Consider the following 55,423-nt stretch of genomic DNA (forward strand, 5'->3'; position numbering starts at 1 on the left):
AAGCCAAACAAGACATTCAATACACATAACACTGCGGAAGGGAGACGGTGTTAGGGTTAACCAAGAAGTGGACCAAGGTGTCCCTTTGGAATGCTGAAAGGTTAAAGCAGAGAACAGGTGGTGGTGGCATCACGCTGGACTTGGTGAAAATGGTGGAGGAGAATCTGGTGGGGTGGAAGGTGAGGACAATGGTAATGAATCATGGTTGTGGGAGGAAGGGATGAGATCAGAAGTGCAGGAAATGGATGACATGGTGGAGGGCCCTGGGTGGGACTCCTTGGTGGAGAACAAAGGAAGACATGGATGTAACTTGATCGTTATACTGCATAACCGTGAGCTCTGTGGAGGAGGAGAAACAAAAACAGAAAATGCTGGAAAAACCCAGCAGTCTGACAGCGTCTGTAGAAGCTCTGAAGAAACATACTTTGTTTCTCTCTCCACCGATGCTGTCAGACCTGAGTTTTTTATCAGCCTTTTCTGGTTTTGTTTTAGGTTTCCAGCATCCGCAGTAGTTTCTTTTTAACGTATTGCGTCAGTTCCGGCGCCTGTGCGTCACGGCAGTTCCTTGGCCGCCATTGGCTCGTTCTGTAACTGCCGCAGAATTTAAAAGTTTAAACGGGTTAGGGCGCGCGGTGGTTGCTCAGTGCTCGGTTTGTCCGGGATCCTCCGGTAAGTGGCTGCTCTGTGGTTGTGTCAGGTCGGGCTGGAGGCTGCGGCTGCCTATTTTTTTCCCCAGCCCTGCGGGTGCAAGGGTGGATTCAGCAAACTCTCCAGCAGCGGGAGGCCCGGCGGCGCTGGGCTGTGTGAAGTGGTAGAAAGCTGCCGTCTGTGGAACGACACGGCCGCTCCCGGAAAGTGGATTTTGTCTGTTAGTTGCTGTAGGATTGACTTTAAATGTCCGGTGCGGGGGGCGGGGGCGGGGGGGGGGGCGGCGGTGGGACAGAGATGGGCTGTAAGTGGAACTAGTTCCTCTCTCAGCCCCATTTTGGGAATGTTTGGTTTGTGCCTTTGTGTTTTGAGCTGCAACATGGCGCAGTGAGGCTGGATATTTGTCACCGGCCTCGGCAAACTTGTTAGTTTCATAGCGTGTACATTCCAGCATATTTACTTTCTGCTATCTCCACGCACTCATCTGACTTCGTATCCTCTTCGCTATTTAACCTGTTTGCTGCACATTCTTGAGATGCAGTTCCTGCATTTTTCATATCTAAAATATTAAAATAGGTGGTTGTGTTCTTGTGCACATTAATTTAGTGCACCGGTTTAACAATTGATGTCAGTTACAATTAGAAGTAAGGCAATGCCACAGACCCAACCTGCTGCCTCATTGATAACTTCCCTCCATCATAAGGTGAGGATGCCCCTTGATGATTGTACAGTGTTCAATTCCATTTAAAGTTTGAATAATGAAAGAGCCTGTGCCTGTGTGTAGCAAGACATGGACAGCGTTCAGGCTTGGGCTGATAAGTGATAACTAACATTCGGGTTGACAAGATGTAATGAATGAGTGGAATGCCACAGTGCTGGGACCTCAACTGTTTACAATTTCTGTAAATGACTTGGATGGATGGGATGGTTGATACATAACCCTGAACAACATGAATTCTTATCTTGTGTAGTAACCTTGTATGTGGCACCTAATGAAATGGCTTTTGGAAATTCAAATATATGACATATACTGGTTCTGCTTTATCCATCCTGCTTATTACATCCTCAAAGAATGCTAATAAATTTGTCAAATACCATTTCCCTTTCACACAATCATGTTGACTCTGTCTAATTGTATTATGATTTTCTAAATGTCCTGCTACTATCAAATTGATTTTAGCTTTTTTCCAATGACAGATGCTAGGCTAACTGGCCTATAGTTTCCTGCTTTTTGCCTCCTTTCTTGAACAGAGGGGCCTGTCCAGAGACTAAGGAATTTTGGAAGATTACAGTTAACTTATCCACTTCTTTTAAGATCTTAGGATGCATGCCATCAGTTCCAGGGTACTTATTAGCCTTAAGTTCCATTATTCCTATTGTTAAAATGATTGTCCCAAGTTCTTCTGTCCCCTTTGCCTCTTGATTTTTCAGCTATTCTTGGGATGCTTTCTGTGTCTTCTACTTCCATTATTGATTCCCCAGTCTCATGCACTTAAGGGACCAATGCTCATTTTAGCTACTCTTTTCCTTTTTGTATACTTGTAGAAACTTTTACTGCCTGTTTTTATATTTCTTGCTAGTTTTTCTCATACTCTAATTTCTCCCAATTTACATTTTTAGTTACCCTTTGCTGCTTTCTAAAACTTTCCTAATCCTCTTGGCTACCACTAATCCTCGTAGCATTGAACGCCTTTTCTTTCAATTTGATATCACCCAACTTAGTTAGCATCCTTCTTGTAGTGTCTTTCTTCCTTAATGGAATATATCTTTGTTGAGAGTTAAGAAATATCTCCTTAAATGTCTGCCACTGCTTCTCCACTATTGTACCTTTTTAACCTATTTAGCCAATTCTGTTTTCAGACCCTTGAAATTGTCTTTATTTTAAGATACTAGTAATGGGCCCATGTTCATTAGGTGCTACATATAAGGTTACTACACAAGACAAGAGTTCATGGTGTTCAGGGTTATACATTAGGGTGGATAGGAGGGCTGGGTAACAGGAAAGAGTTGGGATAAATGGGCCATATTTCTCACCCAAATTGAATGTGAAATTCCATCATGTTATGATCACTCTTGTCTAAAGGGTCCTTTACTATGAGGTCTTTTATTAGTCCTGTCTCATTGCATATTAACAGATCCAAAATAGGCTGGTCCCTGGTAGGTTTCAGAATATTGTTCTAAGAAACTCTCCCACTTATCTGCCAGGCTACCATTGCCAGTTTGATTTGTCTGATCAGTGAGAAGATTGAAGTCACCCACAATTAGTGCAGCACCTTTCTTGCAAGCACCCATTATTTCTTGATGTATACTCTGTCCTAATGTGTTGCTACTGTTAGGGGGGCTATAAATTTCTCTCACCAGTTACTTTTTTCCTTTGCTTTATACTGTCCCCCTAGTACAACTACATTCCACCTAACTTCCTCCACTTTAAAGGTTCCCTGCACCTCTGGCATATCTGCTCATCCTCCCTGCAGTCCCTGCTGTTTACCACACAAGCTGCAAGAACCTAAACTGATGCCATAACTTGACCTTCTGAACCAAAATAATTTCTCACTGCTGTAATCTTTTATTAAGAGATACTCCAGCTCCTTTTCCTCTTGTCCTTCTGAAATGTCAAATACCCTTGAATATTCAGGTCCCAACCTTGGCCCCCTTGGAGCCTTGACTATAATGGCGATTATCATACTCATTTTTTATTTTTACTATCAATTCATTGATAGCAAACATTCCGATAAAGAGCCTTTATTATACCATTTTTCTCTAGTGACCTTATTTGCTGGTGCACACTTTGTACGCTCTGTCACGTTCTGTTAGTATTGCTTTGCACTATTGCCTTTTCCTTTCTGTTTAACTTTCCAATCTCCCCTCGCGTAAGCCCTCCTTTCCCCACTATTTTGCTTAAAGCCCTCTCTACAGCCCTAGTTATATGATTCGCTAGGACAATGGTCCCAGTGCGGTCAGCTGAAGGCCGTTCCAACGGTACAGCTCCCCTCTCAGCTCTGGTGCCAACGCCCCATGAATTGAAACCCATTTCTCCCATACCAATCTTTGAGCCACGCATTCAACGCTCTGATCTTATTTATGCTATGTAAATTTGTTTGTGGTTCAGAGAGTGAGCCGTGATTATTTCCTTTATGGTTCTGCTTTTTAATTTTGCTTATACCCTTTTAGTAGAACCCCTTTCTTAATCCTACCTAGGTCTTTGGTACCCATGTTAATCATGACAGCTGGATCCTTTCCCCTCCGACTCCAAGTTCCTCTCCAGCCTGAGGAGATGTCCTTGATCCTGGCACCAGGCGGGCAACACAGCCTTTGGGATTCTCGCTCTTGACTGCAGAGAATCTTGTCTTTACCCCTAACTATGCTGTCCACTACTACAACTATATGCCTTTTAACTCCTTCGACTTGAATGGCTTCCTGCACACACTGCCATGGTCAGTCTGCTCATCCTCCCTGCTGCCCCTGCTCTCATCCACACAAGCTGCAACAAAGGTTGACACGGGGGGCAATGGGAATGGTGGTCGCCAACATAATTGGACCGGCTTTATAAATACTGTGGCTACAAGAACAGGCCAGAGGCTAGGTATTTTGCAGCAATTGACTCCCTAAAACTTTTCCACCCTATGCAAAGCACAAAACAGATGGAATACTCTCCACTTGTTTGTTTGAGTGCAGCTCATAAAACACAAAGTCAATCCCAGCTCAGACAAAGCAGCTCGTTTGGTTAGCATTCCCTCCACCACTGGCGCACTGGCTGCAGTGCGAACTATGTAATAGATGCACTACAGCAACTCACCTAGGCTTCTTTGACAATACCTTCGAGCCCTAAGCTGTACCATCTAGAAGAATATGGGTAGCAGATGCACAGGTACACAATCTGCAAATTACACATCATCCTGACTTGGAAATATGTCGTCTCTAGGTCTGAAACTCCCTACCCACCATATGGGAGTATCTACTCCACAAAATGCAGCTGTTCAAGATGTTGACTCACTGCCACCCTCTTGAGGGCAATTAAGGATGGCCAATAAATGCTGGCCTTGCCAGTGATGTCCACATCCTGTGAATGATTTTTTTAAGCAAACCATAGCACTATTTTTATATTTTGCTGCACAGGTCAATTAAGGAAGAAAAAACTTGATTTGTGTATACCCATGCACCAACTCTGGACATTCCAAATGTTTCTCAACCTAGGGAGTACTTCCAAAGTATGGTCGCTGTTGTAATGTGGGGAGAAGTGGCAGTTGATAAGTGCGCATAAAGGTTCTTCCTTATAACAATGCTGTATTTCCCAGAATCTTTAATTTTGGTAGTGTTGGATGTTCCCTTTTGAATGGTGACTTAGGGTCTTTTATGCCACCTAAGAGGGTAGATGGCCAGTTCAATGTAGCATCTGAAAGATTGTGCCTCTGTTATGCAGCGTGCTTTCGTTACTATGCGGAAGTGTCAGCTGAGGTGATGCTCAAGTCTCATGGACCTTAAATCCATGACATGCTGACTCAGGGAAGAACTTCACTGAGCCAAGGCTGACACTATTTTATGCTTTCACTGTTCCCCAGTTGTGATAGGCTAGCTAAGCACTGACAACGACTAATGGTTCTTGGATGATGCAATGTTTTCCTTTTTCTCAAGAGGGCTGTCACCCTTTACAGGGACACACATTCCAACTTGAAGTTTAACCAGGTAATTTAAATCACTTAATTTTGTCTGCTCTGCTAAATTTTAATTTGCTTTTTTTTTGGGCCAATCAGTGACATCATGGCGTCTAGAACAGCAATCATAATGGTGGACACTGATAACATGCTGAAGTATTTTGGTGAGAAACTCAATACTGTTCTTGAAGATTTCAAAGAAAATACAGTATGGCTGGAAGAAATCCAGGAGGAGGCCAAAAAGATGTTTATCAGGTAAAAACTGTCCTAGGCATGGCAAACTCCATGTTACCCACTTTACATCTTGTTTTGATCTACTGTCAGTTTAGTAACGTCAAATATAGATTTTTTTTTTCCTCCCCTAATGGTGAAGTTGGTTAAGGTAGCTAGCCCCAGAAATGATCTTTGAATCTGCACTAATCTGGAAGTCTAAATTTTGTATAACTCCACAACTTTCTTTTGACAACCAGCCTAACTGGTAGGCTATTCAAAATCTTTTGCCAAGACCAGTGAACATAGGCTTTGTCATGAGCATTTGACATCATTAAGGAAAAAGAGTTTTCAGTTAGCATTTAGTTCAATACATCATTGTGGATTTGTTTGTTAATGGTTTATTAAAGTCAACTCCTGTCATTGTCAAAGGCTGAATTAAGGCAAGTTTTATGATTCCAAGTAAGATGCAAATCACAAAAATAAAATCCCCAAAAAAATCAGATGACAATTTGCTGGCAGCATTGTAGTGAATAGCGCTATCATTGATTCACCAAGCAGCCATAACTTCCTTGAGATTTGTCTATTGCTTGAACCATTGCCCTGTGTTTGATGCAGGAATCCATCTAAGCACCTCTTTCCAAATGTTTCTGTATTCTTCCATGCCACACAGAGGATCAAAAATCAAATTTGGTATTTCCATCTGTGGCTGTAACTTCAGTTAATCTTGCAGTAGAGCAATTGGGCTGATTTGATTCCAAGAAAAGCACCTTTATTCTCAAGGCTCAATGTATGTTGAGAGGGGTTTGGACGGAGCACCATTATTGTTGGAACTTGCTGTGAAGAATAGCAATGTTCATAACTCAATGTAAGCCTGCTGTTTTGCAGTAAGCTACCCCCTGAGTTCCCCAAAAGTTTATCTTTGGCCCCCTTCTTCTATATCTCAGCTATGTGCTACACCTCGACAAAGAAAACACATTAGGTTCCACATGTCTGCAGACAACAGTCTGCTCTATCTTAACACCCCTCTTGGACCCCTTAGTTGCTATGATTTGTCACACTGCTTGTCTGACATCCAACATCAGATGAGCAGAAACGTCCTCCTAATAAATATTGGGAGATCTGAACAGTTGTCTGTTTCCTGTCCACCGTTTCCATCCCTAGTAACTGTTGTAAGCTGAGAGCCTGTTCACAATCCTTGCGTGTTTGACCCCTGAGACAATTTTCTGACCACACATCTACTCGGTCACCTAGACCTCCCACTTCCACTTTTTGTAATATTACCTCTGTTCATCTGCTGAAGCCTTTGCCTTTGTCTTTGCCTCTACATGTGACTATTCTAATGCTCTCCTGACTGGCCTAATCTTCCACCCAATGTAAACATGAGCTCTTCTAAAAACCTGTTCATATCTTAACTCGCTTCAAATCTCATTCACCCAACACCTCTGTGTTTGTTGACTTCGCTGACTCCCTATTTGACAATCCCTCAATTTTAAAATTTTCACCGTTGTGATTAAAGGGTTAGGAAGGACTGGGGTGGTAAAGAGTTAAGATGCCCTTTATCCACAAAATGTCCCATAAGGTCAGCTTCTCAAATAGCCTCTCCTAATCATACTCCTACTGCTTAGCTTAATTTGCCGATCCTTGTTTATAACTGTGGGCAGAGGTGTGAAGGTGGGCGTTTGGTGCCTCTAAACCAGATAGTTCTAGTTTGGTAGGGCTTGTCAGCCTTAATTGACAATTTCTACCTAGGAGAAGATAACCTTTGGCTGGGGGCTTTGAAATCAGTTAACTGGCAAAGTATATATTGGCTCACAGTGTGGGAGATCACAATACGGTCTGGACAACGGCGTCAAGGGTAGATGAGGCTCTTCAGCCTGCTCAGCAGCTCATCTAGGAAAAGAACAGCTCTTAAAAGCAAACCTGCATCCTTTCAGTTGCTATGCTTGTGACACACATTGTACCAGTGTAGTATTAGCTGCCTTTGAGAATGTGCAAGAGGCTCTGCATAAACCCCACCCACTTAAATATACTCAGCATGCAGGTTGTCCAGCAAGTCATCAACCAAAATATCAGACATAGCAAGTCCTGTGATGAAGGGGAAGTGACAACAGGGACAAGTATACTGGCAGTCTTTAGTCATAACCTTGTACACAGGTGGCCTTGGTGTTGGTTGCTTTCCACAGATTGGGGCAGATGTGGAGCTGGTAGCTTCCTGGGGCAACTGAGCAGACCTTTTCGGGTACAGCACTGCTCTCCCCAATCTGGGGAAGGGGATGAAAATGAACTCTGAACAACCTGCTCTCCCTGCACCTGTCCGATTACCACTCCTGGTTGGTATCCATTCACCGGGCTGAAATGTGAAGTACAACATGATTAGTCATCGTAAGAAGCTCAGTTCATGGAATGTCTGAACGTTTCTCGACAACAATGAGACCAGAGCGCAGAACTGCCCTCATAGTGAGAATGCTGGGCAGGTGCAACCTCAACATAGTCTCCCTAGGCAAAACAAGGCTTGCTGAAGAATCTCAAGTTGAGGAGGTTGGTGCAAAATACACGCTCTATTGGATTGGCAATTCCAAGGATCAATCTCAGTCAAGTGTGGATATTGCCATTTGATCTGAATTAGCATGCAAGCTTGACACTTCCAACAGGGATCAGCAGTCAACTCCTGGTTCTTCATTTAAGTATTGCCAGTGACCAGCATGTAACACTCTCTAAGACTAATGCTCCAACAATGACACATAACAGATGAGGTCAAAGGAGCATTCTGTGATGATCTCAGCTAGATTATTGGAGTACCTCCCCTCACCTGGACAAACTTTTTTTATTCTTGGTGATTTCAGTGCCTGAATGGGCACAGATTAATATATGAGAGGCGCACTAGGACACCATGGTATTAGCAGAGCCAAGCGCCAACGGCCAGCTCCTTCTAAATGCAGTGAGTTTGATCTAACCATCACAAAAACAGTCATCTAGCAAGCAGACAAAGTGAATGACGCACTCTAGATCTAAACACTGGCACATGTTGGACCATTATTGTATGATAGATCTCAAGGACGTGCAGTCTACCAGCTCCCTTGGAGGTGCAGAATGCTGGACTGACCATCGGCTTTGAAGATAAAATCTAAGGAGCTTCAGGACACAGTCAAGCCACAAGGGAAGCTTGCTGTAAATGCTCTTAAAGATGTGGCCAAGAGTCAAGAACTGGAATGCAAACCAACCACAGGAACTGCTGATATCCCAGAGAGTAATAATATAATTGAAGATTCTTGGAAGAAGTGTTTAAAGGATGTCACTTAACAGCACAGCTCTGAGGCCCTAGGATTCATTTAAATGGAAGCACAAAGACTGGTTCAACAGCAATGACCAAGACAAGTTTCTAGACCAGTGTTATGCAACGTACAGCCTGCAGCCACAATCTGCCCGCCATGCCCCTCTGTCCAGCCTGAGGACTCTCTGTTCAAAATACAAGTAAGTTTAAGTGAAAGATTTGTGAGCAGCTGCTCCTCCAATCACAGGCTATTTCATTCCTGCATTTGCTGCTGAGGTTCATTTGAATTAATCAGTAGCAAACGCGGGACTAAATGGTCTGTGATTGAAAGAGCAGTATGAAGGTGAGTGGCCACGGTGCATTGACTCCCTCACCCTCCTGTGCAGGTGCCAGCCCCCTAAAGGAGCACAGAGGTCAAAATGGCAGAGTGGGTCGGGAGGCAACGAGGAACAGTAGTTGCAGCAACAATGCCTGGTCTCTACCTGGGGTAGCTGGAGTCTATGACAGGGTGGAGTGAAGAAGTGCGTCTTGGCACTTTTTGCTGTTGTCCAGAATTCCCCCTTTGCGTGAAGTGACCAAAACCCGCAGGCCCAGGTGTGGAGTGAGTGTGAGCCGGGCACATGCACACACCATTCTCCAACAGAGGCGAATGCAAGGTCAGTGTTGCTTAAACCCAACTTCTTAGCTCAACCCTGGTTCCCACCCCTTACCCCATGACCAGGACCTATTCTGTCTCTAGCTCTGCTGCTCTGCTCTTTTTAATGGTCATTTTTATTAATTTTTAAATTATCAAGCTATTGCTTTTACATTTTTCAAATTCATATTTAATGTTGTACCAACATTTATCTTGCTGAAATTTGCTCATTGGCCCCTTGAGTGAGGGGAAAAGAAATTGAATGTGGCCCCTCACTCAAAGGTTGGTCAATCCTGTTCTAAACAAAGTGCAGAGTGTTCACAGATATACAAAATCTGACAAATCACCAAAGAATGCCAGATACCATCATGCAAAACGCATGCTGCAGGCCAAACTGGGATGAGGAACTGATGGTGGGAAAACGAGTCTGATGAGCTTCAAGCAGCTACTGATAAAAACGATCTGAAGGCTCCACATTAAGGTCCGCGATTAGTCTATGGCCCCAAAACCAACAATGTGATGCCCAGTCTCTCAGCAGATGGTAGTCAGCACCTAACAAATAGGTGATTCTCCCTCGTTAGGCAGAGCACTTTAGCAATCTCCAAAACCAACAATCCATTGGGTGCAATGATACCATTTGAGTCGCTTCCACGGCACCACATTCTGGAAGAGCTTGCTCTCAATCCTTCTCCAGCAGGAGTCACAAAAGCAATAAAGCAGGAACTGATGGCATGCCACCTGAAGTATTAAAGTTTGGAGGGACTTGCATGGTTCAGGAACTCACTGGTATCTCCTGCCTAATCTGGAGCCAGGGCACTGTGTCCCAAGACTACAAGGATGCCTCCATAACTCATCACTACAAATGGAGAGGGAGCAAGTCTATCTTTGATAATCACTGGGATATCACTACTTTCAATAGCAGGAAAAATTCTTGCAAGGGTTATTCTTAATTGGATTGTCACTTACCCCATTGACTCTGTTCCCCCAGAATCACTGTGGATTGCGTGCAGGATGGGGAACAGTAGACATGATCTTTGCAGCATGTCAAATTTAGAAGTCCTGTGAACTGAATAAGGACGACCTATATGGTGCTTGTTAACCTGGCCAAGACTTTTGACACAGTAAACCGGGAAGGCCTTTGGAAGGTTCTGTACAAATATGGCTGCTCTGAAAAGATGATCAGTGTTATTCGCTTGTTTCACAATGGTATAATGGCCAGTGTGATGCAAAGTGGTATGTCATTGGGTACCTTTTACTGTCACCAAAGGCACCAAGCAAGGCTGTATATTGGCTTCAGCTCTGTAGTTCTGTTTGCCATGTACTTCTCGGCCATGCTCCAGTACACCCTCGAAGATCTTGACGCAGGAGTACATGTTCAATTTGGGACATATGGTAACCTCTTCAACTTGCAAAGTTTCAAGGCCTGCACAAAGATTACTGAACAGCTATTGAGTGAACTCTTGTTTGCGGGTGACTGCGCTCTCATAGTACATACTCTAGAGGGCATTTGGCTGCTTGTTGATTGCCCTAGCCTCAATTTTTGGCCTGACAAGCCTGAAAAAGACCGAGATCTTGTATCAATCTGCCCCTGGACACATAGTCCAAGACCCCATAGTCGCTATCAACAACCCACTTCTCCATTTAGTACAGAAGTTTTGCTATCTTGGCATATCCTCTCCAATATCTAGGCTGGATGACTAAATCGACCATCACCTGGCAAAAGGAAGCTCAGCATTTGGCAGGCTCACTAATGTACTTTGGAAAGAGCATAACATGATCTTTATTCAAAAACAAAATATCTACCGTTCTTGCATCACTAGTGCAAGATTGGGGCAACTTAATGGCAACACACAACATAACTAGAAACATTCCGCCTTCGCTGTCTGAAATCTAGTTGCAGCATCAAGTGGTAGGACAAAATTCCAACAGCAAAGTTCTTGTAAAGTGCTGCATACCTGGCTTCAAGAGCATGCTCATTGGAGCTTATCGCTCATGTAGTTCGTGTGGAGGATTCCTGCGGACTAAAGGCAGTGCTCTGCAGCCAGCTGAGCATGGGAACCTGCAACACGGAGCATCCCAAACTTATATCTAAGACAATCTGAGAGCCAACCTCAGAGCTTGTAAGCTGGACCCCAATATGGTGCAGGGGGTGGGGGGAGCAGACCCAAATAGAAAAGTCTTTGTTAAGCAATTTTTGATTATTTGAGGAGAACAGTCATGTCTCTTCAGGACAAGTGAGTGTGGCGCAAAGCCAATGCCTCCATCCATTCATTCAACACTGACTTCATATACAGTAATTGCAATTGGCTATGCAATTTGAGAGTAGGTCTAATGCCACCCAAGATTACATCAGACTAGACTTTTTTTTCCCTGAACACTCAAGTATCGAAGTGATGGGGGAATCTATTGTCTGTGTTCCAATCCTCCATGGTCTCTTTCCTCTTGTGTAGCTGCTGCATTTGCCAATTCTGGTCTCTTGTGCATTCCTGATTTGTTTTTCATTGTGCCATGATTGGCAGCTGTACTTTCAGCTGCCTTGGCCCCAAGCTCTGGAGTTTCCTCCCTAAACTCTCTGCTTCTACTACTTTCTCCTCTTGTTTTAAAATGTTCCCTAAAACCTAGATTCTTGTTCAAGCTTTTGCTCGCTGTACTGGTTTCTCCTTCTATGGCCTTGTGATTTTTTAAAAAAAGTTATCATTTTTCATTGGTATCGCTCTTGTGAAGTGCTTTTGGGATGTATTACTATGTTAAATGTGCTATAGAAATGAAAGTTGTTATAAATAGTATTCATCTACCTGTTCTTGGGCTAGAACCAACAGACAGCTTATGAGCCCCCTGCAAAGTATTTACAATCTCCCCACTGATCAGATTCACATAGCACATTTCGCTTAGCCCCAAGTGCAGTCATCATGGTTCTCTATTTGGCCCCTGAGCCTTGCCATTGTAGGTAATGGTGCACTCTGCTATGGGGAGCACAAGATTACCTTGCAGAAATGGATGGTAAACTCCAGTGTAAGAGTGACCATAAAACCCAAAAACCTAGTAGGTACATTGGACAGAGATATGAGTCTTACTACTACATAAATTGAAAATATTTTTCAGTGATTTTAATGCAGAGCCTGAGTTGATGCCAAAAACACCTTCGGAGAGAAAACGGCGTAGGAGACGTCCATCTGTGGCTCAGGATTCCAGTAAGAGGTAAGGGTATCAGTGGTATTCAGTGAAATGTAATACAGTTTGAAGGCATTAATCACCTGAACAAGTTCAATATTGGATTGATATCTCTTTTTTTGTGTGTAAAGGTAAACTCTTAGTGGATGCACTTTTCCAAAATTCCCTAGATTCTAGAACAATCCCAACAATTTGGAAGTTGGCAAATATAACACCACTGCTCAAAAGAGAGAGAAAACCGGGAACTACAGGCTAGCCAGCCTGACATTAGTCATTGGGAACATGCTGGAATCTATTACTAAAGAAACCTTAATCAACTTAAATCGCAGTATGATCAGACAGAATCAGTATGTTTTACAAAAGGGAAATTGTGTTTGACAAATTAGGGTTTTTTGGGGATGTAACTAGAGGGGTAGATGAAGAGAAGCCAGTAATATGCTTGGATTTACAAAAGGCATTTTATAAGGTGCCATCTGATGTCAGTCCCTCAGTGCAATGAGGATGCTTGGCACGGAGTCCTAGAGTAGAGAGGGGGAGAGAAGGAGAAAGGTGGGCGAGAAAGGGGCTGTAAGAGATGGGGGTGAAATCAGTTCGAGGTAAAGGTGGAACTGGGAAAATAAAAGGCTAAAGGAGAAATTGCATTTAAAAATAAATCTATATTCCACATCGGCAGTCAGTTGGTCAGTCTGTGGTTGGAGTTGCGAGCCTTCTTGAGTGCTTATCTTTTGTGTCTTTGGCCTTCGTCCGCCCTGCTTCAAAACAAGCTACGTCTTAGTGAAGCAGGGCTCGCCATTGTGAGCAGACCAGTGCACAATGTTCCCAGCTGTTGAGGTAAAAGCCAACCTTCAAGTAGACTTTCAGGATATCTTTGAAAAGTTTCTGCTGGACCGCCCTGTGATCTTTGACAAGGTGCGAGCCATACCAAAAGTTAATAGGCAAGAGAATGTTAATGGGAGTTGGGGGTAATATATTAGTGCAGATCTTGGATTGGTTAGTGGACAGGAACCAGAGAATAGGGATAAATGGTACATTTTCAATTTTTTTTAATTATTCTTTCTTGGAACGTGGGTGTCGACGGTAAGGCCAGCATTTGTTGCCTATCCCTCTGCCTTTGAAAGGTGGCCGGCTGTAACTGCTGTTTTGCTGCTAGGATCATTGATGACTCCTCGGCTGTTGTCAATCGATATTAATGACTTGGGTGAAGAGTGTAATGTATCCAAGTTTGCTGACGATAAAAGCTAGGTGGGAATATAAGCTGTGAGGGGAATGCAGAGGCTGCAAAGAGATTAAGTGAGTGGACAACAAGATGACAGGAGGGGAAATGTGAGGTTATTCACTTTTTAGTAGTGGAATATAAAAACAGAATTTTCTTTTTAAAGGTGTGAAACTTGTAAATGTTGACGCTCAGAGGAACTTGGATATACTCTGCATGCGGTGCACAGTTTTAATCTCTTTATCTATGGAAGGATATTCTAAGCCTTGGATGCAATGCAGCAAATAATCACTAGGTTGGTTCATGGGATGATAGGCTGAGTAAATTGGGCCTATACTCCCTGGTGTTTAGAAAAATGAGAGGTGATCTCATTGAAGCGTACAAGATTCTGAAGATGTTTGACAGGATAGGCACTGAGAGATTGTTTCCCTTGGCTGGAGAATCTAGGACATGGGGAAACAATTCCAGGATAAGGAGTTGATCATTTATGACTGAAATTTCTTCACTCAGGGTTGTGAATCTTTGGAACTCTGTACCCCCAGAGGCTTGTGGATGCTCTATTGTTGACTAAGGGAGGGAGATTCTTTGGTTTTGGGGAATTGAAGGATATGGGGTGTGGTTAGGAATGTGAAGTTCAGGCAGAAAATCAGCCATGATCATATTGAAAGGCTGAGCAGACTTGAGGTCCATATGGTCTCATGCTCCTATTCTGTAGAGTTCTATCTTTTCTTCAGGCTGTGAACCACTTCGAGTAATTTGCTGACTGAGCAGCCTGCTGGATGGTAGACTGATTTTGTTATGATATGGCAGGTAGCATTTGCCAGGCTGACCAAAGGGAATCCCAAAGGGAAACTTGGTCAGGCTATCACAGTGATTTTGCAATTTGGATTTATTATGAGAAGGTATGTGTACTGAAGTCAGAAGTAAAGATTCCACTGCCACTTTTGGAGATTTTAAATATTAAATTAAAACATATTTTGTAACAAAAGAAAAGAGAACTTAAACACACAAGATTACGGTTACAATGTTAAATTTAGTCTTATAACATTTCCCAAAAGCTTTCTACTTAGCTAGACTCTCAAGTAAGCACCCTTTTCCAGTCAACAGTCTCTACAGATTTTTAATCTATAAAACATTCAGTAATATTACTGCAAGGCACTCACTGTTCCTATAAGGGCGGTATTTCACAAGCTTCTCTCTCCCCCTCACTCGACAATGGAAATCCAAAACTTATAACAAAACCTTGCTTTCTGGAACAACCAGACATTTCTCTGGGGTGGCTAGAAGCTGCTTTCTTCACAGGACTGTGCTTGCACAGCACACTCTTCAAGATCGCATGGTCACACACTCCATACAGCTTTCAATCAGTCCTTAGATATATTTTCCCCTTTTCATCTTTAAACCCACTGTTCTTAACTGTCTTTTGAAAGTTACATTTTCCAGAATCTAAAAATATTTCATGTTGTCTTTATGGCTTCCACTTTCGGGGGAAAAATAAAGTTAATAACTTGGCTTTATTTATTTGATTTTTATGATTTTTGCACATTGTAAAACTTCTATTTTTCTCTCTTTGAAATTCAATAGCTAAAAATTCACCCCTCATTTATCTCCTAATGCAAATTCCTATCCCTGTTGTATCTACTAGTAGCCCATCTTAGCTCGTTCAATTCCACTTCAAAATGCCGGTCTTACACCTAACCCTTTGATGATTTAATCTTTGCAGTCTGACTATCTTCAGTCTAATTAAATTAGTCTCTCACGCACAGCCCCCACAAGCCTGCTTCATAGTATCCCACAGCAATATTGGAAAAAATATTTTCTTTGCAGTTTGGAGTTGCTTTGACTAAAATTGGGTAAACCTCAAGTGTCTGCAGGGAAGTACAAAGTATATATAGAATTTGTATATCAAACTGCAGTCACGGCTTGTAGATGCGAGTGGGTTACTACATTTCCCTTGTATTCTATTTACCCCAGAGGTGTGTGTGTAGAATTTAATAAAACCTTGTGGACAGAAACCTACTGCTAGAGAATGGAGGTTCCACTTAGCCTAACTTTGAAAGATCAAATGTCAAAAATTAGTAAAAAGATTTCGGTGGTGGGGAGTCCAGTTTCATTATATGCTGAATTTTGACACACGAGGGATGAGATTTTATTCAGTTCAACAAAGTGCTCATCTTGGTTAAGAGTCATTAGAAATATTTCATGCTTAACATTCTGACCACTTTTGGATTTTACTTGATGGATCCATTGGCAGGTAGGACAAAGGTAGATTTTTTGCTCTAGGTGCAATTGGCAGTCAATGCCGATTTTCCACCACCCCACCCCACAAAATTGGACTCTAATGGTTTTTTCTGAGTTTCTGCTCAACTCATTTGTATACTGTCAAAATCTGTAAGCCAATGTTTCTAGAACATAATGAAAGTGTGCAGGTTGTGGATGTTTTGGGAGAGCAGGATCTGGCTTGGATGTGTTCACCTCCAACTACAACTCGTGGAACTGAGCCACTGCCTTTAAAAGTTTATGAATGAAGGGAGGAAGGTTCCTAACTCTGTAAAGAAAACTTAAAAAAAAAATGAATTTTGCTACTCATTTGAGAGTTGTACCTCGAAATGAATTTATGATTTTATTTCTCCAGACTTTCTAGAAACAGAAGGAATTTAAGACGTTCTTCAACTCAACAGACAAAACTCAGAAGTAGGATGGTTGAGGAAGATAACAGTGGCTGCAATAAAATAGTTGAGCAGGAACATCCTGTACGCATAACACGATCAACAGCACGTGCAATAGCGACGGCTAATCTTGAAACTGAGAAAAACAGTGAATCGCCTATTATCCCAGTTAATGGCCGAGTGCCATTGGTTGTCCTGTCACTGAATGACTGTAAGAGTGTGGAATTATATCAAAAGGTTCAGGCAGCTAACTTATCCGAAACTACTACTGAAGATATGAAATTGCTTCAAAAGGAATTTAAGACGAAGCCAGCTCCTTTAAGTGGATCTGTTTTGGAAATGTTGACTCCTGCCACAGCAGTAATCCCCAGGAGCCCAAATCGTGCAGCAACCAAGATGAAAATAGCAGAGGCTGTTATTGCTAAAGAAAATAGAGTGGAAAGTGAGCATTGTTTAGCTGGTCAGAAGCTAAATAATGCTCTGGGATCATCACCTGCTAGTGAGAACTCCATTTCTGAAGATGAAAGCCAGGCTACTCGTAGAACTGTCCGTAGATCAGTGCGGAAAAGCACTGCCAACCGCCGGTCCAGCTGCCTTAGGTTGGTAGATAAATATTCATTGAATGTTCAACGGACTGTCATGGCACAGGAGTCCATGAGGAAATCTCTGCGTAAGTCCATTGCTAAGAGGAAGAATGTGCTGAGGTCCTCTGCTTCCAGCTGTGAGTATAAATGTCTAAAACATTAAATAATGTATTTACAATTTACATCTTATATTCTGGTTGCAGAATGATAATTAACTCAACCTTTTAAGAACTAATAATATAGTACAATAAAACTGAACTTCAGATGCAGAAAAACATGCATTTCTGCCATGCACACAAGTGGATCTGCATTGTGTGAGGGAAAAGAAGCCTCTTCTTACTGCTTGTACTGAGAGTTGTATTGGTCTGTTTATTGCAGCAAGCCCTTTCTCTCCTGTGCTCGGGTTTAAGGAATGACCTGGACCATCCGAGACCAAGAGGCTAGTCATATTCTTTATGATCTTCAGAATGGCTTGAAAGGGAGAACATATTCCATTTAGGAGGAGGAGGGTGCCACCCTGTTTACTCTAGCAGCTTGATGGAATTGTTATCATCCTGCAGAGATGTATGCTGAAGACACACACTCCTGTTGTACCTCTTTTGATCTCTGATTGCTTATTCGACATGCTGAAATAAGAACATAAGAAATAGGAGCCGGAGTGGGTTATGCGCCCCTCCAGCCTGTTTCTGCCTTTGTGTAACAACATGGTTAAGCTTCTATATTAACTCCACTTTCCCACCCTTTCTTCCCTCTTTCCCTTGATTCCCTTAATGCCCAGAAATCTATTGATTCCCCCATGGAGCATCGATAGTGAGGTAGAGAATTCCAGAGATTCATAATCCTCTGAGTGAAGGAGCTCCTCCGTCCTAAGTGACTGATCCCTTATTCTCACACTGACCCCTAGTTCTAGATTCTCCAGCCAGGAAGACAGCCTCTAGGCATCTACACTTGAAGTCTTCTAAGAATTTTAGAATTTTATATATTTCAATAAGGTCACCTCTCTCCTAAACTCCATGGAATATAAACCGATTCTACTCGACCTCTTAGGACACACCTTCCATCAGTAATCAATCTAATGAACTTTTGTGGCCCCTCTAATGCAAGTATATCCTTTCTTTGGTAAGGAGACTAAAACTGTATGTAGTACTTCCAAAGCCCTGTAAATTCACAACAAATCTACCTTACTGCTTGTGCTCCAACCCCCTTGTAATCAAGGCTATCATATAATTTGCCTTCCTAATTGTTTGCTGTATCTGTACAGGAACTGGAGTAGGTCATTTAGCCCCTCAAGTCTGTTAAACCATTCCTGAGATCATAGCTGAGCTGCAACTTAATTCCATGCATTAGAAATATGGGTAAAAGCTGGTACCTTTCAGATAGCAAAAATCTATCAATTTCTCATTTAAAATTCAAATTTGACCTAACATCAAGTGTGTTCCAAACTTCTACCACCCTTTGTACGTAGAAATGTTTCCTAATTTCACTCCTGGAATGTATGGCTCTAATAGTTAGACACTGTCTCCCTCACCCCCACTCCCAATCCGAGGCTTCCCAATCGGCAGAAATAAGTTCTACCTTCCCTAACCGTTCCCTTTTAAATATCTTAAACTGCAATCAAATCACCCATTTGCTTTCTAATTCTGAAGAATACAGCCCTACTACTAGCATTTCTTTGAACACAGTTGCCAACATAGGTCAGCAAAGACATGGTGAAGGACAAGTGGAATTGTGCAAGACGAGAAATTTACGGAGGGCAGAGGATCAATCAGCACAGCACCACTATGAGGTCTGGAGATGACAATGGCATGAATGAAGGTTCCAGAGGCAGATGTGCTGAAGTTGGGGTACAGGCAGGTCATATTACAGAGATGGAAGCGTAATCACCTCGAAGTTTAACCTGTGACACCTTTTATTGAATGCATTTTGAAAATCCAAATATACGTCTCCACTAGTTTCCTTTTTATCTGCTGTGCTAAAAACCACAAAAAAAAACTGATTTGTTAAACACAGTTACTCTGCCAAGATTCCATCCCCACCCCCTCAGCATCCTGTGTCCCCAGATTAACCATGGCAGCTTAATTAACCTTGAGCTTCTGACTCCATTGACTTTCCATCAGAAATATTGCCTGCTTCCATCTCTGTAATATGACCTGCCTGTACCCCAACTTCAGCACACCTGCCTCTGGAACCTTCATTCATGCCATTGTCATCTCCAGACCTCATAGTGGTGCTGTGCTGATTGATCCTCTGCCCTCCATAAATTTCTCACCTTGCAAAATTCCACTTGTCCTTCACCATGTCTTTGCTGACCTATGTTGGCAACTGTGTTCGAAGAAATGCTTGCCATTGCCAGCCCTGTATCAGAGTATGTTACCTGTCATTGCTTCAGGCACAAATATTCATTAAGGAAAGTTCATAGCATTGGATTTATTATTTTTTTTGGTAACAATTTGCTGTCAAATTCTCGATGCGATCTCTGTCCCCAGATATTTTGCAACTGTGCATGGCATGATTATCTGATTTTGAGGGGTGGGGGGGTGGCTAAGGGTTTTGATAAAGCTATATTTGGCCAAGTTGGGGAAGGAACACATTGGTGCAGTGTGTTGGGGTTATTGTCCATTTTTCTTTTCAATTTCCATTAATTGCGATTGTGTCCTTTACATTTTTTTATATAATATGTTACGCTAGGAATCTATCTACCAAAATGGTGCAACTGACTTTGATATTCTCTCAAATCTGGATTCATTTGTTCAAATCTATTTAGTATATTTTGTTTTGTTGTTTAAAACCACAATTTTATTTGGTAATATGCCTGCCTTTTCTTTGTAGATCAGAACTGTGCTGACCAAATGGAGGAAATTGATGAGAGAGAATGGTAAGAGATTTTTTACTGAAATGCAAATCTATTTACGCTCAGTGTGGACTGATTCTTTAAAGTTTTTTTAAATGGGCACAGCTAAGTGTAACTTGTTAATCCTACCCAGAGGGATCTGTTGCAGGAATTCATTTGAATCATTCCTCTGTTTTGGACATGATGTCTTAAGTTGAACATAATTTCCTGCGATGACTCCTTTACCCAAGTATCCAATCTTTTTTTTTGCAGACATCTGGAGGGAAAGTTCCATAAGTGCTGTTTGGTGGCCAATATCTTGTCAAATCATACCTTATCTCTGAGCAAGGGGGTGTTTCAGGCAGTTGGAACATAGATTGTCCTTAATAGTGTGGCAAGGAACTTCCCCACTCCCCAACCCTGTCCTCCTGTTTTGTTAATCCTTTCCAAAACAGGATCACCAAGGCCAATTTTACTGACCCTGTTTCTTCCCAAGCCGAGATCTGGTAACCAGCTTGTGACATTAGCTATATTGTTCAACACAAGTTCCAATCTGGTAATTCATGGTGTGAGGACAATGATTAAAAATGTTCAACCCTTAAAAATTAAAAAATATGTTCCATGATTCATTTAATATAAGCAGCCACCTTGCTGTAGGTGTCAATGTAATGAAATTACTTTGAGACTCGCTGCCTATAGAACTTTAGCTTTAAATGCCCATCACTGGTAAAGGCAGTTGTTGGACTTATCACATGCCTATCTGATGTATCCAAAAGCTTACACAACTGCTTCGAGCTGTGAAGCTAACCTGATCAGTAAAAGTTGTAAAGTGTGTATTAGTCCATGCTAATAGTGATCATAAATATTAATTTGGTTAAGTATGATCAGTGAGATTCTTTGGTAGAATGCTGAGTGTTGAGTTTTATATAATGGCTCATGAAGTAATTGAACTCTATAGTACAGCACTGAATCGTAGCTTAAACCTCAGTGGGAAGAGCTCTTGTCTTGAAGTTAGAAGGTTGTCACTCCAGAGACTTGAGCACACAAGGCTGTCAGTCTGTAGTATTGATAGAGTGCTTCACTGCCTGATGTGTTGTTTATGACAAAGATAGGTAGGAGAGCAAATTATGAAGAGGACATAAGGAGTCTACAAAGGAGTATAGGTAGGTTAAGTGAGTGGGTACAAATTTGGCAGATGGAGTAAAATGTGGGAAAATGTGAACTTGTTCACTTTGGCAGGGAGAATAGAGAAGCAGTATACTATTTAAATGGAGATTGTAGAACTGAGGTATAGAGGGATCGAGGTGTCCTTATGTATGAATCACATAGCTAGATGCAGGTACAGCAAGTGAATAGGAAGGAAATGAAATGCTGTAATTGCAGGATGATTGGAATATAAAAGTAGGGATGTTGGTGAGACCACATCTAGGGTACCGTGTACAGTTTTGGTCTCCTTAAAGGATATAAACGCATTAGGAGTAATTCAGAGAAGATCTATTTGATTGATACTTGGGGAGGGGGTGCTATCTTATGGATACAGGCCTAGCCTGTCCTCACTGGAGATTAGAAAATTTGAGAGGTGATCTTATTGAAACATCTAAGATCCTGAGGGGACTTAACAGGGTGGACGCTGAAAGACTTTTCCTCCTTGCAGGAGAGACTAGAACTAGGGGACACGGTTTAAAAATAAGGGGTCTCCCATTTAAGACAGATGAGAAGAAATTTTTTCCTGAAGGCCGAGAGTTTTTGGAACTGTCTTCCCTGGAGAGTGGTGGAAGCAGGGTCATTGAATATTTTTAAGGTAGACGTAGGTGGATTTTTGACTAAAAAGAGAGTCAAAGGTTGTTGGGGGCAGTCGGAATTTGGAGCTGAGGCCACAATCAGATCCGCCATGATGATCTTCAATGGTGGAGCAGGTTCAAGGGGCCGAATGGCCTACTCCTTCTCAGCTATAAGTTTTTGGATGAGTTTTGAGTAAGATGTCAAACTGTTTCCAACTGACCTTGGGCCCACATAAAAGATTCCATGTTGCTATTTCAAAGAGTAGTGAAATCTCCCTGGTTCTTGGCCAATATTTATTCCTCAACCAGCATCACTCATACAAATTATTGTGATGTTGCTATTTTAGGGACCTTTCTGTGTGCAAATTAGCACACTGGCATTTTTACACTACAGCAGTGATTACACTTCAAAGGCACTGCATTGGCTGTCAGGTGTTTTTGGGATGTCCTGATGTGAAAAATACATTTTTTTTTAAAAGGATGACCCTAAGTCCACATTAAGCACTTTAGATAAGTACTTGTTGAGGTGGGGGGAGGTTACAATTGACCTCTGCTATTGAGTTGAAAGGGCAAAGTTGATCAGGCTGTGTAACAGATCATTACACTTCTAATGATAGTGAGCGCACATGGGAATAGAATAGATCTAGGGAGAGAAACACAAGCTGATGCACATTCTCCTCCCTTGTTGAAATTTCTGTTCAGGCTGCAAAACGTGACTGGAGCTGAACTAAGCCAAATTTGCTGTGGCAGTGAAAAAAAAATAACATCTGTCCAATAGGCTAGTACCAGAATATTGCGGGGGGGGGGAAAAACACCTGCAAAATGTTCACTTTGGGTGCAAGTCGAAATTTCAGCACAAATTGTGCCGAACGTTGCTGTAATTTTGAGAATTTTAACTCTTGAATGTTGTCACACAGAATCCTAGAATTGTTAAGAGCGTAGGAGGTGGCCATTTGGTCCGGTGTATCTGCACTGGCTCTGAGTTCATTAGTGCCATCCCCCTGTCCTCTCCCCATAACCCTGCACGTTCTTTCTTTGCAGGTATCAACAGTCCAATTCCCTTTTAAATGGTTTGATTGTATCTGCCTCCACCACACTCCTCAGCATTACATTCCAGACCTTAACTGTTCACTATGTGAAAACGTTTGTTCTCATATCGCTTTTGCTTCTCTTGCCAATTATTTTAAATCTGTGCCCTCCCGTTCTCAATCCATTCACAAGTGGGAGCAGTTTCTCCTTATCTACTCTATTCAGACCATTCATGATTTTGAATACCTCTATCAAATCTCCTCTCCACTTGCTACTCTCCAAGGAAACCAGTCCTATGTTGTCCAATCTATCTTCATATATGAAGTTCCTCATTCCTGGAACTATTCTCGTGAATCTTTGCTGTACTCTCTCCAATACATTCACATCTTTCTAAAGCGCAGCATCCAGAACTGAACACAATACTCCAGCTGAGGCCGAACGAGTATCTTATACAAGCTCAACAAAAGTTTGCTCTTGTACTCCATGTCCTTATTAATAAGGCTTAGGATTCTGCATGCTTTATTAACCATGCTGTCAACCTGTCCCTTCAGTGACTTATGCACATATCCACCTAGGTCCCTCTGCTCCTGCACCCCCATTAGAATTGTATGCTTTATATTGTCTCACTTTGTTCTTCCTACCGAAATGAATCGCTTCACATTTCTCTGCATTGAACTTCATCTGCCTCCTGTCTGCCCATCCTACCAACTTGCTTACATCCTTTTGAAGTTCCACACTATCCTCCTCACAATTTACAATGCTTCCAAGTTTCATCATATCTGCAATTTTGAAATTGTGTCCTGTACATCAAGGTCTAGGTCATTTAATATTAATCAGACAAAGCAAGGGTCCCAACAGTAACCTATGGGGAACCACACTACAAACCTTCCTCCAGCCTGCAAAGCATCTATTAACCACTACTGTCCCTTTTATTCCATGAACTATAACTTTGCTCAAGTCTGTTGTGCAGAACTGCATCAAATGCCTTTTGGGCAAACCTTCCCTGCTACCGCTTCAAAAAACTTCAAGTTAGTTAAACACAACTTTCCCTTAAGGAATCCATGCTTGCTTTCCTTAATTAATCCACGTTTGTTCATGTGATTATTAATTTTGTCCCAAATGATTGTTTCTAGAAGTTTCCCCATCACCAAAGTTAAACTGACTGACCTGTCGTTGCCAGGCTTATCTTTGTACTCCTTTTTTTTTAACAAGGGTGTAACGTATGCAATTTTAGTCCCCCGGCACCACCCAAGTCTAGGAAAGGCTGAAAAATTACGGCAATTTCCAGTTCCCTCACACCCTTGGATGCAACTCATCTGGTGTTGGTGTCTTATCAACTTTTAAGTACAGACTGCCTATCCAATATCTCCTTATCAACCTTAAACTCCTCTAGAGCCTGAATTACCTCCTTGGAGGCGAAACAAACAATCTGACTTGAGCCGGCATAATCTGACAGCATTTAAAATGTTTTAACTTGCTTTAAAAGCAGTAACTTGGTCCAGTTGTATTTAATACAGCTGAAATTGGGTTTATCACAAAAAGGCATTTGTCCATCCCCTGTGAGCAACACAGTTTTAAATTACTGAAAATGACTTTTCTGAAAGTACACAACTATCTAAGTTATGCTGGGGTACTTAATAATTTCTCATTTATACATTTAAAAAAAAAGTCTAGTAATGTCCTTGCACCCAAAAGATGCAGCTTAATTTTTAAAGCCACCTCAAAGGACTGCTAACAATGAGCACAATTAATGGAAACTATTAATGGTGATCAATTCATCCTGGGGATGTGGTCAGTTTATTGTGGGTGAGCCAGCTTTTAGCATTTTAGTCTTTTAAACCAGTACAAAGAAATCATGAACTTCCTTACACTGACGTAGTTTGCGCTCAAAATGCTGTTGTCATTTGCTCTAGTGACACTGGGATTTTTGTGTGTTGTACTGCAGAAACTCTGCCCTGTTTGTTTTTTTTTTCTGTGTTTGGAAAAGGAGATATTATTTTCTCCATAGCTAAGCTGGTGACACTGAAGATGAGTAGATCCCTTGGTTCACATAGTTGTAAAATGTTTCATGTTGGAAACTTGAAAACAGTAATTTCTTATTATTTATAGTGTTGAAGAAATTTCTAGCACTGTGCTTAAATCTGAGCAGTCAAAGGAAGAGAAACAACCAGCCACATTGGTAGGTACAGTGCAACTGACATTGCTGTTCTTAAAAAAAAAAGTTTACTTTTAACTTTTAACTGTTATTTATTAGAACATGTATAAACTAAGCTACTTTATTTGTATACAGATTCCTGAAAATCAAGAACGTAGATGCACACGAAGTGTCGCAAAAATTGCCATTGGCAGTCTAGCAAAGGAGGCAGCAGCTGATGTGCAAGCTTGTAGAAGTTCAAGAATTCGGAGAAAAGGTGTGTAATGAGTAAACCTTATAACGTCAATAGGCCATTCTTCATTTTTTTTATTAGAGAAGTTCACCATAATTGCAATTTTTGAGATTCTGTGCTTGCTGATCTTGAAGTATAAAATGCATTAGAGCTTGTAAAGGGATGATGAAAAATGGAACATGTTTTCCTAAAATACTTTTTATCCTCCAGCAGTGACTTGACAACATTCCTAATGGGAAAATGCTTATTGCTCAATAGGAGGTGCAACCACCAAAGCAGAAGTGCCAGAATCTCTGTCCTGGTGGCCATTATGATGGTGGTGGCCATCGTTGTTAAGGTGGTGGTGGTTGGTGATGGCCACTGCGACAGCAACATTCACCACCGTGTTAATCTAAGCTATGCGCTAGCTGTTTAGCCAATTGAGCTAACCGGCCCCCGCTCATAGGATGCTGAAATTTAAGTAGGATGTACATAGTGTTATCATTTGGTGTTTAAATACATGTATTTTTTTATAATTTCGCAGACAGCAGTGATTCTGATAAACTGTCTTCTCCTGATGGCCAGTATGCTGGGTAAGTTTCTGTTGAGACTCCTGCTTGCTATTGGCAAAGCTTGATGACCTGAGGTTAAATGCAGCATTTTATGGTGCTCCATTACTAATGTTGTTAGCTCCAAAATACACAACTAGTGAAGTGTTTGCCTATTGGGTGATTACTGTGACACATTGGAAGCAGGGGAATGTTTAGAAAAATTGGTATCCAGAATTTTCAAATAGTTTGGGGGAAAAACAGACAGAGGGAAGCACACACTGGAGTTTTGTTTTGAGGCATTGTGCAAGAATCTAAATAACTAGTGGATAACATATCCTCAAATTTTTGGCAATTTCTTTAAGCACATGGCACCTTTAAATTATTTTGAAGGCCACGCACTTGCTGTGCTTTAAGAGGTTTGCGGCTGTGCAGCTTATAAAGAACATTGCTAGTGGGTGAATTTGTTAATTAGGACATTTTTCCTGATGTATTAATGCACTTAGAAGAAAGAGAAGCAATCACCTCTTTTTTTGCTAGCGCCACATCTGAACAGAATCTGAGCAGGCCTGCATATATGCCTTAGTCTCTGTTCAGGTTAAGTGCTTGAATGGTTTAAGTATGACTCATCTGATGATTATTCAGGGCAGGAGTTGAGTTCTATAGACTTGTGAGCAACAAAACAGCACAAAGGATACTATTTTGGCCATCTTATTTGCAGCTTCATTAACTTATGTTGCTATTTCTTAGACGGAAGCGCAGTTACAAGTGTGCAGTGGCAAATGACTGTTACTCTGAAATATTAGAAAAGGATGACTCTCCACCAAGAAAGAAGACCCCTTCACCAGGTCTTACAGCTAGCAAAGTAAGTTGTGAGCTGAAACTTTGAAGTGCAAGGATCTCATGGATTTCTTCATCACTAAGATTGAGACCATCTGTTCTGCTGCTTCCCTCCTTCCTTTAGCCCATCAATTCAAACTTCTCCCAAGGATCCCTCTGTCCTAGCCCTGAACTTGCACATTTTCTCTCATTTCCCTTCTATCTCATCATGTTTTCTGAACTCCTTTTGCCCATGAGACCCACCACCTCCTTTGATACTGTTCCCACTAAACTGTTAACCACATTAAGTTCTCCTCTTGGTTTTGTTAGGTGATATTAATAGCTCCCTTTCCTTTGGTATTTTCTTCCTATGCTTGAAACCAGCCACCATACACTACCTCCTTTTCAAAAATAATCTCCGCCTTTGACCAGAGTCCTTGCAAATTATTGGTCCATCTAAAACCTACCACTGAAGTACCTGAGCCTGTTGCCTCCCATCTTCCCTGCACTGCCATGTTTGAAACGCTCCAATTATGTTTTACCTCTGCAACACTGACTTTGATAGGATATCACAAATGACAAGTCTTACATGACTGACTTAAATATGTCTGAAACCTTTGACATAGGTTAACACACCATTCTCCTCAAACGGTTCTCCTTTGTGTAGGTGGTTGGGACTGCCTTCATTTGGCCCTATTCCTGACTATATAATTGTAGTGGGAGAATCACCTGCAATGTTTCTTTTGCTTCTCTCAGAATTATCTTTAGAGTCCCCTAAGAATTTATCCTTGGCCCCTCTTATTTTTCATTTGTGTGCTGTTAATTGGTGCTTGCATACAAAAACATTTTGTCAGGACCCACACCTCCACCACTTCTCTCAGCCCCTCCATGCCCCTCTCATGCTGGTTGTCTGCCATCCAATAATGGAAGAGCAGAAAGTTCCTCCATCTAAAAGCGGGTAGATAGAAGCCATTGCCTTTTGTACTCTTTGCTACTGTATTGTGGTTGGGGAACTTTTTTTATTCATTCATGGGATGTGGGCATTGCTGGCTATGCCAGCATTTATTGCCCATCCCTAATTGCCCTTGAGAAGGTAATGGCAAGCCGCCGCCTTGAACCACTACAGTCCATGTGGTGTAGGTATACCCACAGTGTTGTTAGGGAGTTCCAGGACTTTGATCTAGCGACAGTGAAGGAACGGCGATTATATTCCCAAGTCAGGATGGTGAGTGGCTTGGAGGGGAACTTGCAGGTAATGGTGTTCCCATGTGTCTGCCACCCTTGTCCCAAATGGTAACAGCCGTGGGTTTGGAAGATGCTGTCTGAGGAGTGTTGGTGAGTTCCTCCATTGCATCTTGTCAACAGTAGACACTGCTGCTACTGTGTGTCACTGGAGGGAGTGAATGGATAGGGTGCCAATCAGGCAAGAGGGGAGTATTCCATCACACTCCTGATTTATGCCTTGTAGATGGTAGACAGGCTTTGGGGAGTTAGGAGGTGAGTCATTTTTGCAGAATTCCTAGCCTCTGACCTCCTTCTAGCCACAGTGTTTATATGGCTCATCCAGTTCAGTTTCTGGTCAATGGTCACCCCAGGATGTTGATTGTGAGGGATTCCATGATGGCAATGCTATTGAACGTCAAGGGATGATGGTTAGATTCTCTTCTTTTTAGAGATGGCCATTGCCTGGCACTTGTGCGGCCTGAATATTACTTGCCCCTTGTCAGCCTAAGCCTGGATGTTGTCCAGGTCTTGCTGCATTTGGATATGGACTGCTTCAGTATCTGCGAAGCCACACATGGCGATGAACATTACGCAATTGTCAGCGAACATCCTCATTTCTGATTTTAAGGTGGAAGAACATAGTGGTTAAGTTACTGGGCTGGTAATTTGGAGGCTGGGACTAATGATCCAAAGAGATGGGTTCAAATTCCACCATGGCAGCTTGGAATTTAAATTTAGTAAATCAAATCTGGAATAAAATGCTCGTATTCTAACGGTGGTCATTAAAATAGCAGTATGTTGTAAAAACCTACCTGGTTCACTGATGTCTTTTATACAAGGAAATCTGGCATCCTTACCCGGTCTGGCCTATACGCGACTCCAGTCCCTCAGCAATGTAGTTGACCGTTAACTGACCTTTTGATGTGGTCTAATAAACAACTGTTGTACAGAGTTGCACAATAAATTTTGATCTTGTTAACCATGACCAAATAAAGTGAATGGATTTTAAAACCAGCCAGACTGTTTGCAAGTTGAGCATCTTATTTGACACTGGTGTGCTTCCAATGTCAAATAATATCTGCTCCGTTACCACCTGTTATTGCATATCTCTCCCTCAGCACATCTACTGTTGAAACTCTCACCTTGCCTTTGTTACCTTCTAGACATGATTATTCTCATGGCTGGCTTCCCACCTTGCACCCTCTGTAAACCTGAACTCATTCAAATCTGCTGTTCATATGCTAACTTGTATTAAATCCATTACCCTTCATCCCTGTGCTCACTGACCTACATTGGCTACCCAGTATGGCAATGTCTTTTTCTTTTTAAATTCTCATCCTGATTTTCAAATGCTTCTGAGGGGGGGGATCTCCCCTCAAACTCTGAAATCTCCTCCAATCCTATTATAGCACTGGTACTCTGCACTCCTCCAAAACTGGATTCTTGCACATCCTTGATTTTCATAGACAGCTGAAGAGAAGGCTGCCAAGGCCCTGGCTCTGGAATTCCCTCCCTAAGTTTCTCTATTTTTAAGCTGCTCCTTTTTAAAGAATGCCTCCTCCTTATGTGACCCTTATCAAATTTTGTTTGATAACACTTTTATGAAATGCCATGGGATGTTTTATTACGTTTAAAAACACTATATAAATGCAAGTTGTTGGATTAGCTATTAACTTATTTAAAATTGCCTCCATGATTCAATGGGTAGAATCAATTCTTGTTTTTTGAAGCTTTTCATCCTTTGAAACTTGTGAATGCCTTCTGTGTCCTCTTCAAGGTCTTGCCACATTTCTTAAACTTAGCTGTTCAAAACTGGGGACAGTATTCTAACTGCAGCCTGACAAATTTGATAGGTTGGTATGTCCTCTGTTTTGTGCTCCACGCCCTTATTTGTAAAGCCGAGAGCCCCATATGTTTAACAGCTATTCAACTTGGCGTCCTACTTGTAAGGATTTTTGTATCTGAACCCCAAGATGTCACTCCATCTTTATTTAGCTTAACCTTACCATTTAATGCATGATTCCTTATTCTTCCTCCTAAGATGCATTGCTTTGAATTTCACCCATGCTTTATCCTCCCAATCTACATGGCTTTCCTGAAATTGTACATGGACTTATTTAGCTTCTCATACTCCTATATTTTTCATCTCCAAATTGGATGGTGCATGACTTGGGAAACTTGCAGGTGGTGGCTGCTGTCCTTGTCCTTATAGGTGGTAGAATTGCAGGTTATATCCATGATGGTATTGGAGCCAGAAAATATGAGATTAAACAGGCACTGGAGATGTAGGTAAACTGGACAAGGGGGAGAAAGAAAAGTGTAAAGATGGTATTAAATTAGCTAATTGCTTCAGCTTGCTCCTGTCCTAATTAGTCTACATGAATAGACATATTGGTATTTTAGATGCAGAAAATGAGAGATTTGGGAGCTGACATTATTATCCAACAACAGTATCACTTAGAATCAAAGAGTGGGCTGCTGCAAGTTCTGAGGGAGACTGGAAGCAAAGAAACTGAGACTGCTTACATCCAAGAAGCAGTTTTCCATCTTAAAAGATTGGGAAGTTAAGAACTCCATTTTAGTATTGCTGAAAAAAAGAGACTTGTCTAAGCTTTTTGCCTTGCACTTATCAGGACACTCGCAAGGATATCAATATAATGGGAAGACAGCATTTATACTGTATGTAAAGAGAGTGCTGATTAGTTGGCAAGTGGTGTTGCCATGGAGAATGCACCACTAATAGTGACTGACAGTCAAGTGACAGCCAAGCGTTGTTTGAAATTTAAACCAGGCACCTTGACACTGGTCAAGGCATTGCCCTGAGGAATGAGTCAGCAAATGGCTGTCACTTATTTTGTTTAGCTGAACCAGGTGCAATGTATGTACAAGTTCTTTCTGTCTGGAAAGAACAGGGCCCTGTGTATTAATATGTATTTCCAATACACTCAGATGTGCCACACTGTGAGCCTGACTGACTATCTTAAATTGGTTGTCAGCTTAATTCTTGGCTCATTGGACACCCTTTGCTGAATAATCCTCAATCGTAGAATCACATCTAATGTTGGACATGGCACTTTGATTTTTGCAAGCACGGGCTGTACCTGCCCATTGCTAACAGCAGCTGGGACATGCTGTTTGATACGGTCCGCTAGAAAAGTTTAGGTGTGTCTCTCTTTTTTAGAAATACCCCAGCTCTGTACTACTGAACGACTAATTCAATTTCAGACTTAAAATTAAGGCTGGAGAAAGTCAAGTTTGATGATGGGATGGGGCCCTTCTGGCTATGGAAGGTGAAGGTGGCAGAAGAACTACCATATTGAACTCCGTTTTGTTGGCTGGAGGTATAGGGGTAAACCAGCGGCCCACTTATTTGGACAGTTCTCTATAAACAAATACTATACTTGTTTAGAATGAATGGCCAAGTTACTAAAATATTATTTTCTAATTGGTCCTTTTTTGATCTTTACTTGCAGAAATAACAAAAAAACTTAGACTGACAGATAACATGTAAATTTCTTTCTTCATTAACTTGCTTGGCCTTTTCTAACCTTTATTTAATTACTTAAATTTTCTATTCTCAATTTAGGGATGCACCTTGACTCGGTTAACCTGTCTGGCATGCTGTGTGGCAGGGATAGCTTGAAGTTGGAAAAGGCAGAATGTACAGTGGTGCTGCCTGATGATTTCCCTTTGGTAATTAGCCTAGTTCTAATGCAGATGCATGATACTTTTCATAAAAGTATTGTGACACAGCCGATGGTAAAGGCTGAGTTGTTCAAATCCCAGAGGGAAGCTTGAATCAACTGTCATAACCCATTTTTGCAATTTGTATGTTTCGAGATGCAGGCTTTGAAATTCAGTAACAATAAAACCACTGAGTCTCGGGTTTTTATAAAACTAAGTTAAATATTTATTAATACAAAGATTGTAAACACGTACATACGTCTATAAAATTACTACTGTAGTAACTACAAAAATCCCCTAATTAATCTGACTCTCAGTTACACCCCCGTTAGGTCAATAGTAAACTTCATAGATTTAAACAGAGACCTGGCAAAGCACAACCTGGACAGTCACTTTCAGCTTTGGGTCCTTGCAGACAGACTTGAGGCTTAACAGGCTGGAGCTTCTCTCATTTGTTGGATCTTAAAATGCCTCTTTTATCCACAATCTCCTTTCTCCTTTTATACATATCTTTCTGTTTGAATGGAAATATTCCATTGTATCACTAGGCTTTTAACTTTACCTCTTCTAACAATAACACCCTTTCATTCCACCTGTTTTATTAGTAAGCTGAAAAAAAAACACATTGCTTGGTGTCTTCTAGCCAGGTGCAAGATTTCACCCATTCTTTTGAATGGTTTATTTAAAAATGCAAATTGCCACCTTGAGATCTAGGTTTCTAAACTTCCCCATGTTTATTGAATTACCATTTCAAACCTCCTTATTTCTAGACATCAAAGCCTTTAGACCAGCTGGCTTTAATCCAATTAAGACACACAGACACCACTAAACTCTATTTAATAAAATAATTTCCAATAACATTATAGACATTAATCTCTTCATGTACAAAACAATTGGCAACTTCATTGATTTCTTTAGTATGTTATTGTATGGAATTTTTATTCTACAATCCAATCTGAGTTGAATTTATGCATAATTTGACATTGTGTACTTGAAAAGTTTAAATGCTGCAAGACCTAATATTTGAAGTTAACATGTAATCTTCAGAAGATTCTGAAATGTACAGAACTTTGGTGTTGAATAAATTTAAACAGTGGCTACCAAGTCATAAATGGGCCTAATGTTTTTTTTCTATTATCTCAAGATGGATTCTGGGTATAAATCACTCCCATTACCTAAATCCAGCATATAACACTGTGACCAAATTTCTTTTTCTAGGTGGTTCGACCAAAGCACAAAAGCTTCCTCCATGCAGTTCAAAAAAATCAATTGCTGATGACTCCGGTATCAGTTAGCCGTACAGTGGTGAAGTCTTTCATTAAACGCAACACCCCATTAAAAGTTGATTCCAAGGTATGTATTCTGCCTCCTCTTTAGGATATTTGCGTATCTTTGTGTACAAGATGACCTGGAGTTAGCTCAAAATATGCAGTCCTTGGCTGAATGCCTCACAAACTGCTAGTGAAAGTTTTTGTGATATTATATGTAATTCGATTTGTTATATACTTAATGGCTTTTTAAAAAAAATTCCTTTTTTTAATAGATAATGTATTCCAACTTTGGCAGTAAATTTAAGTAAAATGCACCTAGTGTATGGACACGATCCATTTATTTGCTTGCTTCCCCCTGTATATTTTAGGAACAAGAGAAGGCTCGTCTGGCAAATCTAAAGAAGAAGCGAGAACAGGAGGAAGAAAGAATACAGAAAGTGGAGGAAGAGAAGAAACGTAAATTGGAAGAGTTTAAAAAGTAAGCAGATATGATCTAACTTTGAGTCGATGCAATATTCCAGACTCAGTCTGGCTTTTAATCAGATAAAAATATTTTTATTCCAAGAGCATAATTTTAAAAGGACCTTTTCCTTTTAAATTGGTTTTCTTTCCTCTCCTGAAGCCACCTACTACTTATGCTACCACAAGGATGTTATGTTGTCCTCCAGTAGAGCTAGTTTACTTCTGTGAACTGTTAGACTATTCAACTGTGGTGGGTGTTGCAGATGAATTTGTCCTCAATTAATATCCATGTACTTTTCAGTATTAATTGCTGTCTCATGAACAGGAGCTATACATGTTTTGTTCTTGATACCTTTCCTTTCAAACTTTCGCAAGAAGGTGCTGATTCATGCTCAAGAGATCAGCTTGTTTCTGTATATTCTCTAACATTACTTGTAAAGCTTTTGTACGTTCTTTCTCTTCTCTATCTTGTTGCATCCAGTGATGAACCTTTTTCTATGCAATTGAGATTCTGCAAGTAAAAGAAATGTTTCAGAATAGTGCATTTGTTTGCTGACCAACACTGGACTATAGGATTGAGTTACTCTTTCACTTTGGCAGCTCAATCCCTCTAATTGTTTGCATTGAATATCGTTGCTTCCAGTTCTATACATGATGAGGTATATCTGTGGGTTACTTAGTGCCCAAGAATTTTTTTAAATAAGCTAACGGTTACCTGCAGCATGAATTAGTGTATGTCATCTCAATTTAGGGCTTTGAGTTGTTACATGTACAAAATAAAATGCATTAAAAGCTGGCAATCCATAAAAGAACTGGAGTAGGCCATTCAGACCCTTGACATGCTCTCCATATGACCATCATTTATATAGAATATACATCACCAGAACAGACTCTTCATCCCAACTGGCCTGTGCTGATGTTTATGCTGCACACAAGCCTTCGCCCCCCTGTTTTATTGAACCCTAAAAGCATAACCACCTAGTCTTTTCTACTGGATATCTTTAGTAAGAACTATCTTTTATGTATGATGTCTGGTTTTGGAACTGTACTCTTTTTCCACCCCCCCTCACTTTCTTTCCTCCTACCCCTCTCAAGCAGAAACATCTTTTAGAAGTCTATCCATGGAGCCCTTTCATAATCTAAGTTCTACCGAGTTACCCTTCAGCCTTTTCTAGGTAAAAAAGAATATTTCTCCAGCTGTTCAATCTCTCCTGATGGGCAAAAATCCTCTTTCTGCTATCGGCTACATAAATCTTTTTTGCACCTTCTCCAGTGCCTCATGGAGGCTGGAACTGTCACAGTACTCCAAGTGGTCTAATCAATGGTGTATGCCAATTTAACAATTTCTCTGCTTTTCAATTCTGTACTCTGAAAATGAATGTGTTTTGTTCTTTTTTAATGGCCTTATTAACTTTTGCTGCTACAAATGTTCCCTCTAGGCTGTGCAGTAATTTGTAATGTATCATGGTACACAAGCAGGCTGCAGACAACCTAAGTTCCTACTAGGATGTGTCTGAGGCTGTGAATAACAACGAATAATTGGAGGAAAAATCTGGTTACTTTGTGATTTGTGTATCTGTACTCCTAGATCCCTTGACTCATCTACCCCATTTAGATTATAATCCAAGCAATGTGTAATTTCCTTATTCTTTCTATCAGGATGTACCACCACATAGTTGTATCTTGTACAAATGTCACTAGAAAGGTACAACCAACTCAGCTGTCTAATTGCAATATTGTCAAAGGCCTGCTTTGTTCATTTTGATGCAAGCTCAACTGCAGTGTCAAGAAATTAGTTGGTGTGATTGTGAAGCTAGCAATTGGTCATGTAGGAATGTTGGTTTTTTTTTAAATAAAATATCCTATTAGAAGAGCACAGTCTAATGGAATGTGCAAGATCCTTTTCAATATATTTTTTTAAATGATGACTCATAGCTGAAAGCATCTGGGTTGAAAACAATAAGACTGCAAAGCACTGACGTCCAGAAGTCATGAAAATTGCTATATAAATGCAAGTTTTTCTCAACTGGGAAATTGTTTAGTGGTGTGATGATGGAACAGTTGCTTGTTTGAGTGGCTGAGGAGGGAGGGAAGCAGACCACCAGCACCAGAGAGAACCAGAAGGCTGAGAATTGGTAAGGGTTGAAGGCGGCTACCATAAATGTAGAGCTTGGAATTATTGTGACAGGTTTTGGAGGGAACAGAGTACTGGGTTATAAATGGCTGGAAAGCTTGAATCAAAATTAACCAACAAGAAGACAAGTTTTTGAAAAAGGAATACAAATGTACTGAATTAAGGATTTTTTTTGAAAACAGAAGTTCCCTTGCAGAGAAGAGATGATGGTGAATTGAGTTAGGTGAGTCTTGTGAAATTAGCCAGAGTCATTTTAATTGTCAGCCTACAGAAGCATTGTTATTTGACCCATCAAAAGAAATCAGCAATGTTCACACAAATGCCTAGAAAAATCATGGAGATGAAAATTAATGTTTGTTGGAAGAGAATATGTGCAAGATGTTTTTTCATACATATTTTCCCTTGCAAGCAATTGAGCATTGGTACCTGTGATTTTCTTCCATCCACTCTTTTTTGCTAACCTGATGATGGAGGCTAACTTGTAACCTCCTCATTGCCGTTCCCAGTTAACTCAACACATTCTAGTGATTCCAAAAGGACTTGGTTGATCCATTGAATTATTTAACCTGGCTCATGTTTTCATTCACCAATGTCCCCATGGCTGTTAAGAGGAGGTGGTGGTGGGGAGAACCTTAATACAATTTGATTCATTTAAAACTACAAAAGATTTTTTTCATAGGAAGCGGGAAATGCAAGTGAAACGTGTTTTGGAAACTCGTTCCCGAGCTCAACAACAAGAGGAAGAGAAGAAAAAGAAAATTGAGCAGAAGTTTGCTCAGATTGATGAGAAGAATGCAAAGGTATGACAATTCTGGTGCTGCCTAACTGCAGATAAGCCAAGCATCAAACAATTAGGGAAGGTCTACTTTTTTTTAAAGTGAATGTGTACATTACATAGAGGGATTATTGTAGCGGTCTATATTGTTTTACAGTTGCGTGAAGAAAGAGTTGCTGAAGAAAAAGCAAAAAAGAAAGTAGCTGCCAAGAGGATGGAGGAAGCAGAAGCTCGAAGGCGGCAAGAGGAGGAAGCCCGAAATAAGAGATTGCAACAGCTGGTATGGCTGTTGTACTTTAAGTTTCTAGTTACTCCTCTCTCTCATGTTAATTTGCATTGGTTGCAGTTCTATGAAAACTTATTGTCTCTTAATACTTTAATCAAGTGACTCTCTTTGTGAGCCTGTCTCATTGGCAGACTAATGCCCAACCTTAAACAACAACTGGGAATTCTTGTTTTTTAATATGCTAATACTTTCATTTTATTTTGGGTCATAATTATCATTCCCTAAATACTCAGGCAGTGTTCTGCTGTGTTCTATTCTGCCATCTTGTCTAAATTCCCCACCCTCTGGGTTGGATGGTAAGCCATTCGCTAGTAGACTAAATGTTCTGGACTTTTATTTGCCCTCCCCCCTCAGATTTTTGTTTGTTGCAACCCACTCTACCGTTTCAGTAGTTCTGAATCAAGTTTTATAAGACTTATACCACAAATAGCATATCTTATATGGCTTTAACCCCATTGAACAAGCTTTTTAATCTTACATGTGTCCAATATTAACTGCTTCATTTAAATTCTGAGAAACAAAGCACAGTTTTCTAGGGATACATTGAATCAGTGTTTACTCCTGCAGGAGGAAGAGCGCCGAGAGCTACAGCTGCGTAAGAAAGAGGAAGAACTGGAGCGGCAACGTAAAATAGCAGAAGCCAGAAAGCTACAAGAGCAGCGGCAAGCTGAGCTTGAGAGAGAGCGACTGCGTGAGCTGCAACTGGCTGCAGATAGGGAGCGGGAAAGAAAGAGGGAACAAGAGAGCATCCAGGCGGAGAAGTATGGAGCAATAAAATGCTACAGTCATCATAACCGTATTGTATAGAAAATTAACCTTGTACCCAAATGCTTTAATGTGTGACCACCTTTTAATGTGGCACTCTTTATATAAATTTTGAAACCATCAGTCATTTACTAGAAGTATTATATGCCTCAAAAGACATAAATACAGGTTTGGAAGGAGCAAACCGACAATTGTACTGCTGAGTTGGATATAAAATGAAGTTCATATCATCTATTCTACTTTACTGAAATTCCAATGACGGAGCAGAGCATAATAGGCAATGCTGATAAGATATGGTGTTACTTGCAACTTGAATTGGAAATCTGGCAAAAGTGCTCCAGTGCTTGAACTTGCTCTACAAAAAGTAGAGCTTCTAGAGAGAATAGACAGAAAAATTTTTACATTTTCTCTCTGGACAAGTTTTTAATCCCATTCAGCTCTCCCCATATTTCCAATCCTGATGGGAAAAATAGTTTTTATGTGGATAAACATTACTTTGTGTGGTGGTTGGTGTAACTGGAGTCAATTGCAACAAGAATGGTTAAATTAGAGTAATGATCACTTGAGGTATTTATACACTTTGCCAGTTGAAGTTTAAAGTACACTACACTGTGCAGACTGACTGCACACTCATCTGTCTCCACTCAACTCCCAGGGCTGCTTCTACCTGTCTCGGTCTTGGTTTCTGAACTGTTGCTTCCAATTGCTTGACAATGGGAATCCAAGCCAACCTGAGTCTTTTTCCCATTCTGTTTAGACTTTGCTGACTCGGTATGTCTCGTTGGCTCAACACTGATAACAGTCCTCTGTTAAAAATAGTACACACATGAATAAATGGGCCTTATTTAAGGGTCAATTGTTACATTGGTGAGGTGTTAGCTTAATGACTTCCTGAAATGTATAATTTTGTTTGTTAGCGTTCAAATTAGTAGACTTGTATTATATTGCTCTAAATAGGTTTGTGCAAGACCTAATGAAGGGAACGAATAACACATTTAAATTTTTAACAGAGAACGTGAACGTCTGGAGAAAGAAAAAGCCCTCCAGTTACAGCGAGAGCTGGAGCGAACAGCACGGGAGGATGCTGCACTGCAGGCTCAAAGAGAAAAGGAAAAGCTTCGCAAGGAAGCGCAAGAGAAGGAGAGAAAACAGGTAAGGGGTATCATCTTTGGAATTCTGGTGCACTTGCCGCCACTTGTGTTTCCCATATCCCCACCCCCAGTACCAGAATTTTTAAAATTTGGTAAAGTGACTCTGAAGCTGGCAAATTGATTTAAAAAACCCACTGCTTCACCAAGGGAAGGAAAGCTGCTGTCTGACCAGTGATATCGATTCCACACCAATGAGATTGACTCTTCACTGCATTATGATATGGCCTAGCAAGCACTTAGTCGTATCAAGTTAAGACAACTAAAGATGTGCAATAATTGCCAACCTTGCTAGTGACACCCATATCAAGGGGTTTTTTTTTGAGGGGGAGTTGGGGGGAGAGAGAGTGTCATTTGTGCTCATTAATGTATAGGAAATGACCTGTATTTAAATACATGAGTTGGATGTTTTGTAGTAGGCAAGCTGTAAAAGGGGACTGAGAAAAAACTCTAATTATTGAAATATCTAAACTGCATCATTCAACAATTGAAGGTAAAATTCAACTTCAGGATGTTTGACTTTAATTGATAATGACGCTATTGCACCAGGAATATTGGAAAATTAGGCACTGATCTTGGTCCTCACTTCTAGAAGGTTGCTTTGTTTGTGAGAAAGTTGTATTCTGTGCTTCTCCAATTAGTTAAGTGAAACAAATTATCTAATAAGTTGCCAAGTAATGCTGATCTGAAAATTCTTTGGTTCAGTTACTAGACTATGGTAAATCAGCTGATCTCTTCTGGAGAGGACGATGTGTAAAATTGGCCTCAGCTAGAGAGCAGGAAAATCTGATGGAGTTTCTTCAGGCTATTATCCTGCAATTTCTATAGCTGTTGAGGACAAAATCTAGTTTGAAAATCATGTAGCCTTTTGAAATTTATTTGCATATAGTGTGTGCCCCATCCACCAACAATCCCACCAAAAACACTGGTTAAATGACTTGCTGATCTTGCTAAAACACAGGCAACTATCATTCTGGTGATTTGACTCCTTAATGAAGTGTGTACATTGTGGGGGACGGGGGAAAGAGTTTTACAAGGAAGTCGGTCTATTTTAGTATCTACTTCTCCACATTACTTAGTGATGTAATAAAATAATCAGCTTTTCTGCTAGAATGAAGCAAATAAAGCATACCTGGTGGGCTGAATCATAGCTCTCTAAGGTCTTTGGGAATTTGTACTGCACAGTTGATTTTTTTTAAAATCATGATGACTCTTAAACTTGAGGTTAATACTATCACGACTCACTAGGGATAGTGCACTGTAGGATCAAGTCCCACTGCTCCCCAAGCTGTGACAAATGTTAGAAGTTTAATTAGACCACCAAATTGCCCCAATTATACCTAACTGTCTAATTTAGGTTAGAAGAATATGAGCACCAGGTTTGTAAACTTAACAAGTATTAACTGTTTATTAAACAAATTGTCTGTAACCAGTGGCAAAAAGAAATACAAACTTCTAACTCTATTACTTAAACTCTACTCCTTCTTAAACCCCTATACACAAACACACACACACACACACACAAGACATGGATTTTAAGGGTGAGATAAAACAGTTCAATAGCACCAATCTGGATTTCAGGATTAGATGGGTTGACTTTGATTGCATTCTTCCAAATTTCTTGCAGGTTGTTTTGGCTGACATGAGCTGGTCTCCCAGCAATTGCAGTCTGTGGTTCTCTGTTGAAACTTGCTTTTAATGTCTCTGGTGATTTCACCCCCCAACTTTCCTCCTAACAGGGGTTTCTCAAAGAAAGCAGGATATGGCGATGAGAGAATAGCCACCTAGCTACTATGGCAGGATTACTGGAATCTTACTAAACACCAGAGAGAGGTTTCCAACTTGTCATCTTTTCAGGCTAGGAGCTGATCATCTGCACTATCCTTACACAAAACCTGGCCATTTGGTCAGGAACCAATCAAAACGCTGTCGCTAGGCGGCCCCCTCTTAAACCAGCTCTCCTTTCCAGCACTGTTCAGACCATCCTGGCATACACTGTTCCAGGAGATAGCAACATTGTAGATTTTCTTCTTCCTGTTATAGTGAACATATCTTTTAAATTGCAGCCATGGTAGTTTTTAAAGCCATAGTCCAAGAAAAAATAAAATTATGTTCTTTACAATACTGGCATGTTCATATTTGTAGGAAGAACAGCTTTTGGCAGAGCTGGAAAAACAGCGTTTAGAAAAAGAGAAAACTAGAAAAGAACAGGAAAGACTGGAACGTGAACGACAAGAAAATGAGAAGAGGCTTCGTGAAGCTGAGGAAAGAAAATGGAAGGAAGAGCAAGACAGGAAAGTGGAAAAGGAGACCACCAACAAAAATATACTGAATGTGACTGTGGAAGTGCACGTGAGTGTTACAATGGGGGTGGGAGAGAGAATGGAGAAGACTCATCGACATTTACAGCACAGTAAGAGGCTGTTCAGCCCATTGTGTCTGTGCTGGTCAACAAAGATCTGACTACACTAATCCCATTTTTCAGCGCTTGGCCCGTAGCCCTGGAGGCTATGGCAACGCAAATGAATATCTAAATACTACTTAAATGCTATGAGAGTTTCCTCTCAGTGACACTTTCCTGCTCTATCCCCATATCTTTTGATACATGCGAACATGCATATTAGGAGCAGGCAAAGGTCACTCAGCCCCTCAAGCCTGCTTTGCCATTCAATAAGATCATGGCTAATCTGATTGTGACATCCTGCCTACCCCGATAACTTTTCACCCCTTTGTTTATCAAGAATCTTTCTAGCTCTGTCTTTAAAATATTCGGAGTCTGCTTCCATGCCTTTTGTGGAAGGGAGTTCCAAAGACCCTGTGTGAGAAAAAAATTCTCATCTCTCATAAATGGGCAACCCCTTATTTTTAAAGTGTTCAGGGGAGGTCATGGCATAGTGGTATTGACACTGGATAAATATTCCAAAGACCCAGGGTAATGCTCTGGGGACCTGGGTTCAAATCCCACCACAACAGGAGGTGAATTCAATAAAAATCTCGACTTAAAAGCATGACCACTAAGCCATTGCCAGTTGTCGTAAACAAGTCGCCTCTTACTCATCTAAACTCCAGTGGATTCAAACCTAGCCTGTCCAACATTTCCTCATAAGACGACCCCCTCTGGCATTGGACTAGAAAGTCTTCTCTGAACTGCTAACGCATTTACATTCTTCATTAAGGAGACTAATACTATACAAAGTACTCTAGATGTGGTCTCACCAGTGCCCTGTACAACTGAAGCATAGCCTTCCTATATTTTATGTTCAATTTCTCTTGCAATAAATGATAACATTCTATTGGCTTTCCTAATTACTTGTTGTATCTGCATACTAACCGTTTGTGATTCATGCACTAGGGCACCCAGATCTATCTGCATCATGGAGCTCTGCAGCCACTCACCATTTAGATAATATGCTGCTGCTTTTTACTTTTCCTGCCAAAATGAACAATTTCACATTATACTCCATTTGCCAGATCTTTGCCCACTCACTTTACCAATGTGCCTTTGCACTCTTCACGTTTTACTTTCCCACCTAATCTTTGTCATCAGCAAATTTGGCAACCATACGTTCAGTCCCTTCATCCAAGTCATTTACATAAATTATAAAAAGTTGCGGGCCCAGCACTGATCCCTGTGGCACGCCACTTGTTACATCTTGCCAACCAGAAAAAGACCCATTTAAGCCAAATATCTGTTTCCTGTTAGCTAACCCCCTACACCATGAGCTTTTATTTTCTGCAAAACCCTTTGTGGCACCTTATCAAATGCCTTCCGGAAGTCTAAGCACAGTACATGCACTGATTTTCCCTTTATCCCCAGCACACGTTACTTCAAGGAACTCCTCCAATATGTTGATTAAGCATAATTTCCCTCTAACAAAACCATGTTGACTCTGCCTGATTACCTTGAATTTTTCTAAGTGCCCTGCAATAACATTTTTCCTATGAAAGATGTTAAGCTAACTGGCCTGTAGTTTCCTGTTTTTGGTCTCCCTCCCTTTTTGAATAAAGGAGTTACATTCACTCTTTTCCAATCTAATGAAGCCTTCCTGGAATCTAGGGAATTTTGGAAAATTAAAACCAACGCATCAACTATCTCACTAGCCACTTCCTTTTAAGATCCTAGGCTGAAGTCCATCAGAACCCAGGGATTTGTAAGCCTGCAGCTCCAGCAATTTGCTAAGTACCACGTCCCTGGTGGTTGTAATTTTCCTGAGTTCATCCCTCCCATTCATTTCCTGATTTTACAGCTATTTCCTGGGATGTTACTTGTATCCTCTATAGTGAAGACTGGTGCAAAATGCCTGTTCGATTCATCTGCCATCTCCTTATTTTCCATTATCAATTCTCCAGGCTCACTTTCTCTAGACCAACGCTCACTTCGTTAACTTATTGAAATATCAGTAGAAACTCTTACTATCCGTCTTTATATTTCTAGCTAAGTTTTCTCTTGTACTCTAATTTTATCCTTCTTATTAACCTTTTTGATCTTTATATTCTGTCCAATCTGTTCTGCTCACTTTCACTAGCTCTGCTTTCATGCCCTCATAATTGCCCTTATTTAAGTTTTAAATATTTTTTTTCCCTCAAACTGAATGTAAACTTCAATCATATTATGATCACTGATACCTAGGGGTGCCTTCACCATGAGGTTATCGACTAATCCTATCTCGTTTCACACTACCAGGTCTAGTATAGCTTGCTCTCTGGTTGGCTCCAGAACGTGCTATTCTAAGAAATTATCCCAAAAACATTCCATGAACTCCTCATCTAGGCTACTTTTGCCTGCCTGATTTTTCCAGTCTGTGTGTAGATTAAAACCCCCATGATTATCGTCTTATCTTTCTGACAAGCTCTATTATTCCATTATACTCTGTCATACCGTGTAGTTACAATTAGAGGGCCTGTACACCATTTCCACAAGTGACTGCCTTTATCATTTCTGATCTCTACCCAAACCATTTTTACATCCCAGTTTCCTGAACTTAGGTCATCTTTCTCTATTGTGCTAATACCAACATCAATTAATAGAGCCATCCCTCCACCTTTCCCTAGCTTCCTGTCCTTCCTAAATGTCTCATACCCTTCAATACTCATGTGTCTAATGGCTATGGCTATCAGATCATACGTATTTATTTCTATTTGCGCTTAGTTTATCTGTTTTATTTTGAAAGCTATGTGCATTCAGAGCCTTTTGGCTTTGTCTTTTATATTTTTGTAAGGTCTAGCCTTATCTGCTGATTTTATTCTTAGATTTGTGCTCTGTCCCTTCCTGTCACAGTCTGTTTATTATTTACCATATTAGTACCTTTCTCTCTTGCCTTGATTCTACTCTTGGGTTTACCACATCTTCCCAAATTTGATCCCTTGCCCCCACTAATTAGTTTAAAACCTCCTCTACTTCCCTACTTCTGTGGCTCGCTAGAACACCAGCCCCAGCATGTTTCAGGTGTAGACAGTCTCAACGGTACGGCCTTCACTTTCCCCAGTGCTGGTGCCAGTGCCCCACAAACTGGAACCCCCTTATCCCACACCAGTCTTTGAGCCATGCATTCATTTCTCAAATCTTATTTGCCCTATGCCAATTTGCATGCGGCTCAGATAATAATCCAGAGATTTGAGATTCTGGTTCTTAGTATGAGGAGCAAGGCACCAGATTGACTAAACAGAATCTACTTCCTTGTCCTGCCTATGTCATTGGATCATGACAACTGAATCCTTCCCCTCCCACCGTAAGTTCCTCTCCACCCCTGAGCTAATGTCAAACCCTGGCACTGGGCAGGCAACATAGCCATCTGGACTCTTGCTCTTTGCTGCAGAGAACAGTGTCAGCCCCCCTTACTATACTGTCCACTACTACCACTACATTCCTTTTTACTCTCTGCCCCGCCCACTTGAATGGCTTTCTGTACCATGGTCAGTCAGCTCATCCACCCTGCAGCCCCACTCTCATCCAAGCAAGCTGAAAGAACCTCAAACCTGTTGGACAATTGCAGAGGCTGACATTCCTGCACTCCTGCCCTCTGGATCCCTTGCCTCAGCTGCAGTCTCACTATCCTGTTTTGGCCACTGACCAAATCAGAAGACCCAATCCTAAGGGGTGTGACCGCCTCCAAGCGTCCAGCTAACTTTCCCCCTCCTTGATGTGCCACGGTGTTTCCAGCTTGGCCTCCAGCTCAGTGACTAAGTTGAAGCTCCTCAGGCCGCAGACACTTGCTGCAGATGTGTTTGCCCTGGATCACAGTGGTATCCAGGAGCTCCCACATACTGCAGCCATGATGCATCATCTGCCCTGCCATCCTTATGTGTTTTAATTGTTTTATTCAGTTATTTATTTTTCTTTTATGTATTTTATCAATCTTGCCACAATTCCTGCACTATTTTAAACCTTAAGAATTGAATAGACCTTAACTACTCACCAGATACTTACCAAACAGCTAGTTTCTTCCCTGTAGTAGGCAAAACCAATTCCAACAGGATGAAAAAATTAGAAAAGCCAAAGGAGCACCTCCTTCCCCTCCTCACCTAACTCCCTCTGCTCGCCAAACTCCTGCACTCCGTTCAAGGTCGCACTCCAGTGCTAGGTTGCACTGAGATATCTGAATTTATATGTTTGTTAGTGTTCCTTTAGTGTCCAAAAATATATTGATCTCAGCCTTGAATATACTCTTTCACAAATTCGAGGCTGAAGCATTTACAGGAAGTGTCGAGTTGTGATCACTAATTTCCTGATTTTAAATTCTGTCTAACACTATGATTAACATTGAGGAAGACAAATTTATGGTTACATCATGTCAAATTTTGCTCTGAAAAGAGCAGTTGTTATCTTTGAGTTTCTTGGAAGAACTGATGGGCCTCAATGTTTCAGGCAGTGTAATCTGCCCGTTGTCTGGAGGAAATGTTGAGACCAACCAGTTCGTCCAGGGAACTTTTTTTTTAAAGTACAAATTTGACATGTTGTAACTGTAATTTGTCTTCCTCAATGTTACTGCTCTTGCCATGAGAACCTTCAAACAACTCTTTACTATGATTGCTGTTAGGAGCCTAGAAACTACTCCCATAATTGTTTTCTGCTGTTTTGTTATTTCTTAGCTTCACCCATACTGATCTTATATCTTGATACTTCCAGGCTAAAATCCTTTATTGCATCCTTTTATTGTCAGGGCTACCTCACCACCTTTTCAGTTTTGCCTATCTTTTCTAAAAATCGCATACCCTGAAATGTTTAGCTCTCAACTTGGTCAACCTGCAATCATGTCTCAAAAACTACTTGATGAAACTCTTTTATCTTGCACCATTAATTTATCCATCTTGTTATTAATGCTTTGTGTTCAGATAAAACACCTTTAATTTTAGTTTTCGTTTTGCTAATTTTCCCTAATATGCCCTGTCCCTGGTCTAAAGGTTCTTGTCTTGGATATCAACAACACAACAACTTGGGGGAAATTTCAACAAAAGTGATGCACCTTTAAAAACCACTAAGCAATAGTACATACTTGCGATATTACTAGTTGCTTAGCTTCACTGTGAGCCAGAATCCATCTCGGTGGTCAATTCAATGACGAATCCTCTGTGCGTGCCTAATGAGCAATTGACCAAATTGCTCTAATGCTGCAGTTGAGATGGTTCTGTGGACTCTTTCTTTTCATACCTTTTCCTTGCTATGGCTCTGTGCTATATTAGGTAAAGTCTGTTTTTAGGCCATTTAATTGGTTTTCAATTACAACAGTATCTATCTTTTCCCTTGTTCTAATGTTCTGGGCGCCTCAAGGCCATGCTTGAAGGGATAGAACCCGCCTGACTCTGCTGTTATCAATCTCCAGAGCTGGGAGAAGGCAGCACTAGTTTGAAAATCATGTAGCCTTTTGAAATTTATTTGCATATAGTGTGTGCCCCACCCACCAACAATCCCACCAAAAAGAAGGCAGCACATTTATTGCCCCTTACTGAAGCTCAGTCTGCTTTTCTTCCCTGGGATGACCCCTCCTACAGGTTCTGCAAAATGGCTGATATAGCTGATTCCATCAAGCTTTTGCTTGACTAAATTAACCATAATGCTTTGTGTTTTGAGCCCATGGTGCAATTCAGTACAGTTCTTTACATATCTTCAGTCTAAGTCCTTCTTATATCTTGATGTTCCATGTAACAATCATGAGACAGACTCCACACAGGGTTACACCACAACCAGTCTACATTAAATAATATATTAAAAAAAGAAACAGTTACATAGTTGAAAAGTGACTTGCCTTTTTAATGTGCAATAACATTGGCTTACAGCATCCACCCTTGTGTATAATTTTATCTGAACATTATTACACTTAGCCTGAAAGATTAACTAAATCTTACAACTATTAGCTGTACCACTACCAGAACATGCAATATTACATTTATGCAAGAACGTGTTACGAAATTAGCCACACCATCCCACCAAGTTGTTTCCAGCTCAAGTTTTTGCAAAATCTGATGTTTGATTTGTCGTATTTGATAATATGCTTTCCTGGGTCTTGTAAATCTCCTCTCGTAACCTAGTCAAATGTGAGACTCTGGTAGTGGGTGTATGTCATACCCAAACTTCTCCACATACTATCTCAATGTCTCCTATAAATCACCCTTAAGATTTTCCCCTTTAGCAATCTGTCTGTACAGTATATTACAACCTTCTGAGTTGGCAAACAATGATATTGTTTTCATATTTGGCCAATGTTTGTAGATTGTTTTCCCAGGCCTGTTCTCCCAACCAGAAACTATACGTAACATACATGTCATTCCAGGCTGCCTTATCAGAGACATTCCTATCCTCCCAAATAAGTTTATTGATAGTCCTGCTGCGAGTCTCCAGTTCTACCACCCTTTTTGGGTGGACATATAATCTGGTCCCCTGTTAGTTCAAAGTCTTGGTTGGTATTCCTTCTGGGAGGCCAAATCCAAACTATTCAATATTGAGGTACCCTGCGTTAAATATTGTGGCAGCAGCATTGGCTAAATCTGTTTTCCCCTCTTGATTTTAGTCCTACTTCCCACAGACTCGATAGTGCTGTCTCCAAGTCACCATTCCTGCCTCCAGGCCAATGGCTTGGTCCAGCACTTGTTCCAACAATCACTCGTACAAATTCACAGAATCACAGTGCAGAAGAGGCCCTTCGGCCCATCGAGTCTGCACCGACATGTGAGAAACACCTGACCTACTTACCTAATCCCATTTACCTAAGCCCATAGCCTTGAATGTTATGACATGCCAATTGCTCATCCAGGTACTTTTTAAAGGATGTGAGGCAACCCGCCTCCAATACCCTCCCAGACAGTGCATTCCAGACCGTCACCACCCTCCGGGTAAAAAAAAGTTTTTCCTCATATCCCCGCCACCCAAAACCACCTGCCCCCCACCTTCAACTTATGCCCCCTTGTGACTGACCCTTCAACTAAGGGGAACAGCTGCTCCCTATCCACCCTGTCCATGCCCCTCATAATCTTGTACACCTCGATCAGGTTGCCACTCAGTCTTCTCTGCTCCAACGAAAACAACCTAAGTCTATCCAATCTCTCTTCATAACTTAAATGTTTCATCCCAAGCAACATCCTGGTGAATCTCCTCTGCACCCTCTCCAGTGCAATCACATCCTTCCTATAATGTGGCAACCAGAACTGCACACACTACTCCAGCTGTGCCCTCACCAAGGTTCCATACAGCTCCAACATGACCTCCCTACTTTTGTAATCTATGCCTCGATTGATAAAGGCAAGTGTCCCATATGCCTTTTTCACCACCCCACTAACGTGCCCCTCCGCCTTCAGAGACCTATGGACACACACTTCAAGGTCCCTTTGTTCCTCAGCACTTCCTAGTGTCATGCCGTTCTTTGAATACTTCCTTGTCAAATTACTCCTTCCAAAGTGTATCACCTCACACTTTTCAAGGTTAAATTCCATTTGCCACTTACCTGCCCATTTGACCATCCCTTCTATACATTCTTGTAGCCCAAGACACTCAACCTCACTGTTTACCACCCGGCCAAACTTTGTGTCATCCGCAAACTTACTAATTCTACCCCCACATAGTCATCTATGTTGTTTATATAAATGACAAATAATAGGGGACCCAGCACAGATCCCTGTGGTAAGCCACTGGACACTGGCTTCCAGTCACTAAAGCATCCTTCTGTCATCACCCTCTGTCTCCTACAACTAAGCCAATTTTGAATCCACCTTATCAAATTACCCTGTATCCCATGTGCATTTGCCTTCTTTATAAGTCTCCCATGTGGGACCTTGTCAAAGGCTTTGCTGAAATCCATATAAACTACATCAACTGCACTACCCTCATCTACACACCTGGTCACCTCCTCAAAAAATTCAATCAAATTTGTTAGGCATGACCTCCCTCTGACAAAGCCATGCTGACTATCCCTGATCAAACCTTGCCTCTCCAAGTGGAGATGGATTCTTTCCTTCAGAATTTTTTCCAATAGTTACCACTGATGTGAGACTCACTGGCCTATCTCTACAACCCTTCTTAAATAGCGGAACCACATTAGCTGTTCTCCAGTCCTCTGGCACCTCCCCTGTGGCCAGAGAGGAATTAAAAATTTATGTCAGAGCCCTGGCGATCTCCTCCCTTGCTTCCCTCAGCAGTCTGGGACACAAGTCATCCAGACCTGGAGATTTGTCCACTTTTAAGCCTGCCAACACCTCCAATACCTTGTCACTCCCTATATCAATTTGCTCAAGAACCTCACAGTCTCTCTCCCTGAGTTTGATACCTTCATCCTCATTCTCTTGGGTGAAGACGGATGTGAAGTATTCGTTCAACACTCTACCGATGTCCTCTGGCTCCACCCGTAGATTGCCCCCTTGGTCCCTACTCTTTCCCTGGTTATCCTCTTCCCATTGATATACTTATAGAATATCTTGGGATTTTCCCTACTTTTACCAGCCAGAGCTTTCTCATATCCCCTCTTTGCTCTCCTAATTGCTTTCTTAAGCTCCACCCTGCACTGTCTGTACTCCACTAATGCCTCTGCTGATTTGCTTCCCTTGTACCTGATAAAAAGCTCTCTTTTCCTTCTCACCGTAACCTGAATATCTCTGGTCATCCATGGTTCTCTGGGCTTGTTACTCCTTCCTATCACCCTAGAGGGAGCATGTTGAGCCTGTACCCTCCCCATTTCCTTTAAACGCCCCCACCCACCCCGAACCCCCTGCTGCTCCTCTGTAGATTTCTCTACAAGTAGCTGTTCCCAGTCTACCTTGGCCAGATCCTGCCTTATTTTACTAAAATCCACTCTTTCCCCCAATCCAAAACATTTTTTTGCAACTTGTCTATTTCTTTGTCCATGTTGTGGTCGCTATCACTAAAATGCTCCCCCACCACCACCTCAGCCACCTGTCCGGCTTCCTTCCCCAGAATTAGGTCCAGCACTGCGTCGTCCCTTGTTGGACCCTCTACATATTGACCTAAAAAGCGCTCCTGTATACATTTCAAGAAATCCACTCCATCCAAGCCTTTAACACTATGTCTATCCCAATTAATGTTGGGAAAGTTGAAATCACCGAATATAATTACCCTATTATTGTTTTTACACACCTCTGCAAATTGTGCACATATTTGCTGCTCAATTTCCCGCTGACTATCTGGGGGCCTATAATAAATACCTTACAATGTGGCTGCCCCTTTTTTTATTCCTAAGCTCGACCCACAAAGCTTCATTCGATGCCCCCTCCAAGATATCATCTTTCCTTACTGCAGTAACTGACTCCTTAACTAATAATGCAATGCCCCCTCCTCTTTTACCCTCTGCCTTATCACCCTCCCCCTTCAGGATGCCCTGCAGCCGTTCAGTGACATCCCGGACCCTGGCACCAGGGAGACAACACGCCATCCTGGAGTCATGTTGATGGCCACAGTAGCGTTCCCCTGACTAAAGAATCCCCTATTACTATTGCTCTTCCTCCCCTCCTGTACAGACAGGCTGCTTGTGGTTCCAGAAGCTTGGCTCTGTCTGCACTCCCTGGAGGAACCAGTGCCCTCATCAGCCTCCAAAATGGAATACCGATTTGTGAGTGGGACCCCAGAGGACTCCTGAACTACCTGCCTGTTTCTCTTGGACTGCCTGGTGATCACCCATTCCCTTCCTTCCTCAAGTCCCTTCATCTGCGGTGTGACCACCTCTCTAAACGTGCTATCCACGATGCTCTCAGACTCTTGGATGCTCCACAGTGTCCCCTGCCGCCGTTCCAGCTCTGAAACCCGAGCTTCCAGGAGCTGCAGCTGGACACACTTCCTGCACATTCATTCCTAATGCCCTATTGTCATTAAACTGTTCTGTCAGGGAGGGACAGAATCTGCTTAATTTTACCCAAATTGCTGCTCTGCTCTACAGCTTTAACTTTTCAGACTCCTAAATTTACTCTCCCCTGAACCATCCCTCCCACTTATTAATTTAAAGTTCTATGACTTATCAGAACATTGGTCCCAGGTCAGTTTAAGTAGAATTCATCCCAATGGAGCAGCTCCATTGTCTGCTGAAGTCTTGAACGGGACTTGAACTCTCAACCTTCTGGTATTTCTGTCAGTTTTATCATCGACTTGTACTACTTTTGGACAGGAAGGTGCAGACCCTGGATATACCCTGTTGCTGAGACAGTTGAACTCTTGCATGCCTTTTTGTGCTGGTTCAAAATGCCATTGGTTCCACTTAAGATAAGAACTGGGAGAGGGGACAACATTCATGACTGAGCAGAAGAGTTTGCTCGCTCCAAAGAATCTTAGTTGGATTCTTGCTAGGAATTTGATCATGTAGCAGTTTATGGGGTTTAACAGATTAGCTTTATTTCCAGAATTCTCCTGCTTCGGAGTCTTACGCCATGACTCCCAATGGCTATTCCAAAATCAAGTTGCCTAAAGTAAATCTGGACAACTACGGAATGGACTTGAACAGTGATGATTCTACAGATGACGAGGGAGCACCACGTAAACCAATCCCTCCTTGGGCTGATGGTAAGTGATTGACTTTGAATCAAATTAGAAAGAAAATCTTTTCTGTATTTCTGCAATGAAATGGAAAATTTACAAACCTGAATGAGGCTGCAATTGACTAGTCACTGCAATTTCAAGTCATCAGTGTGATCACTGATGCTTGTGTACTTGAAGTTCTGGGACAATGGCAGGCGACAGTTCTTTGTCACACTCACCCTGCTGCACCCACCTGCATACCACATGGAATTGACATAAACTTGCAGTGCTGACCTGGTGATGAGGCCAAATTTGTAGGCAGGGATTTCTTCAAATGAATAAACTTCAGAACCAGTATTAAAAAATTGCAGAACCTTGTGCATGAGTGGTTATGGGCATAACTGGATTTAAATTTCACAATTCTTTACATTATTTCAGTCTATCTTGCCCAGATTGCACTGATTTCTTGGTAAGGACCATGAGGAAACTCCAGGCCATGAAGTTCAATTACCCACTTCCGAAATTGATGGTTATTAAGGAAGAGGATTCACTTTTCTGAGGCCATTAATTATTGTAAGGAAATCTTGTGATTGCTGTGCAGTTTTAAACCTTTAACTGAAGGCTTATTTAATGGCTCAACCAGGTTATGCAGTCATCCACACACATGCACAAGGTTTCAAGTTTGATTGCTGCCATGTGCTGAGTTAGCTAATTTCAGTTGAGGGTGTATTATTCTAAATACATGCATGGATTCATATTAGCTTACTAAATGCTGCTTTTGTTAACAAGGAGAGGCACAATTATTCTTTGCTTCCTTCCCCAACCCTTCATTACTCATTCCCCCTCCCACGTTTTAAGTGCATCCTTGAATAAACCTGTAGTTGTTCTATGTGCCCCCTTTGGCATTCTAATAAGCTCATTGAGGCACCCATGATTGCTCCCTTGCAAACAGCAGTCTCAACTGCTCTATCTTGCTGTATTCGTGCCTAACATAGTCTCTGGGGATTAACCTCACGGCATCTTTCAAATCACACTTGCCCCTTTCAACTCCAATGGATTACATTTACTGTATTTTCATCAAGAAAGTGATCATTTCAAGTAAAGCTTCATTGTGGGTAATATTGACTTGTTTGCTTGACTGAAATTTGAGCAAGGGAGCTGTCACCACCAAGCCTTTATTAAAACCTTCCACTTAGACCAACTGCTCTTTCGAAACACACGAAGTCATACCTCCCTCTCTCTCTCTCTCTCTCTCCCCCCCCCTTTTTTGAGCACCTCCAACACCTTCCAGCTTGATCATAATCACTCCCCACTTTCATCTGCACTTAAATGGACTTGTATCCCTTTCTAAAGTAACTTACTGCAATTTCAAAGCTGACTAGCCTTTGGCTATCCATGCACCATGACACTTCTGCAGTGGTCCATTTGCTTAACCACTCCTGCTCCTCCTTGGCCCAAAAAAGCCTTTATTCTTTCCAATCCTTGTCATTCCCCCATCTTTCTTCCATTATGCCTAAGCAATAGAGATTTGAACATCATTAGGCTTTACTCTCTTCTAAAACTGCCAACTGCTCCAAACAAAACCCTGGCTTCATTTCACCGCCTCCAGCATGTACAAGGAACCAAGTATTTTTATCATGTTGGCATAAACTTTATCATACTCTAACAACTAAACGTAAAATATTTTTCCAAACTACCTTACATTGCCCCTTTCTGGCCCCTGTCAGTGGTAAGACCAGACTGATTTTTTTGCTTTGAGAATGAGTGACAAATATTGGAGTTTTGAAACAAAAGTAGAAAATGCAGAAACATTCATCAGGCCAGGTGCCATCTATACAGGATGGATTGGTCCATACCAGAAACATTTCTTTCAGCGGGGCCAAATGTGAATCATCACTTCTCCTTCTCCACCCTATCAGCAATGCAATTGAAATCAAATCTGAAATTAGTTTGCATTTTCAATCTGAGGAGTTGTGGTGACAAACTTTCCAACTTCTATGTGTCATGTTGTTTGAATGTCATAATTGTAATGGAATTTGTTTTTCTATCACCAGGTAAACAATTGCAGCAAGCACTCATAAAGCAGTATTACCATCCACTTGATGTGGACAAATTCTTTGGTGTCATTCAGCCTCCTGACCTTAAGACCATCTTTGGCAAAATCAAGCCACGTTACCTGAAACGCACCAGTTCTGCAGTGTGGCATTCACCGCCAGTATCAAACGGCATTAGGAATGTACCCTATGGTTTTATGAAATACTGAACTGTCCCTGTGTATTTTAGAGTAACATTCCAAGTACTGTAAAATGTGAACCTGTCTTCTGCTCTATCCCTTATTCGCTTGACCACTTTGATATCGTGGCTTTGCTGTCACATTTCTGTTTTTTTTTGTGTGTGTATGTATATACGTAGCCGATAAAGACTTTAAATGGAAGATTGGTCAGCTGCTTCTCGGGAACCTTTAAGTGTGGATTTGCTTTGAGGTCTTTACCTCATAGTTTTGGGATATTTTATTTGGGTCATTTTAATTAGACTTCAGTTTTGAACGTCTTTCACTTTGGGTTTAGGTTCAAATCGAGCATAGCCTGATGGGATAAAAGTTGCCTGCCTGACTGTTGCAAGGGATCTATGTGTAATGAGTTTGAAAAGTCTCTCTTTGTTCCTGGTTGGCACAGGAAAAGGAAGAAATGGTCAAAAACTCCAAAAGGTGACAACCTAATTGGCAAGCCTGCAGGATAGCTGATGTGGAAAGTAAGGTCTGGGGGAGGGTCTCTTTAGTTAAAGGGTACTTTCCATGCAATTGGGACCTAGCCATGGAGTAGGATACTGAGTTTAACTGTGCACCTGATTGTACACCTGACCCAAGAGACCTTAATGCTTAAAATGGGCAAAGTTCTGGTCCCTAACTTGAATACATATAATTTGAATGGGACTCCAGCATTTTCACTGGAACAAATACTTTTTTAACTTGGTATTGATTTCTTGGGCTAGTGTAAGAACTCCCTATTGTGTTCATAAACAGCAGGAATATGAAGTTCATAATAAATAATTGATTTATTTTTGGAAGCCTCTAAAGGCACATTTTAACAAATAGACTGAGAAACAGCCTGAAGTACAGAAAATATGTTCTGATCCTAGCCTCTGCTCAGTTAGTTGGCCTCAGAGCAATGCTTTGCCAAATCAGCTTCACTGCCTCTTGACCAGGGACCTGAAATTCAGTCTGAAATTCCTAGTTGCTTTCCCCTCTGGATTGTGTACATGGGGAAGTCTGAGGACAGTATCGGGCATGTTTGTGACTTTTTTATCCCTGTCAACAAACTGCCTGCCAATACTCACTGCCTAGACTTTTGTGCAGGATCATCACTTGGACAGGGTACCTGGAAGTTCCCATGGAATTGTACCCCAGCAGGAGTTGTCTTGAAGAGAATCTTGGCAACAAAAAGCCCTTTGCGTGTCGCTAAGTTTTAATGCAGTACTTAAATTTTAGAAACCTCTCGGCAAAATTTTGGTTCACTTCTGATGACTTCTGGGATGAAAATCTAAACTTAGTACCTCCTGTGTAGTGAGTCTATCTCAATCTGATGAGTATAGTTAAATGATTTAATCTGTCTGGCAAGTGATTTTGTTTTTATTAAAAAAAAAATCTTGTAAACGAGGGCTATGTTGCATGAAAATATGTACTTTTTAGAAAAATTACTAAATATTCGTTTTGAAGTGGTGCCTTCAACTTTGTTTTCTTCAAGTTCAGCAAGAACATGCACTCATCATTTCAGTTAAAATGCAATAATGAGCAAAGATTGTGAATTGGAATAGTTTCTTAAATGTGTCCTCTGGCTTTGCTGAGAATGTGACATCGAAACATAAAGAGGGGTTAGAGAGCATGTTCATTTGGGTGTAGGGCCTGGATTCAAATTCAGCCTAAAACAAAGGAATGCCTGAAAGGGGCAACATTCCTATGCTGCTGATGGTTTGAAAGTGTGGAAAATATTCCACTTCCCAGTATTTGCCATGCCCCTTGAGCATGTTCCATTCTAGGAAAATGTTACTGCCTCTGAATTATCAGACTGCTTATTTTACACCTAGTTTGGGATAAGTAGAAATTTACCCCAATTTAAATATTAGGAAGACTGAAGCCATTGTCTTTGGTCCCTGCCACTGATTCCATCCCTCTCCCTGGCAAATGTCTTGAGGCTGAACCACAGTGTTGCAACCATGGAATTGCATTTGATCCTGCAATGTGTTTTCAACCGTGTATCCGTGCTGTCACTAAGACCGCCTATTTCCACCTCTGCAACATCGA

The 55,423-nt window shown here is 41.3% G+C and overlaps 1 protein-coding gene across 2 annotated transcripts; it reads left to right on the forward strand.

Moving 5' to 3' along the window:
• The first annotated feature begins 265 nt into the window (after positions 1 to 265).
• Positions 266 to 54,837, forward strand: LOC144684801 (inner centromere protein-like). Of its 2 annotated transcripts, none has more exons than XM_078549036.1 (18): positions 266 to 332; positions 5,400 to 5,555; positions 12,521 to 12,616; positions 16,438 to 17,192; positions 19,885 to 19,930; positions 24,805 to 24,874; positions 24,986 to 25,106; positions 25,606 to 25,654; positions 26,360 to 26,474; positions 32,555 to 32,689; positions 32,976 to 33,085; positions 35,883 to 36,003; positions 36,136 to 36,258; positions 36,832 to 37,025; positions 38,040 to 38,181; positions 40,323 to 40,529; positions 51,009 to 51,168; positions 53,178 to 54,837. In XM_078549036.1, exons 2-18 carry the CDS (start codon positions 5,407 to 5,409, stop codon positions 53,384 to 53,386), a joined length of 2,802 nt encoding a protein of 933 aa, XP_078405162.1. In that variant the 5' UTR covers positions 266 to 332; positions 5,400 to 5,406; the 3' UTR covers positions 53,387 to 54,837. The 2 variants fall into 2 exon arrangements, with proteins under 2 accessions (XP_078405162.1, XP_078405161.1); XM_078549035.1 differs by lacking the exon at positions 266 to 332 and adding an exon at positions 580 to 669.
• Positions 54,838 to 55,423: the final 586 nt, after the last annotated feature.

Source organism: Cetorhinus maximus, chromosome 9 (genome assembly GCF_964194155.1).
Source record: "Cetorhinus maximus chromosome 9, sCetMax3.hap1.1, whole genome shotgun sequence".
Lineage (NCBI taxonomy): Eukaryota > Metazoa > Chordata > Chondrichthyes > Lamniformes > Cetorhinidae > Cetorhinus > Cetorhinus maximus.

What these genes read in the sequence shown, in the direction of transcription:
- LOC144684801 (XM_078549036.1), top strand. Translation starts at nt 5,407, where the DNA reads ATGGCGTCTAGAACAGCAATCATAATGGTGGACACTGATAACATGCTG. An exon ending in TTCAAGAATTCGGAGAAAAG is followed by an intron (nt 25,107 to 25,605) that starts GTGTGTAATGAG and finishes ATAATTTCGCAG; the next exon opens with ACAGCAGTGATTCTGATAAA. An exon ending in AATCCCTCCTTGGGCTGATG is followed by an intron (nt 51,169 to 53,177) that starts GTAAGTGATTGA and finishes TTCTATCACCAG; the next exon opens with GTAAACAATTGCAGCAAGCA.